The following is a 63,328-nucleotide window of genomic DNA, read 5'->3' as shown; positions in this document are numbered from 1 at the left end:
CTGAAATAAATCATTCTCTCCACTATTATTCTTACATTTCACATTCTTAAAAGAAAGTGGTGATCCTAACTGACCTAAGACAGGGAATTTTTACCAGGATTAAATGTCAGGAATTGTGAAAAACTGAGATTAAATGTATTTGGCTAAGGTGTACAGTGGGGCAAAAAAAGTATTTAGTCAGCCACCAATTGTGCAAGTTCTCCCACTTAAAAATATGAGAGAGGCCTGTAATTTTCATCACTTCAACTATGACAAACAAAATGAGAAAAAATATCCAGAAAATCACATTGTAGGATTTTTAATGAATTTATTTGCAAATTATGGTGGAAAATAAGTATTTGGTCACCTACAAACAAGCAAGATTTCTGGCTCGCACAGACCTGTACTTCTTCTCTAAGAGGCTCCTCTGTCCTCCACTCGTTACCTGTATTAATGGCACCTGTTTGAACTTGTTATCAGTATAAAAGACACCTGTCCACAACCTCCAACAGTCACACTCCAAACTCCACTATGGCCAAGACCAAAGAGCTGTCAAAGGACACCAGAAACAAAATTGTAGACCTGCACCAGGCTGGGAAGACTGAATGTGTCTGTTACTTGAACTCTATGAGTTGCAATCTGAGGTGAAGTTAATTGCCGATTTCTGAGGCTGGTAACTAATTAACTTACCTCTGCAGCAGAGGTAACTCTGGGACTTCTTGTCCTGTGGTGAGAGCCAGTTTCATCATAGCACTTGATGTTTTTTGCGATTGGACTTGAAGAAACTTTCTTGAAAGTTCTTGACATTTTCTGGATTGACTGACCTTCATGTCTTAAAGTAATGATGAACTGTCTTTTCTCTTTGCTTATTTGAGCTGTTCTTGCCATAATAAGAACTTTGAATTTGACCAAATAGGGCTATATTCTGTATACCACCCTACCTTGTCACAACACAACTGATTGGCTCAAATGCATTAAGAAGGAAATAAATTCTACAAATTAATTTAAATATATTCCAGGTGACTACCTCATGAAGCTGGTTGAGAGAATGCCAAGAGTGTGCAAAGCTGTCATCAAGGCAAAGGGTGGCTACTTTGAATAATCTCAAATATAAAATGCATTTTGATTTGTTTAACACTTTTTTTGGTTACGACATGATTCCATATATGTTATTTCATAGTTTTGATGTCTTCACTATTATTTTACAATGTAGAAAATAGTTAAAATAAAGAAAAACTCTTGAATGGGTAGTTGTGTCCAAACTTTTAACTGGTACTATACATATAATGTTCACCTAACTAACGGAAAACTGGACACTCAAACAGGAGAACATTACAGGTAGAATTGTTAGCTGGGAAGATCTCAATGGCATACTCTCTACAGAGAGAGGACACATGGAGTATGCAATTGAGATCTTCCCCACGTGCCTCTCCCACACCTTTAACCACCTGCACATGAAAACACTCACTACATGATTAAATTGACTTTTTGGGTTGAAACACACATGCACAGCAATACAAACGTGCCTTTGGTGTTGGTAGTAGTCTATGAGTGTAATAGGCAGGAGAGTTCTGGACCAGAGCAGAATGAATAGAACCAGGTAACGTATTTTTACAGACTTAATGACAACTACTATCTGTCCACTGAGTCTAAGTCTTTTTGTTCAAGTATTTGCGACCAACAGATGCATATCTGTATTCCCAGTCATGTGAAATCCATAGATTAGGACCTAATTTATTTATTTAATTTGACTGATTTCCTTATATGAACTCTAACTCAGAAAAATCTTTGAAATTGTTGCTTTTATATTTTTGTTAAATGTACATCATAAGCGTGAAACGAACCGACAGAGTAGTCCTATATATGGACTTTGAAGGTAGCAGCCCTAACTGCTAGACTACCCCAGGCCATGATTGAATTCAATTTTGACTGTTCATTCATAACCTTAGGACACACTCCACACTTGTATGTCGTAGCCTAGGGGAGACCAATATCTATCTTGTGTTATTAAACTATATAAAACAAGGTTGTTGATGTGTATGGCATTTCAGATCCATTTTTGTACATTTGAATCTTGCAGGAATAGAACCTAGGCCTAGCGTTTTGAGCGAGTGAGAGAATATTATTTTGATAGCAGGCCTGATCCCAATGACTCAACTGCCTCCGCATGGAGAAAGCGAACTGCTCATTGTCAGGAAATCAAATCAAATCTAACTTTATTTGTCACATGTGCCGAATACAACAAGCCCTTAACCAACAGTGCAGTTCAATAAGAGTGAAGAAAATATTTACCAAATAAACTAAAGTAAAAAATAATAAAAAGTAACACAATAACATGACAATAATGAGGCTATATACAGGGAGTACCGGTACTGAGTCAGTGTGCGGGTGTACCGGTTAGAGGTCATTTGTACATGTAGGTAGGGGTGAAGTGACTATGCATAGATAATAAACAGCGAGTAGCAGCAGTGTACAAAACAAATGGAGGGGGGGTCAATGTAATAGTCCGGTAGCCATTTGATTAGTTGTTCAGCAGTCTTATGGCTTGGGGATAGAAGCTGTTAAGGAGCCTTTGGTCCTAGACTTGGTGCTCCGGTATTGCTTGCCGTGCAGTAGCAGAGAAAAGTGTATGACTTAGGTGACTGGAGTCTCTGACAATTTTATGGGCTTTCCTCTGACACCGCCTATTATATAGGTCTTGGATTGCAGGGAGCTTGGCCACAGTGATGTACTGGGCCGTACGCACTACCCTCTGTAGCGCCTTATTGTACGGTCAGATGCCGAGCAGTTGCCATACCAGGCAGTGGTGCAACTGGTCAGGATGCTCTCGATGGTGTAGCTGTTGAACTTTTTGAGGATCTGGGGACATATGCCAAATCTTTTCAGTCTCCTGGGGGGGAAAAGGTTTTGTCGTGCCCTCTTCACAACTGTCTTGGTGTGTTTGGACCATGATAGATTGTTGGTGATGTGGACACCAAGGAACTTGAAACTCTCGACCCGCTCCACTACAGCCCCGTTGATGTTAATGGGGGCCTGTTCGGCCTGCCTTTTTCTGTAGTCCATGATCAGCTCCTTTGTCTTGCTCACATTGAGGGAGAGTTTGTTGTCCTGGCACCACACTGCCAGTTCTCTGACCTGCTTCCTATAGGCTGTCTCATCGTTGTCGGTGATCAGGCCTACCACTGTTGTGTCATCAGCAAACTTAATGATGGTGTTGGAGTCGTGTTTGGCCACGCAGTCGTGGGTGAACAGGGAGTACAGGAGGGGACTAAGTACACACCCCTGAAGGGCCCCAGTGTTGAGGATCAGCATGGCAGATGTGTTATTGCCAACCTTTACCACCTGGGGGTGGCCTGTTAGGAAGTCCAGGATCCAGTTGCAGAGGGAGTTGTTTTGTCCCAGGATCTTTAGCTTAGTGATGAGCTTCGTGGGCACTATGGTGTTGAACGCTGAGCTATAGTCAACTAATCATGAGGCTCATTTGAATTTCCTGACGCAACAGGAAAATTCTCAGTGGCAAAAGAGTAATCAAGTTAAGATCCAACATCTGTAGGGGTTAAAAAATAAAAGTACGTCAACTTATCAATTCATTTTTTCCAAGTTGGTTACTATACTGTGAAAAAGTTGTATTTCACTAGTCCAAAAAAAAGTTATAAGGACAGATGCTCCTTTTCTGTGTCCTGCCCTAGCCCTATCCCCATTGGCCAATGCCACTGCTTTGTTCTCATTCGCCAATTCTTGGTAGCGTTGCTGTCTCTGGTTGGTTGGTGAGGGCAATTATCGGTAACTTCGTGGTAGCAAAGGGTGATATGATTGGATCTCGCAACCAGACATTTCCAAGGGAGAATCTCATTTGAGTTTCCTTAATTCCTTAAACCCTATCGTTTTGCCTCTTTAACAAAACCCATTGGATGAGAAGGTCAGAGGTCCCGCCCCTCTGACCTTTTCGTCCAATGGGTTTTGTTAAAGAGGCGAGAAGAGAGTATGCGAGGAATCAAGAACATTCTCCCTTAAACTCACGGTTGTCAGGGGGGGTCCTCAAGGCTGGTTGTTGCCGTCTTGCTCAGCAACCGCACCCGACTTGAGCTCGAGACAGGAGTGTGCTGAAGCAAGCGCAATTGCTAGAGCATCCTTGAGAAGCCACTGAATCACAACAATAATTTCGGACTGAGGAAAATACGACCGTCAAACATCGTCGCCTCATCGCCCGGCTGATATAGCCTACTGACCTAAAGAAAAAGCGTAGGGACAATATCATTAATGGAAATAAATTAGAAGCCTGCGAGTTTAATTTGTTGTTATTTTAATTTTGGGGGGGGACAACAGCCTTTTGAACCCCAAAATGGCTGAGATAACCAATTTAAGACCAGCATATGGTAAGACATCTTATTAAATGTTTTTCCTCATGATAAATAGTCGCTCTGGATAAGAGCGTCTGCTAAATGACTTAAATGTAATGTAAATGTAAATAACATGCCAGACAACTGTTTTAGGCTAACCGAAAAAAAAGAGTGTTTCTCAGGTTCTCAGATTCTAAATGGTGTCTTGTTGGCCTAACAAGGCTGAAATACTCCAGGGGCTACATTCGTTGTTTAGTCTCGTTTTTTGTACTATATTCAATTCATTTAATGTTTGAAATTAAATGGCACACGTCGATTTCACATTTAAAACGATACGAGTGACGTGTAGCCTACATTGTTGATTCCTTTTTGTGAGTCTTATCTCCTACAGTGATGTTATTCTGATAATTAAATACAGTCGCTTTGAACCAATAGCAGGAAGACATAAAAAAGACCCCTAGAATATGGGAAGCCTCTTTAAACTATGTGGATTTAGGGAGTATGTATTTTTTTTAATCAACAATGTTCAGAGGGGAGAACACAGACCTATCAAGGCCTCGACAGTGTCAACGATTCTAATCATTTAAAAATTGAGCATAGGCCTGTTGTCTATGTTTAATTTGTTGGGATTACAAATAGGCCTATACATGAAAATGTATGGTCATGCGTGCGTTAGTTTCCGGCGGTAGCCACTATTGCTTCGTCATATTTTGTCTTGCAGGAGGAATGTTGGCAGGGGATATGGACTGAATGAAAATGTGCCTTTTGACATTTTATATATAAACCAATATATATTGACTTCTGGTTAATCTCGTGCGCGGTACAGGTTTATTGTTAAAGGTGAGACCCGTTTGAAAGGCACTTCTCCATCCTTCTCGAATGGCTTTTGACTGTGTGTGTGGGTTAGAGAGGATGATGACGTTCAATCTATTCTTGAGGCTTGGCATCAACTGTGCACGACTGCCCGGTCTTCTCTTATTTGAAAGAATATCGATCCGAATTGCTGAACTGGACCCTTTGTCCATAGCGTAACAGAACATTTGGGCAGGGTGGATGGTGCCCAAAAACCTCACTCGCTGGGCAATTAATTTGCGTGGTCATTGTAATCTAGTTAAGTCACCGTGGGATGGTGGGAAGCATTGATGGATGTTTTGCCAATAGCCTAGTGCACAATGCTCCCATGTCAGAGTTAAAGCATTAACTATGGGGCTTAACTCTGTGCAGAATATGTTATTATTAAGAGAATGAGTGGACAAAGATTTCAAAAACTAACTACACCCAGTCACATGCATATATTTAGCCTACTGTATAAATATATGGTTTACACCTGCAATTACTCAACAATCGATTACACAACAACCAGTGCAGACAACTAACAGGACAGGATGAGACACATCACATTGACAAAATTAGTAAGACACATTCAAACTCTCCTCCTCTTTTCCAAACCGAATTGTCTATGAAAATAAAATACCTCCTGTAGAGATTGTTTTGTGTGTTCAGTGAAGGGTAGAGGTGCTAATGTTGTTTGTTTGTGTCTGGAGTGTTGGAGCAGCTCCTCAGTGAGGGCGTGGGGTCTAATTACACCAACAAAAGGACTCTCTGTTATATCTTCTCTTGATTATCAATTTATCTGCATTGTTAAATTCATATTAGCATAATTCCTCTCCTTAACAGATAACTATCTCCCAGAGCAACTTTCATTGCTTTTGTTTTGATTCATGGGTGGATTTTCCCTCCGAGTTGAGCCCAGTGCCAAAGCTGGAGGGAACAGCTGCAGTTTACCCCACCTTAAGGATTTTCACACTACTGAGCTGAGCCAAAACAAGTTGTACTGAGCTGGTCTGGTTATGCATCCCCTATACTTGCAGTAACTGTTCTGGAAAATATAATATGAAAGTGATGACCCCTTCTGCTTTACTTCCGTATCCAGTCCCATACCGTTTTGAACGGGCTTCAAGATTATATATTCAAATCCACGAGAAAATAAATAAATATATATACACACACACACACACACACACACACAGTACCAGTCAGTCAAAAGTTTGGACGCACCTACTCATTCAAGGTTTTCCTTTTTTTTTTAACTACTTTCTACATTGTAGAATAATAGTGAAGAAATCAAAACTATGAAATAACACATGGAATCATGTAGTAACCAAAAAAGTGTTAAAAAATCGAAATATATTTTATATTTGAGATTCTTCAAAGGAGCCAGCCTTTGTGTGGATGACAGCTTTGTACACTCTTGGTACTCTCTCAACCAGCTTCACCTGGAATGCTTTTCCAACAGCAGTCTTGAAGGAGTTCCCACATATGCTGAGCACTTGTTGGATGCTTTTCCTTCACTCTGCGGGCCAACTCATTCCAAACCATATCAATTGGGTTAAGGTCGGGTAATTGTGGAGGCCAGGTCATCTGATATAGCACTCCATCACTCTCCTTCTTGGTCAAATAGCCCTTACACAGCCTGGAGGTGTGTTGGGTCATTGCCGTGTGGAAAAACAAATGATAGTCCCACTAAGCGAAAACCAGATGGGATGGCGTATCGCTGCAGAATGCTGCGGTAGCCATGCTGGTTAAGTGTGCCTTGAATTCTAAGTAAATCACTGGCAGTGTTACCAGCAAAGCACCCACACACCATCCCACCATCTCCTCCATGCTTCACGGTGGAACCCACACATGCGGAAATCATCCGTTCACCTACTCTGCGTCTCACAAAGACACAGCGGTTGGAACCAAAAATCTAAATTTGGACTCATCAGTCCAAAGGATAGATTTCCACCTGGATAATGTCCATTGCTTGTATTTATTAGCCCAAGCAAGTCTCGTCTTCTTATTGGTGTCCTTTAGTAGTGGTTTCTTTGACCATGAAGTCCTGATTCACGCAGTCTCCTCTGAACATTTGATGTTGAGATGTGTCTGTTACTTGAACTCTTTGAAGTCAATCTGAGGTGCAGTTAATTGCCGATTTCTGAGGCTGTTAACACTAATTAACTTATTTTCTGCAGCAGAGGTAACTCTGGGTCTTCCTTTCCTGTGGCGTTCCTCGTGTGAGCCAGTTTCATCATAGTGCTTGATGGTTTTTGCAACTGCACTTTTCCGGATTGACTGACCTTCATGTCTTAAAGCAATGATGGACTGTCATTTCTCTTTGCTTATTTGAGCTGTTCTTGCTCAAACTTGGTATTTTACCAAATAATATATCTTCTGTGTACCACCCCTACCTTGTCACAACACAACCGATTGGCCCAAATGTATTAAGAAGGAAAGGAATTCCACAACTGATCTTTTAATAAGGCACACATACTAATTAAAATGCATTCCAGGTGACTACCTTATGAAGCTGGTTGAGAGAATGCCAAGAGTGTGTAAAGCTGTCATCAAAGCAAAGGGTGGCTACTTTGAAGAATCTTATTCTTATTGGTGTACTTATTTGGCATTTAATTGTTTTATTTAACCTTCATTTAACTAGGCAAGTCAGTTAAGAACAAATTCTTATTTACAATGATGGCCTACTCCGGCCAAACCCTCCCCTATCCTGGACGATGCTGGGCCAATTGTGCCCTATAGGACTCCCAATCACGGTTGGTTGTGATACAGCCCGGGATCGAACCAGGGTTTCTAGTGACGCCTCTGGCACTGAGATGCAGTGCCTTACATGCTGACCAAACTGGATGCGTGCATGCGCGATCGTGCGCATGTTGATTTTGTACCCCCACACCAAACACGATCATGACATGCAGGTTGAAATATCAAAACAAACTCTGAACCGATTCTATTAATTTGGGGACTGGTCGAAAAGCATTAAACATTTATGGCAATTTAGCTAGCTAGCTTGCTGTTGTCCTGGGATATAAACATTGGGTTGTTATTTTACCTGAAATGCACAAGGTCCTCTACTCCGACAATTAATCCACAGATAAAACGGTAAACCGAATTCCTTTCTCGACATCTCTCCTCCTTCCTCAGGCTTCTTTTTAACTTCTTTGGACTTTATATGGCGGTTGGCAACCAACTTTACAGTGCATTACTACATCCGACTGGCGTGTAGACGTCAGTTCATCTTTCAATCACCCATGTGGGTATATGCTCCTAAACACCAATGAGGAGATGGCACGTGGGTATATGCTCTTTAAAACCAATGAGGAGATGGGAGAGGGCAGACTTGCAGCGCATTGAGCCTCACAAATAGAACCTATTTCTATTTTGGCACCTGGCCACGCAGACGCTCACTGAGGCGAGCGGGTGCGATGATTGACTAGCACGTATGTGTAAAGTTGCGAGCGGTGTGGTCAGCATGTTAGACTGCTGCGCCACTCGGGAGCACAGTACCCTTATGTTATTGCCTTTCTTTGTCTCTTTGGGGATACATGTCTCACTGAGGCAGACTAGCCTGGATGAAGGGGTGAGCTGACAGTGACACACAGTCCTACCCTCCTCACCTCTCTTCCCCTCCCTCCCTCCCCTCCATCTCTCTCTGTACCTTCTCTCTGCAGTGTGTCCGGCCTAGCCGGAACAGCGCTTGTGATTTAATGCCACAGTGACTGCTGTCAGAGTGACAAGCCCCTTTCTCACCCAGTGGTGAAATACAGCACAATCCACCTCGGGACAAGATGTCTGTCTGTATTACTCATGTTCACTGAGATTTCAGGATGAAGAAACACACACAGAGGAAGCTAACGTTTTGTGAAAGGTGGTTTAGATAGTCTTTTAGCTTAATCCTGTGAAGCTGAGCAGCAGTGATTTACCTCGGCGTGTTGATGGCAGTAGGGGAGATGGATGTTTGCAGATGTTTCGTCTTTGTTAATGTCTTACTGTGTGATATATGTTGTACGTGTAAGAGGGAAAAGAGATTGCTTACAAGAACGTTTGAATGAGTGTTTGGGTTATTTGAAAAATTCTCGAGACACATGACTCTGTGTAGTGGAGGTACTTCAGAATGTAATGTTTCCATGCACCTTGACGTCACCTTTCAGGAAGTTAGCGGTCACTCCTGAGCGGGACGGTTTGCCACTTAAAGGGTAGGAAACATGAGTTTTTACTCAACAATGTAACAACACAGTGTGGTCAAAGACTTAGTAACTTAGTTTTAGTCACTACCTGGTTACCTATAAGTACAAACATAGTAATTTTGGGGGGGGTTATTACTAGGGTTGCCAAATTCGGGGAACTTTCAATAAATTCCCTGGTTTTCCCGAAATCCCGGTTGGAGATTTCTGGAATCAGGAGAGAATAAGCAGAAAATCCTGGAATCCTCCAACCACAATTTCTGGAAAACAAGGGAATTTGTTGAAAGTTCCAGGAATTTAGCATCCCTAGTTGTTTCATATTTATTGACTTATTTCCGGATAACTTTGTGCTACAGAGTTTAAGCTAGCTAGCTCAAGCTGGCTAACGTTAGCCACACCTCATGCTAGTCACAGTCTTTGTGGCTGTGTTATCTAGTGGAAACACTAGCACGGCAGGCTCTGGTGCTTTATTGCTGTGGGCTCAATGAAAGCGAAAATCATACCTGCTTGCACTAATGGTGTAGTACCTCGTCTGTTCTCCTTTTTGTTTTGTCAACTTTTGGCATGTTCTCTGTTAAGTAGGCTACGGGAGTTTTGTAACTTTTCCCACCTCAGAATCCAGATAGCTTAGTGCTTGCGTGCTATCTATTTTGCAGGTAGCCTAGCGGTTAAGAGCGTTGGTTCAAATCCCTGAGCCAACTAGGCGAACAATTGGACCATCTGCCCTTGAGCAAAGCACTTAACCCTAATTGCTTCTGTAAGTCGCTCTGGATAAGAGCGTCCGCTAAATGACTACAATTTTAAAATGGCTGACTGATTCAGTGCTAAGGTAATGTTAGCAGGCTGGTAAAGCTAATATTAGCAGGCTAGTTGGCTAGAAACTGCACGTTGATTTGTGACAATGCATTCATAAAGTAAACTCAGCAAAAAAATAAACGTCCTCTCACTTTCAACAGCGTTTATTTTCAGCAAACTAAACATGTGTAAATATTTGTATGAACATAACAAGATTCAACAACTGAGATATGAACTGAATAAATTCCACAGACATGTAACTAACAGAAATTGAATAATGTGTCCCTGAACAAAGGGGGGGGTCAAAATCAAAAGTAACAGTCAGTATCTGGTGTGGCCACCAGCTGCATTAAGTACTGCAGTGCATCTCCTCCTCATGGACCTCACCAGATTTGCAGTTATTGCTGTGAGATGTTATCCCACTCTTCCACCAAGGCACCTGCAAGTTCCCAGACATTTCTGGGGGGAATGGCCCTAGCCCTCACCTCTGATCCAACAGGTCCCTGACGTGCTCAATGGGATTGAGATCCGGGCTCTTCGCTGGCCATGGCAGAACACGGACATTCCCGTCTTACAGGAAATCACACACAGAACGAGCAGTATAGCTGGTGGCATTGTCATGCTGGAGGGTCATGTCAGGATGAGCCTGCAGGAAGGATACCACTGTAATGCACAGTGTTGAGATTGCCTGCAATGACAACAAGCTCAGTCCGATGATGCTGTGACACACCACCTCAGACTATGACGGACCCTCCACCTTCAAATCAATCCCGCTCCATAGTACAGGCCTCGGTGTAACGCTCATTCCTTCGACGGAAAACGCAAATCTGAGCATCACCCTTGGTGAGACAAAACTGTGACTTGTCAGTGAAGAGCACTTTTTGCCAGTCCTGTCTGGTCCAGCGACGGTGGGTTTGTGCCCATAGGCGACGTTGTTGCCGGTGATGTCTGGTGAGGACCTGCCTTACAACAGGCCTACAAGCCCTCAGTCCAGCCTCTCTCAGCCTCTTGCGGACAGTCTCAGCACTGATGGAGGGATTTTGCATACCTTGTGTAACTCGGGCAGTTGTTGTTGCCATCCTGTACCTGTTCCGTAGGTGTGATGTTCGGATGTACCGATCCTGTGCAGGTGTTGTTACACGTGGTCTGCCATTGCGAGGACAATCAGCTGTCCATCCTGTCTCGCCTGTCTTAGGCGTCTCACAGTACGTACATTGCAATTTATTACCCTGGCCACATCTGCAGTCCTTACGACTCTTTGCAGCATGCCTAAGGCACATTCACACAGATGAGCAGGGACCCTGGGCATCTTTCTTTTTGTGTTTTTCAGAGTCAGTAGAAAGGCCTCTTTAGTGTCCTAAGTTTTCATAACTGTGACCTTAATTGCCTACTGTCTGTAAGCTGTTAGTGTCTTAATGACCGTTCCACAGGTGCATGTTCAATAATTGTTTATGGTTCATTGAACAAGCATGGGAAACAGTGTTTAAACCCTTTGCTATCAATATATGTGTATCTGTGACACACCGCCCCAGACTCTGGAAGCGCTGGACAGGAGGGAGACTCTGGAAGCGCTGGACAGGAGGGAGACTCTGGAAGCGCTGGACAGGAGGGAGACTCTGGAAGCGCTGGACAGGAGGGAGACTCTGGAAGCGCTGGACAGGAGGGAGACTCTGGAAGCGCTGGACAGGAGGGAGACTGGAAGCGCTGGACAGGAGAGAGACAGCCTGGTGCGTGGAGGAGGCACCGGATGGACCGGACCGTGGAGGCACATTGGAGGCCTTGAGCACAGAGCCTGCACAACCTGTCCTGGCTGGATACTCCCCGAAGCCCGGCATGTGCGGCGGGGTGGAACAGACCGCACTGGGCTGTGCTGGTGAACCGGGGACACCGTGCGTAGGGCTGGTGGCATATACCCCGGGCCGAGGAGACGCACTGGAGACCAGATGCGCTGAGCCGGCTTCATAGCTCCTGGCTCGATGCCCACTCTAGCCCGGCCGATACGAGGAGCTGCGATGTAGCGCACCGGGCTATGCCTGCGCACTGGGGACACCGTGCGCCTTACGGCATAACACGGTGCCTGTCCGGTCAACCTCTCGCCACGGTAAGCACGGGGATTTGGCTCAGGTCTCCTACCTGACTTAGCCACACTCCCCGTGTCCCCCCCCAATATTTTTTTTTTGGGCTGCCTCTCCGGCTTCCTTGCCAGCCGTGTTCCCTCAAAGCGCTGGCTCCCTTTACCTGCTACCTCCGCTCTCCTGGCTGCCTCCACCTGTTCCCATGCGAGGCGATCCCTTCCAGCCAGGATCTCATCCCATGTTGATGAACCCTTCCCGTCCAGAATGTCCTCCCATGTCCATGAGTCCATTCCACGCTGCTCCTGGTGACCACGCTGCTTGGTCCTTTTTTGGTGGGTAGTTCTGTAATGGCTGTTGGAAGGAGAGGACCAAGATGCAGCATGGTAAGTGTCCATGTTAGATTTATTCGATAACTGAACACTGAAACACAAAGTAAACAAAAGCATAACCGAAACAGTCCTGTCTGGTAGAGACACAGAGACAGATAACAACTACCCACAACTCAAGTGGGAAAAACAGGCTGCCTAAGTTTGGGAACCATACCAGGCCAAACACATAGAAATGGAAAACATAGAACACAAAACATAGAATGCCCACCCCAACTCACGCCCTGACCAAACTTAAATAGAGATATAAAAAAGGAACTAAGGTCAGGACGTGACACATTCCTACACAGTCCCACACTTCCCCGCTCGCCTCCTCGCGTATGAATCAGACAATAGAATCATTGCTCGTGATTAACAATTTACTGCAGTCTATTAATAATGGACGCCTCCTGCGTATGCACAGACACGTGTACACACACTTGTTCTTTCACGCATTTTGTTCCTTTTGAAATCCTGGATTTCGCCTTCAGTATTGCTATCGAGATGTGAACTCACTCAAGGTTTTATTTCATTTAGACCTTGACCATTTTGGTCTGTGTCTCTCTCTGTGTCTGTCTCTCTGTGTCTGTCTCTCAGGGGATGTGTCTAGGCAACGAGAGCTTCACAGCTGTGCTTTAAAGATGATCAATGGTGTAGGGGGGGTGGTCGAGTCTTTGTCTAGAGGGGGAGTGAGTGGGTGTGGGCAGCTACTGTAGACACTATGGAGATACAGTGAGTGGACGAGAGGAAGAGAGAGATTAAGAAATAGACGGTGGGAAAAGGTAAAACATTGCCTCTGGGAGGAAAAGGAGGAAGAGAAAAGGGAAAGCAGGACAAGATGCCAGTAACTGATTTTATTGACGATAAAATGACTAAATGGTTTAGCCGTGAGGTATGCCCTGCGGTACACAGACAAGTGTCTGCTGTTCTGAATTCCCAAGGCTGGCATGGAAGTGACTGTCACTCTTCAGAAATGTCCCAAAAGTCTGTTTGTCTGGCACGCTTGCTCTCGACTCTCCGTCTGGGCTCTAGCTATGGATCCTTTGTCTCACTGGTTGTCTCTCCGTTAGCAGCCAAAGTCACCACTCATTCATACCGCATTTCCTGACTCTCTCTCTTTCATTCACCATTTCTTCTCCCCTTTCTCTCCTGCCCATTTCCCTCTCTCTTCCTGTTACCTTTGAATTCTACCCTGATTCTTATCCTCAAGTATTTGCCACCTTCATTTCATGGCCATGTTAGTTTTTCTGTCTGGCTTGTCAAGCTGTTAAAATCCTCCTGTCTGTGACACAACTGGACAAGTGCCTGCTAACCCTGACCCAATTTTTGCCTCCAGCACTGTTGCTAAGCCCCTCCAGCTGACTTCACTGCTGGATATGAATATTGGCCGAAAGCTAAATCCCTGCACATGCAGCTTACTGGTGGCCCGGGGTGTGGCCGCCTGCAGCTTCAAGCATCTGGGGTCATCCAGTCCAGTTCTAGCCTGGTCAAACCAGACTGAATGCTGCACTCAAGAGAGCTGTAAGAGCTGTGTTCAGTCTGGTTTTACCAGGCTACTAATTTCAGCCAAGGTGCATGACGGTTAATGAAGGCTGTTATGCTGAAACCTGTTGATTTTTGATAGTAAAGGAAGAGAACTTAAAATTGTACTATCATTTTCTTCCAAGAGAAAATCTCTCGCAGAATTATTGTAGTCGATAGCTGGGGCCTCTGTCATCTTTGCTTTATAACAGAGTTAGGTAACCTTAAGCAAATGTGACTATGTGTAGTTGTTCCTGACCACTGAGGTTGATTTTGGGCCACAGTCACAGATTGTAACCAAAGAAGGTGGCTTGGCAGACTGTAGTTGTGAATCTGAATCAAATCAAATCAAATTTTATTTGTCACATACAAATGGTTAGCAGATGTTAATGCTTGTTCTTCTAGTTCTGACAATGCAGTAATAACCAACGAGTAATCTAACCTAACAATTCCACAACTACTACCTTATACACACAAGTGTAAAGGGATAAGAATATGTACATAAAGATATATGAATGAGTGATGGTACAGAACGGCATAGGCAAGATGCAGTAGATGGCATCGAGTACAGTATATACATATGGGATGAGTAATGTAGGGTATGTAAACATAAAAGTGGCATAGTTTAAAGTGGCTAGTGATACATGTATTACATAAAGATGGTAAGATGGTATAGAGTACAGTATATACATATGAGATGAGTAATGTAGGGTATGTAAACATTATATTAAGTGGCAATGTTTAAAGTGGCTAGTGATACAATCAATTCCCATTATTAAAGTGGCTGGAGTTGAGTCAGTATGTTGGCAGCAGCCACTCAATGTTAGTGGTGGTTGTTTAACAGTCTGATGGCCTTGAGATAGAAACTGTTTTTCAGTCTCTCGGTCCCTGCTTTGATGCACCTGTACTGACCTCGCCTGCCTTCTGGATGATAGCGGGGTGAACAGGCAGTGGTTTGAGTGGTTGTTGTCCTTGATGGTCTTTATGGTCTTCCTGTGACATCGGGTGGTGTAGGTGTCCTGAAGGGCAGGTAATTGGCCCCCGGTGATGCGTTGTGCAGACCTCACTACCCTCTGGAGAGCCTTACGGTTGTGGGCGGAGCAGTTGCCGTACCAGGCGGCGATACAGCCCGACAGGATGCTCTCCAATGTGCATCTGTATAAGTTTGTTTGCTGCTGCGCCTTCTTCACAACGCTGTCTGTGTGGGTGGACCAATTCAGTTTGTCTGTGATGTGTACGCCGGGGACCTTAACTTTCTACCCTCTCCACTACTGTCCCATCGATGTGGATAGGGGGGTGCTCCCTCTGCTGTTTCCTGAAGTCCACAATCATCTCCTTTTGTTTTGTTGACGTTGAGTGTGAGGTTATTTTCCTGACACCACACTCTGAGGGCCCTCACCTCCTCCCTGTAGGCCGTCTCGTTGTTGTTGGTAATCAAGCCTACCACTGTAGTGTTGTCCGCAAACTTGATGATTGAGTTGGAGGCGTGCATGGCCATCCAGTCGTGGGTGAACAGGGAGTACAGGAGAGGGCTCAGAACGCACCCTTGTGGAGCCCCAGTGTTGAGGATCAGCGGGGTGGAGATGTTGTTACCTACCCTCACCACCTAGGGGCGGCCCGTCAGGAAGTCCAGTACCCAGTTGCACAGGGCGGGGTCGAGACCCAGGGTCTCGAGCTTGATGACGAGTTTGGAGGGTACTATGTTGTTAAATCCTGAGCTGTAGTCAATGTACAGCATTCTCACATAGGTATTCCTCTTGTCCAGATGGGTTAGGGCAGTGTGGTTGCGATTGCGTCGTCTGTGGACCTATTGGGGCGGTAAGCAAATTGGAGTGGGTCTAGGGTGTCAGGTAGGGTGGAGGTGATATGGTCCTTGACTAGTCTCTCAAAGCACTTCATGATGACTGAAGTGAGTTCTACGGGGCGGTAGTCGTTTAGCTCAGTTACCTTAGCTTTCTTGGGAACAGGAACAATGGTGGCCCTCTTGAAGCATGTGGGAACAGCAGACTGGGATAAGGATTGATTGAATATGTCCGTAAACACACCAGGCAGCTGGTCTGCGCATGCTCTGAGGACGCGGCTGGGGATGCCGTCTGGGCCTGCAGCCTTGTGAGGGTTAACACGTTTAAATGTTTTACTCACGTCGGTTGCAGTGAAGGAGAGACCGCAGGTTTTGGTAGCGGGCCGTGTCAGTGGCACTGTATTGTCCTCAAAGCGGGCAAAGAAGTTATTTAGTGTGTCTGGGAGCAAGACATCCTGGTCCGCAATGGGGCTGGTTCTCTTTTTGTAATCCGTGATTGATTTGATAGCCTTGCGGAGGGAAAAGCTACACTGTTTGTATTCGGTCATGTTTCCGGTCACCTTGCCCTGGTTATAAGCAGTGGTTCACGCTTTCAGTTTTGCGCGAATGCTGCCAACAATCCACGGTTTCTGGTTTGGGAATGTTTTAATAGTTGCTATGGGTACGACATTGCCAATGCACTTTCTAATGAACTCGCTCACCGAATCAGCGTATTTGTCAATGTTGTTGTTGGACGCAATGCGGAACATATCCCAATCCACGTGATCGAAGCAGTCTTGAAGAGTGGAATCAGATTGGTCAGACCAGCATTGAACAGACCTGAGCGCGGGAGCTTCTTGTTTTAGTTTCTGTCTTATAGGCTGGAAGCAACAAAATGGAGTCGTGGTCAGCTATTCTGAAAGGAGGACGGGGGAGGGCCTTATATGCATCACGGAAGTTAGAATAACAATGATCCAGGTTAGCCTTGTTAAAATCCCCAGCTACAATGAATGCAGCCTCAGGATATGTGGTTTCCAGTTTACATAGAGTCAAATAAAGTTTGTTCAGGGCCATCGATGTGTCTGCTTGGGGGGGAATATATACGGCTGTGATTATAATCGAAGAGAATTCCTTTGGTAGATAATGCGGTCGATATTTGATTGTGAGGAGTTCTAATTCAGGTGAACAGAAGGACTTGAGTTCCTGTATGTTGTTATGATCACACCACGTCTCGTTAATCATAAGGCATATGCCCCCGCCCCTCTTCTTACCAGAAAGATGCTTGTTTCTGTCGGCGCGATGCATGAAGAAACCAGCTGGCTGCATCGACTCCGAGTGAGCCATGTTTCCGTGAAGCAAAGAACGTTACAGTCTCTGATGTCTCTCTGGAATGCTACCCTTTCTCGGATTTCATCAACCTTGTTGTCAAGAGACTGGACATTGGCGAGTAGTATGCTAGGGAGTGGTGCGCGATGTGCCCGTCTCCGGAGCCTGACCAGAAGACCGCTTCATATGCCCCTTTTACAGCGACGTTGTTTTGGTTCGTCAGCTGGGATCCGATCCATTGTCCTGGGTGGAAGGCAAAACACAAGATCCGCTTCGGTATAGTCATATTCCTGGTCGTAATGATGGTGCGTTGATGTTGCTCTTATATTCAGTAGGTCCTCCCGACTGTATGTAATGAAACCTAAGATTACCTGGGGTACAAATGTAAGAAATAACACGGAAAAAAACAAAAAACTGCATAGTTTCCTAGGAACGCGAAGCGAGGCGGCCATCTCTGTCGGCGCCGGAAGTGAAATCATTAGGATGTCCATTGGTGGGTGTGGCTTCTTGTTTCAGTTTCAGGCCAATCCCGCCGCCTTTTACATGACACATGGGTCGTGTTCAGTAGGGAGAAAACGTCATGAAACATTTTGAAACTGAGAGATGCTGCCAGAACTTGCCCAACATGAACACAGACTTTCGTTTTCCGTGTGTCCTTTTGAACACAACTCTGGTGGGAGGAATCTCTTCAGTTGGCAGACATCCCCATGTGACACGCATAAATATGAGCTGCACTTCACTTGAATTTCCAAGTGTGTTGACACCATTGTTAGGAAGACACATCATGTTGAATGAGACATTGACATTCATCTGTATTCATCAGTATCTGTATTCATTCATAGACCCAAGGAGAGGTCAGTGAGATCTAGAGAATGACTCATTCTAGAGGCTGACTTGACTCCATACAGAAGTCAGAATGGCTCTTGCCATATAACATGACTGCCTTTACAGTAAACAAGTGAACAGTCACAAACAACTATGTATTCCGTAGCCTACACTGTAATATAGTCCCTTTAAACCTATTAGTGAGCAAATTGGTCCGTTTACACACAAAAAAACGAATTGAACTTCTATGACAATTCCCATGACAACGGCATGCATAATTAAGGGCTTTTATTTATTTAGTTGTTTATGCATTTGCATCGGTGGCTTTTTGTGAATGCAGTATGTGAGTGTTTTTACTGTAAGCGCATGAACATTCTTTATGCTAAGTGTGTATAGTGTAGTTCACCTCCCAGTTTTCCTTGCTGCTGAGTTGTTTTACATAGAACTCGCAGGAGAAAAGGAGAAATAATGAGGCTCTTGAGGCCTCATTATAGCTGTGATCAGTGCAGCCGTACAGCAGTGTCTGTCAACCGCACACAAGCACGCAACGCACACGCAATCAACACATTCATGATCTCTACAGTCTGGACAATGATTGGCTAAATCAGGTGTGTTATTGCAGGACTGGAGTGATAGCCTGCAGACTCAGTAGTGCTGGAGATCCCTGCTCTATAGTGTGCACTGATGATTTGTATGCAGAACCTTACATACGCCCCGGGTCCCTGTCCCGCCCCTGATGGAGCAATACCGCATGACGCGTGCTGAATACTACACTCTTCACACCCCTGACCACACACACACACACAGACACGCTTTTCCAGAGGCTTCCATCCCTCACCACATTACCGTACATGACAATAACGGGTGTCCATTAACTGGAAAACACTCTCACACTGTATACCAGGCTCCGTGTTTCTTAGTGTGTGTGTGTGTGCCAGTGTGTGAGTAACCCCCCCCGCGCCCAACTCTCTCGATGGCTTCTGGAGTCTGATTATGTGTGGAGACGGTGGAACGCACATCCTCTTCTCATCCGCTCCGGGGTGAACTCGGAATTCCAAACAGCTCCGACCGACCAGCTCGACGGGAGAGGGGCCCCTGCTGTTGCCAGGGCCACCCAAATGAGAGAGATAGAGAGGGAGAGGATAGTGAAGGAAAGACAGAATATTATTGGGGAAAATGGCTTCATTTGAATAAAATGGTTTAAATTGAAGGAGAGGGCGAAGGAAACCACATTTTCATGGTAGTCAACATGCATAGTAACGTAGTAAACAAAAGTAACATTACAGACATAGTTTAAACATTAGCAACAAGACCGAGAACCCACTGCTTTACTCAAAGATAGACATTGTGCCTCTGTCAATCAGTTCCTGAGAAAATGTGACCAGCATCACCAAACCTTAATCTACCTACACCATCAGTAGATGACTGATAGCACTTACCTGGGCATAAGGGTACCCATATGTGCAGGCTAAATTGCTGTTAAAAGTTTAGGCCAATGATAGTTCTAAGGCAAGCCTGTCAAAAACTATTATAGGCTTGTTTTAAAAAAAAACTTTTGACATTGCAGCCTTTACTGAAGTTCAGTTATAACAAGGTAGAGCTGTCACAGGTTAGTATTTGGACTCATTACAACACTAATTACGGTGTGTATGTGTGTGTGTGAGACTACAGGGCTGGTGAAGGGGCCTCAGAGAACGAGTCAGTATTAAAGCGACTATAAGCCTTGTCCAAGCCAGAACGACACAAATTATTGTCGCATTCTAATAGGTAACTTACAAAGTGGGGTTTAGAAAGAAATCAAATCCAATTTTATGAGTCACATGCGCCGATTAAAACAGGTGTAGGTAGACCTTACAGTGAAATGCTCACTTACGAGCCCCTAACCAACAATGCAGTTTAAAAAAAAATACAAATAAGAAATAAAAGTAATTAAAGAGCAGCAGTAAAATAACAATAGCAAGATTATATACAGGGGTTGAGGACTATATACAGTTAGTTGGGGTAATATGTACACGTAGGTAGAGTTATTAAAGTGACTATTCATAGATAATAACAACAGAGAGTAGCAGTGGTTTAATAGAGGGGGCATTGCAAATAGTCTGGGTGGCAATTTGATTAGATGTTCAGGAGTCTTATGGCTTGGGGGTAGAAACTGTTTAGAAGCCTCTTGGACCTAGACTTGGCGCTCCGGTACCGCTCGCAGTCCAAATTGAGGTCAGTGGTGTTGTGTGTTTTCCAAAATGCGCCGTGTAAACATGGTGTAAAACATATTATAAGTCGTTGCAGTAGGATTACAGCAACTTCAACTTCCTCATCTGACAAGGCCCCAAGAAACATGAACAGGGACAAACTGAAATCCTTTGATCCTACCACATTTATCAATTTCATCCATTTAAGGTTTATTTGTGTTTTGAACCTATTTTTCCTGCTTTTTAGCACATCTTTTTGACAGCCTTTCATGTTCTCACTTTAGGCAGAGAGTGATGCTTTTAGATGGTATCCTACCTTGTGTGTCATATCTCACGTGTTCTTCATTTGTTTGTTTTAGGCAGTTTTAAAAAAGTTCAGATCTTCCTGTTTAATAAGGCTTTCAACCCATCAGTGTTGAAGAAATGGGGTTTATAACGATGGAAAGGAAATGATAAGATCAAATGAATAACCTTTCTCTGTTCTGTCCCTCTTTCTCTTCCGCCACCCTTCTCAGACGTGTCCCCGGTGCTGGCGGGCTTCCTGGGCGCCGGGGTCCTGGTGGTCTCAGTCACGGTGGCCGTCTTCCTCTGGACCTGCTGCCAGCGTCGCTACCGTCAGATGACGGGCAGCTACAAGCTCCAATCAGGACCCTGCGACCAGGCCGTGGATCCGCCCTACAAGTTCATCCACATGCTCAAGGGAATCAGCATCTACCCGGAGACACTTAGTAACAAGAAGATAGTCCGTGTGGGTCGACGCCCGGACTCCTCGCGAAATGGCAGCGGATCCGGCGTCGAGTGGGGTCGTAATGGTGAGCGAGGAAGAGGGGGAGGAGGAAGGGTGATGCTAGTGGACGCCGACCCAGAAACGGGCCTGCTCAACAGCTCCACCAACCTGCAGATGAGCCACCTACTGCCCCCTGCTGGACAGCCTAGGTTAGAGAAGGCGCTGCCCATCCGCTCCGACTACTGCTGCCTGGAGAGCAGCTCCAGGGGTAACAGCAGCAACAGTAGCTGTGACGCCAGCAAGACAGCCTCGCCCTTTACCCCGTGTCAGGGGGAGGGCAACACCATGCCGCCCGCTGCCCTAGGCACCCTCAGCCTGGTCGTGGACTACAACTTCCCCAAGAAGGCGCTGGTGGTGACCATTGTTGGCGCCCATGGTCTTCCCGCCGTGGACGAGCAGGCAGGTAGCTCGGACCCCTACGTGAAGATGACCATATTGCCAGAAAAGAAGCACCGGGTCAAGGTGAGTCTGGTTCCTCTGGAGGTTTCTTCCTACCTACAAGGTTGTTCCTTTCCACTGTTTTCTTTGATTTGCTTTGTTGAGGGTTTAGGTATTCGGGGTTGCAGTCCCAATTAGGCTAATACTGTTATTTTTGAATTATGTGAATTATCATTATTACAGATTTAGATCCAAATAAGATGACGCCATATGCTTTTATTATTGCAAACATGAGGCAAGAAAAGTTTGAAGAGCCCTGCATTATCCCTGTTATTTGTTATTGTAAAAGATAGTGTTAGTGTCACTGTAACTGTTTAAGTGCTCCTGTCACAATAGCAACCAGACTGAAATAAAAGCGATTGCTCTGCAGACCCGCGTTCTGAGGAAGACCCTGGAGCCAGTATTTGACGAGACGTTTACGTTCTACGGCGTGGCCTACAGCACACTGCCTGACCTCACGCTGCACTTCCTGGTGCTTAGCTTTGACCGCTTTGCCCGTGATGATGTCATCGGGGAGGCGGCGGTACCCCTGGCAGGGGTGGACCCCAGCACGGGACGAGTCCACATCACCCAACAGATCAGCAAGAGACACATCCAGGTGAGGGATGGGGAGGAGGGGGTGGATGGAGGGAGGGAAGAGAGAAGGCATTACCTTGATTTATTACCTTTATTTAGGTAGGTTATTAACAACACATTCCTTCTCTTTTACAGTAATGGCCTGACAATAGACCCATCCTAGTTAGAGAAGGGAATGAGGAATTGAGAAAAGGAGGGAGAGAGAGGGGAAACTGGGTGATGGAGGAGGATTTTTATTTTTGATTAAAAATACATTTCAGAGGAATAAAGGTGAGGGATGGAGGATAGATGATGAAATATACTCTAGAATGAAGGACCGATGAAGAGAGGGGAAAGAGGATGAAAGGGAGGGAGGAAAGGGGTGTGGTAAAAGATAGAAATTCATAGAGAGATGAGTAGACAGAATTTGAGGATAGAGGGAGGAGTTGGAAAGGTGAGGATGGAGAAAGGGGGAATGGGAGGAAGGAGAGAGAGGAGGTTAGGATGGATAGGATGAGCAGTTACTGGGCTTTTATGGCCAGCAACACTAGAGATGAAGGGGGAGGGATAAGGAGAGTGAGGGGAGAGAGAGAAAGAAAGATGGAGAGAGAGAAGAGACTGACTAATCATAGCTGGCTTCTAGCACAGGGTTAGCAGAAGGGTGATACATTTGCTAAATAAATGTCTACAGATTGAAATATGAAATGGTGTAAATAATATAATAACCAAACCTGGCTTGTTTGCTTTTTGGCTATTGCATATGTATTATTGCAAACAACCAATCTTTCTCTCATTTAATCATTATCACACACGCATGCACTCCCAAACACTCCACACACACACACGTGCAGCTGAAACATATCTGGGAGGCTGGTCTCTTTGTGTGTGTGTATTGATTGGAGGCCCATTAGGCCCATAAAAGTGGAGAGAGACTGGTGTTATTTCTGACTGTAGGAAGACATCCATCATGGTCAGCACCGGAAACAAAAGCCTTCCCCACATCATTAAACATGATCCATATAAGGCAGAGGGAGGGAGAGTGGGGGGTGGGGTAGAGGGAGAGCAGAAAGACAGCGGGGGGAGACAGACAGAGGAAGGGGACAGACAGAGGAAGGGAGGGGTGTGAGAGAGCAGAGGGGTGGTATAGAAAGAGAGAGAGAGAGAGGGGGGGATGGAGAGAGAGAGGGCGATGGAAAGAGAAATAGAGGGGGGTGGGCTACTCCAATTGACAAGAAAGGGCCCCATCCATAACACACACTTAGAGAGAAGGAGGGAGAGACAGAGAGAAAGAGGCCTGCACTATATGAGAAAGACCTCTGCCCAACACAATCTGCACTGATAAAATGATAAATATAAAGAAACCTGCACTGAATGCATACTGCACACAGCCAGACTCACACACAGAGAGAGACCCGGTACAAAGTCTGCACTGATTAGACCATATGGCTGTTAGGACAGACCGTAAATAAGCTACACACCATTACGTTCCCACAGAGACGTTAAAACATATTCATATCATCTCTAGAACTCATGCAGTACACACAGCTACTCTTCGAAGACAGCAGACACGCACATGCACTCACACAGTCATGCACACACGCGTGTAAACACATTGCAGGCATAAGTATCATTCCCAGTGCCACTGTAAGCCTGTCAAGTGAGACAGTGCAGATGTATACACACATGCATAATATCTTCCTCCATTATTTGTACTATTTTCTACATTGTACAACAATAGTGAAGCAATCAAAACTATGAAATAACACAGGAAATCATGTAGTAACCAAAAAAAGTATTAAACAAATTATATATTTTAGATTTGAGATTCTTCAAAGTAGCCACCCATTGCCTTGATGACAGCTTTGCACACTCTTGGCATTCTTTCAACCATCAACCAGCTTAATGAGGTTTTCACCTGGAATGCATTTCAATTAACAGGTGTGCCTTGTTAAGAGTTTATTTGTGGAATTTCCTTCCTTAATGCATTTGAGTCAGTTAGATGTATTGTGACAAGGTTGAGGTGGTATACAGCAGATAGCCCTATTTAGTAAAATACCAAGTCCATATTATGGCAAGAACAGCTCAAATAAGCATTACTTTAAGACATGAAGGTCAGTCAATCCAGAAAATGGCACAAACTTGGAACTTTTCTTCAAGTGCAGCCGCAAAAACCATCAAGCAATTATGATGAAACTGGCTCTCATGAGGACCGCCACAGGAAAGGAAGACCCAGAGTTACCTCTGCTGCAGAGGATAAGTTCATTAGAGTTACCAGCCTCAGATATTCGGCCCAAATAAATGGTTCAGAGTTCAAGTAACAGACACATCTCAACATCAATTGTTTAGAGGAGACTGCGTGAATCAGGCCTTCATGGTCGAATTGCTGCAAAGAAACCACTACTAAAGGACACAAATAAGAAGAAGAGACTTGCTTGGGCCAAGAAACACTAGCAATGGACATTAGAATGGTGGAAATCTGTCCTTTGGTCTGATGAGTCCAAATTTGATATTTTTGGCTCCAACCGCCGTGTTTTTGTGAGACGCAGAGTATGTGATTTGATTTGATTTTATTAGGATCTCTTTTAGTCCCCATTTGGACCAATCTTCCAAGAGTCCTTAACAGTAAAATACTATTTATAATACAAACACACTTTCACATATAACACACTATTACAAACATACATAATACACTAGCATAATGACCCAATAAATACTCAATCTAAAAAAATATATTGATTCTTCATCTACTATAGTCCCACAACATTTCTATATACCATATTTAAATTGTTTTAAAATAATGTTTAAACTTATATATTGAAAGGTTTCTAGTTTGCTCAGTTAATTTATTCAATTTCTTTATTGCTCTAAATCGAAATGTTCTTTTGTCCATTTATTGTTTCTGTCTGGATAACGCATAGATGATGGACAATCTATTCCTAGTATTTAGGGAATTTCTGTCTCTTACCAACTGAATACCATTGTGAATAGAACTTGGCCGTTTTAAATGATGCATATTATAAAATAAAATAAGCATGTTTTTTTCAATTATCTTGTCGATTGATGACCAACCAAGAACACTGCGCATGACTGCAACAGAAGAACCATATCTCTGCCTTAAAACAATCCTTGCTGCTTTATTCTGTGCATTCTGCAGCCTCCTAACTTCACTAGATGATGCATTTCCCCAGACCACCGAACGGATGATCTTCGCATGTGTGGTTCCCACTGTGAAGCATGGAGGAGGAGCTGTGATGGTGCTTTGCTGGTGACACAGTCTGTAATTGATTTAAAATTCAAGGCACACTTAACCAGCATGGCTACCACAGCATTCTGCACCGATACGCCATCCCATCTGGTTTGCACTTAGTCCCACTATCATTTGTTTTTTAACATGGCAATGAGACCCAACACACCTCCAGGCTGTGTAAGGGCTATTTGACTGAGAAGGAGAGTGATGGAGTGCTGCATCAGGTGACATGGCCTCGACAATCACCCAACCTCAACCCAATTGAGATGGTTTGTGATGAGTTGGACCGCAGAGTGAAGGAAAAGCAGCCTAGCTCAGCATATGTGGGAACTCCTTCAAGAAAAGCATTCCAGGTGAAGCTGGTTGAGAGAATGCCAAGAGTGTGCAAAGCTGCCATCAAGGCAAAGGGTGTCTATTTTAAATCATTTCAAATATAAAACACTTTTTTTGGTTACTGCATGATTCCATGTTTTATTTCATAGTTTTGATGTCTTCAATATTATTCTACAATGTAGAAAATAGTACAAATAAATAAACCCTTGAATGAGTAAGTGTGTCCAAGATTTTGACTGGTACTGTACACATTTCATCTCCATGCAGTCACACTATTTCACACCCCTCTCCCTCATATGGAGGTTTATAAGTGCATACTTCCACCATCTCCTCTCCCTTTCTCCCTCTATTTCCATTTTCCCCGTCTCATCTTCCTTTCTCTTCCTCTTTGTTCTCTACCCCCCCATCTCTCGCTCTCCTCCTTATCTCTTATCTAAATTGAATTCCCTCCTATTTTAGTGCAACCTTAAGGGGTTTAGAGACAGGATGGAATCGATCTTCCAGAGAGAGGGAGAGAAAGAACAAGACATAAATAGGAGAGGGAGAGAGATTAGTTTGAGTAAATGAAAAAGAGGAGACATAGGTATCTGCTGATGGAGTGAAAGAGGAGAAAGAGAGCAATAGCACTGACTAGATGAAGAAGACTAAAGTGAGTACAGGAGATTGATGGATGATCCGGTAGTAGGGGATGAGGGGGGGAAGGGGGGGGAGCAAGATGGCACTGTGGGGGGAAAAAGGGTTGTGGCCAGACCATAAGTCCAGAGGAGACGTCCATTAAACTTTTATCTGCGGAGGAACTTAAGTGGAGGGGGAAAGCTTAAATGACTGAATTGGGGGGGGCAGTAAAGACACACTCATTACGACAGAAGTAGCTCACACACTTAGCGGTGGTTCATAAAAGCTATTATCCGTTTAGAACATATAATGTATATTTTGAGCATGGCCATTGTGATTCTCCATCATTCTACAGTAGCGCTTAAACGCTTCAAAACCCCCATTCAGCACAAGCCGTCCAAAATGACACATTGGTTTATATGGCGGCATTAGCTCCTAGCGCTGTTATGACTGTGCTTTGCAGCAAGAACCATCCACGAAAGAAAAAAAACTGCACCATTTACTTGTACTTTAGATTAAAATGTCAGGGAACTAAGCGACGCCAAACGTGATGGGTAATTTCTGCATCTCACACTACAGTGAATCTTTGGCATGTTAATTTATGTACTCAAAAAGGTCATTTTAAGTATGAAATGCATCATTTACTTTAGAATATAGTCAAAAAAGAAAAAAGATTAAAATGTTAGGGAACTGAGCTATTGTACACTACAAATGGTTGTGTACAGACCAGTAGTTTCAGACTATTTTAATGTATTTTTTTGTAGAGCAGAGCTCCCCTGCCACTAGTGGCGATTCTAAATGAAGTGTGGCATTTAGTCTTGCTCACTAATGAAAAAGCTACCGATACACGGTATTGGAGACAATTAGGAGGCTATCTATTTCCGTCATACTTTGTATGCAGATGGTAGCAGATTTACACGCACACACATTACACACAGACACACGTCTCGGTAATTCTCTATTTCTCCGTTCTAAATTCAAGCTCAGCCTTGGGCTAACCTCCCGCAGCGCGTTGCCATGGTGACACCTAGACGTAGTATAGGAATTGACGCTCTTTGAAAGAGAGCGAGACATATGCAAGCAGTTAAAAAGAGTGAGACGGAGAGAAACTAAGAGACGAACAGAACGATGGGGAGAGCCACAGGTCTATCTATATACAGTACCAGTCAAAAGTTTGGACACACCTACTCATTCAAGGGTTTTTCTTTATTTCTACTGTTTTCTACATTGTAGAATAATAGTGAAGACATCGAAACTATGAAATAACACAAATGGAATCATGTAGTAACGAAAAAGTGTCGATTGGGTTGAGGTCCGGTGATTGTGGAGGCCAGGTCATCTGATGCAGCACTCCATCACTCTCCTTCATGGACAAAAAACCCTTACACACCCTGGATGTGTGTTGTGTCATTGTCCTTTTGAAAAACAAATGATTGTCCCACTAAGAGCAAACCAGATGTGGTGTATCGCTGCAGAATGCTGTGGTAGCCATGCTGGTTAAGTGTGCCTTGAATTCTAAATAAATTATGACAGTGTCACCATCAAAGCACCGTCACATCTCCTCCTCCGTGCTTCACGGTGTGAACCACACATGTGGAGATCATCCGTTCAACTACTCTGCGTCTCACAAAGACACGGCGGTTGGAACCATAAATCTCAAATTTTACTCATGTCCATTGCTCGTGTTTCTTGGCCCAAGCAAGTCTCTTCTTCTTATTGGTGTCCTTTAGTAGTGTTTTTTGTTGTTGCAGCAATTTGACCATGAAGGCCTGATTCACACAGTCTCCTCTGAACAGTTGATGTTGAGATGTGTCTGTTACTTGAGCTCTGAACCATTTATTTGGGCTGCATTCTGAGGTGCAGTTATTCTAATGAAATGATCCTCTGCAGCAGAGGTAACTCTGGGTCTTCCTTTCCTGTGGCGGTCCTCATGAGAGCCAGTTTCATCATAGTGCTTGATGCTTTTTACTACTGCACTTTAAACTTTCAAAGTTCTTGAAATTTCCCGCATTGACTGACCTTCATGTCTTCAAGCAATGATGGACTATCGTTTGTCTTTGCTTATTTGAGCTGTTCTTGCCGTATTATGAACTTGGTCTTTTACCAAATAGGGCTATCTTCTGTATACCACCCCTACCTTTTCACAACACAACTGATTGGCTCAAACACACATCAACCACAAACTAGAATGGTCCAAACACACCAAAACAGTCGTGAAGAGGGCACGACAAAGCCTTTTCCCCCTCAGGAAACTAAAAAGATTTGGCATGGGTCCTGAGATCCTCAAAAGCTTCTACAGCTGCAACATCGAGAGCATCCTGATTGGTTGCATCACTGCCTGGTACAGCAATTGCTCGGCCTCTGACCGCAAGGCACTACAGAGGGTAGTGCGTATGGGCCAGTACATCACTGGGGCTAAGCTGCCTGCCATCCAGGACCTCTACACCAGGCTGTGTCAGAGGAAGGCCCTAAAAATTGTCAAAGACCCCAGCCACCCCAGTCATAGACTGTTCTCTCTACTACCGCATGGCAAGCGGTACCGGAGTGCCAAGTCTAGAACAAACAGGCTTCTCAACAGTTTTTTTCTCCCAAGCCATAAGACTCCTGAACAGGTAATCAAATGGCTACCCGGACTATTTGCATTGTGTGCCCCCCCCAACCCCTATTTTTTTACGCTGCTGCTACTCTCTGTTTATCATATATGCATAGTCACTTTAACTATACATACTATCTCAATTGGGCCGACCAACCAGTGCTCCCGTACATTGGCTAACCGGGCTATCTGCATTGTGTCCCACCCACCACCCGCCAACCCCTCTTTGCTACTCTCTGTTCATCATATAGGCATAGTCACTTTAACCATATCTACATGTACATGCTACCTCACTCAGCCTGACTAACCGGTGTCTGTATGTAGCCTCGCTAATTTTATAGCCTCGCTACTGTATATAGCCTGTCTATTTATTGTTGTTTTATTTCTTAACTTACCTATTGTTCACCGAATACTTTTTTGCACTATTGGTTAGAGCCTGTAAGTAAGCATTTCACTGTAAGGTCTACCTACACCTGTTGTATTCGGCGCACGTGACAGATATACACTTTGATTTGATTTGAAGGAAAGAAATTCCACAAATTAATTTAAGGCAAACCTGTTCAATGAAATCATTCCAGGTGACTACCTCATGAAGCTGGTTGAGAGAATGCCAAAAGTGTGCAGAATCTCAAATATAATATATATTTTGATTTGTTAAACACTTTTTTTGTTACTACATGATTCCATGTGTTATTTCAATTTTTTTTATGTCTTCACATTTATGCTAGAATGTAGAAAATATTAAAAATAAAGAAAAACCCTTGAATGAGTAGGTGTGTCCAAACTTTTGGCTGGTACTGTATATTAGTTTGACTGTCATTATGTATGAATTGTGTGCATACCGGAAGTGTAGGTGGATGGGTGGGTTATGGAGGTTTGTCTGCCATATTCTTGTGCAAGGCAGGTTTTGTGTGTATGTGTGTACTTTATGGGTACTTTGCGTGTGTATATATGTGTGTAATGTACAGTGCCTTCAGAAAGTATTCACACCCCTTGTCTTTTTCCACATTTTGTGCTCCAGCCTGAATTTAAAATGGATTAAATTGAGATTTTGTGTCACTGATCTAAACACATACCACATCAAAGGGAAGTTGTGTCTTTAGAAATGTTTATGAATTAATACAAAATTAAATGTCCTGATTCAATAAGTATTTAACCCTTTTGTTATGGCAAATCTATATAGGTTCAGGAGTAAAAATGTGCTTAACAAGTCACATAATTAGTTGCATGGACTCACTCTGTGTGCAATAATGGTGTTCATACTTTTTAAATGACTAACCCATCTCTGTACCCCACACATACAATTATCTGTAAGGTCAGTTAGAGTTTAATGGCTGTGATAGGAGATAACTGAAGATTGATCAACAACATTTAAGTTACTCCACAATACTAACATACAGTTGAAGTTGGAAGTTTACATACACCATAGCCAAATACATTTAAACTCAGTTTTTACAATTCCTGACATTTTAATCAAAGTAAAAATTCTTAGGTCAGTTAGGATCACCACTTTATTTTAAGAATGTGAAAAGTTAGAATAATAGTACAGTGATTTATTTCAGCTTTTATTTCTTTCATCACATTCCCAGTGGGTCAGAAGTTTACATACACTCAATTAGTATTTGGTAGCATTGCCTTTAAATTGTTTAACTTGGGTCAAACGTTTTGGGTAGCCTTCCACAAGCTTCCCACAATAAATTGGGTGAATTTTGGCCCATTCCTCCTGACAGAGCTGGTGTAACCGAGTCAGGTTTGTAGGCCTCCTTGCTCGCACACGCCTTTTCAGTTCTGCCCACAAGTTTTCTATGGGATTGAGGTCAGGGCTTTGTGAAGGCCACTCGAATACCTTGACTTTGTTGTCCTTGAGCGATTTTACCACAACTTTGGAAGTATGCTTGGGGTTATTGTCCATTTGGAAGACCCATTTGCGACCAAGCCTTAACTTCCTGACTGTCTTGGGATGTTGCTTCAATGTATCCACATAATTTTCCTACCTCATAATGCCATCTATTTTGTGAAGTGCACTACTCCCTCCTGAAGCAAAGCACCCACAACATGATGCTGCCACCCCCGTGCTTCACGGTTGGGATGGTGTCCTTCAGCTTGCAAGCATCCCCCTTTTTCCTCCAAACATAACTATGGTCATTATGGCCAAACAGTTCTGTTTTTGTTTCATCAAACCAGAGGACATTTCTCCAAAAAGTGGATCTTTGTCCCCATGTGCAGTTGCAAACTGTAGTCTGGCTTTTTTTAATGGCGGTTTTGGAGCAGTGGCTTCTTCCTGGCTGAGCGGCCTTTCAGGTTATGTCGATATAGGACTCATTTTACAGTGGATGTAGATACTTTTGTACCTGTTTCCTTCAGCATCTTCACATGGTCCTTTGCTGTTGTTCTGGATTGATTGCACTTTTCGCACCAAAGTATGTTCACCTCTAGGAGACAGAACGCGTCTCCTTCCTGAGCAGTATGATGGCTCCGTGGTCCCATGGTGTTTTATACTTGCGTACTATTGTTTGTACAGATAAACGTGGTACCTTCAGGGGTTTGGAAATTGCTCCCAAGGGTGAGCCAGACTTGTGGAGGTCTCCAATTCTTCCAATTTTTCGGAGGTCTTGGCTGATTTCTTTTGATTTTCCCATGATGTCAAGCAAAGAGGCACTGAGTTTGAAGGTAGGCCTTGAAATGCATCCAGAAGTACACCGCCAATTGACTCAAATTATGTCAATTAGCCTATCATAAGCTTCTAAATCCATGACATAATTTTCTGGAATTTTCCAAGCTGTTTAAAGACACAGTCAATTTAGTGTATGTAAACTTCTGACCCACTGGAATTGTGATTAAGTGAAATAATCTGTCTGTAAACAATTGTTGGAAAAATGACTTGTGTCATGCACAAAGAATATGTCCTAACCAACTTGCCAAAACTATAGTTTGTTAACAAGAAATTTGTGGAGTGGTTGAAAAACGAGTTTTAATGACTCCAACCTAAGTGTATGTAAACTTCTGACTTCCACTCTAAATGACTGTGAAAAGAAGGAAGCCTCTACAGAATAAAAATATTCCAAAATGTGCATCCTGTTTGCAATAAGGCACTAAAGTAATATTTTCAAGCATGTTGGTGGCTGCATCATGTTATGTGTATGCTTGTCATCGGCAAGGACTAGGGAGTTTTTTATGGTAAAAATAAAAAGAATAGAGCTAAGCACAGGCAAAATCATAGAGGAAAACTTGGTTCAGTCTGCTTTCCAACAGATACTGGGAGAAAAAAATCACCTTTCAGCAGTACAATTACCTAAAACACAGTGGATTTGCTTACCAAGATGTCATTGAATGTTCCTGAGTGTTCTTAAGTTTGGACTTAAAGTGGCTTAAATCTATGGCAAGACTTGAAAATGGCTGTCTAGCAATAATCAAGAACCAACTTGACAGAGCTTCAAGATTTTTTTTAAGAATGGGCAAATTTTGTACAATCCAAGTGTGCAAAGCTCTTAGAGATTTACCAAGAAAGACTCACAGCTGATTCAATGGTGATTCTAACATGTATTGACTCAGGGGTTAAATACTTATCTAATCGATATGTTAGTGTTTTATTTTCCATTATTTGTCCCCCAAAAAATCACATTTTTCTTCCACTTTTACATTAAGAGTATTTTGTGTAAATAGTTAATATGAAAATCCATTCTAATCCCACTTTGTAACACAGCAAAATATGGAAAAGGTCAAGGGGTGTGAATACTTTCTGATGGCACTGTATGTGTCTATGTGTGTGTTCTAACTGTGTTCTCCCCGCTGTGTTTGTGTGCATCTACATTCTAACCCTGTGCTCTCTCTGCAGTGTGTGAGCCGTGGGGAGCTACTGGTGTCTCTGTCCTACCAGCCTGTCACTCACAGGCTCAATGTGGTGGTGCTGAAGGCCAAACACCTGCCCAAGATGGACATCACTGGCCTATCAGGCAGTAAGTACTACGCACACACACACAAACACACAAACAAACACACACACACACACACACATCTCACCCACTTTCCCCTCTATCCATCCCTCACAGACCCCTATGTGAAGGTGAACGTGTTCTACGGCTGCAAGCGCATTGCCAAGAAGAAGACGCACGTGAAGAAGTGCACCCTCAACCCCGTTTTTAACGAGTCATTCATCTACGACGTACCCGCCGAGCTGCTGGCCGACATCTCCGTGGAGTTCCTGGTGGTCGACTTCGACCGTACCACCAAGAATGAAGTGGTGGGCCGCCTGGTGCTAGGCGGCCAGAGCCTCATGCACACTGGGGTCACCCACTGGAGAGAGGTCTGCGACAACCCCCGCCGGCAGATTGCCAAGTGGCACAACCTGGGCGAGTATTAGGATGGCTCAGAAAAATACCTGAAAATTTTCAAAAATCGTGCAATTTCTCGGAGTGGATATTCTGTCGAAAAACCACCACCCCCACTACTATTTCAAACCTATTCTCTTAGAAAATTAAAGAATGAAATAAAACCCTTCCTGCCTGAAGTAAAGACACCCAACCAGACCACCGGAACCCCACCCAGCATGGACATGTATGGTTGGACCAGTCACTTCTATGAAAAATTCCTGCAACCATTGAGACAACCACGGGGGCTGAGAGAAATCTGACCAGACTTTCAGGAATCACTGACCACAAAAGACTTGATTGAAGATTTCAAAACCAAAATCTGAATTTTGTATATATATATTATATATACGTATATACATTTGTGTGTATATATATATATATATATATATATATATATATATACACACATTTGTATATATATATACACACACATTTGTGTATATATATATATATATATATATACACACACATTTGTGTATATATATATATATACACACACATTTGTGTATATATATATATATACACACACACATTTGTGTGTATATATATATATACACACACACACATTTGAATGTATACACAAATATATAGCCTTCACATTCAATACTGTTAGTGAGATCCATGTGGTCCTACCGGTTGGGTGGTAGCTGTGGTTCCTCCAATCAGAGTTCACAACAGAGAGTGCATCACAACCCTACCCTGACCCCCCCCTCCTCCAGCCCCCGCCACACATAGGTATAAACATTCCTTTACTTGCATGCTTGAACAAGTTCAAAATAAAACACACCTGGGAGGGAAGAATACAGTAGGTAATACTCTCTCTTAATCTTAACCAGGGCTGCATTTCAAACTCATAAAAGACACCCTCCTCCACTTACCTTCACCTTTGCCCTTGTGGGAACCCCCGTGGCCATCTTTGTCGTTAGTTCAAATGATTAGCCAATGAAGGGAAGTTGGCAACGTAAGCCCCTCAGCCCTCGTTTCTGATTTGAGTTTGCGAGTGTACAACTATGTTCACTCTGGGCCTGAAACGCCCCATAATTCAATTCACGACGATTGTACATCCGCTAAGAACAGTCAGACAAAACTTAAAACCAACATTAATATGGAGAAGTCAACATACAAGTGTAAGTACAAAGAATGTACATAAGTTAGAAATTGTGCTACTAATGCACATGACGGCTCAAACACGTATCATAAAAGTAATGATGTTTTTGTTTGGTTAGCTTTTTGGAAACGTTAATTTGCGCACTTAACGTTCTCTGACATCACACTTTTACATTGTCATTTTCCATTTAGCTGATATAAATAACTTAGTAGAGGATGGCTAACATTCCATGTCTGCTGATGCATTGTCTTAATTGACTGTAGCGCATATAAGGCACACACAACAGTTCCATGATGACTGAAAACACACAACCGTGGGGTGAACGAGTGACACATTTCCTGGAAAAGAACGGTCCATTTCAAATGAATGACTTCTTCCCTTGTCCTGCAAGTGTCAACTCGTCAGACGTCATGATACGTCATCGGAAGCGTCCACTTAATTTGGGGGGGGAGAGGGTGTGTCTTTTGTGTGTGTTTGAGTGTGTTTGAAGTGTTTGAAATGCAGCCCTGGTGTACCAATTCCCTTTAAATCAGGAAGTATCCACTGGTACTGCACAGGATTGGGGGGGGTTTATGTTAATTAGAGGGTGTGCTTAATTTATATTGCGATGGGGCAGTTTTTTAAGGTAGGGAAATGTTTTTTTAACAGGAGTGGTAATATTAGAGGCATGGTTAAATTATGGGGCAGTATGGGGTACTATATTTAAGTAATAAGGCACGAGGGGCTGTGGTATATGGCCAATATACCACGGCTAAGGGCTGTGGTATATTGGCCGCGATGCGTAGTGCCTAAGAACAGCCCTTAGCCGTGGTATATTGGCCATATACCACAAACCCCTGAGGTGCCTAATTGCTATTATAAACTGGTTACCAACGTAATTAGAGTAGTAAAAATAAAGGTTTTGTCATACCCGTGCAATACAGTCTGACATACCACGGCTGTCAGCCAATCAGCATTCAGGGCTCGACTCACCCAGTTTATAATACAGTATTTACCAGGGATAATACAGTTGTTGCTAAGTGTTTAAGTTATATTCAGGTAAGGCTATGGGGCTGTCTTGATGATATTTATCACTACTTATGTTTATTTTTTCCTATGTGGATCATATGTTTCATCAGTAAGCTCACATGCAGCAACAATATCCATGAAAGTCAATAGTCAAAGTGCATGTGTCAGAGCTTTTGCATGCACAGTGTAACATGGGCTTGAGTTCAAGCCAGCTCTCTTAGAGACGGGTACAAAATGGAGACATTCATTTTGTGGGGCAGATTCATACCAACACTGGCATAACAATCAGACATGATTAACTTTCAGTTCATGTACATGTTGGAAAACCTGTGTTCAGTATATTACAATGTGTCTATGATAAGTGCATTGTGGAGCTAATCAAAACAGTTTCATCTAAATTGAGGGGATGGAATAGAACTCTGCCACGTCTCAGTGATATCCCTTCACTGAACCCTCCCTCAGTAGCAGACAAGGTTAGTGGATTGGGTCTGTCCCATTACAGTAAATGGATGATTTCTGGTTTTACTTTGTGATTGCTGTTGCTCTCACTATCATTCGATTGGTGCATTTATTTTTTTAGACCCGATGCGATTGGTTGAGGCGAGGCTGTAGCCATGTAGCATGGGTATCTATAATTCACTGGACCTTAATGTACCGAAACCCGTTGTTTATAGTACATATGTTGTCATAGTGACCAAAGGACCATTAGTGTATCTGTAACTTTGTGTCTGTATCACCAATTTTACCAGTATAACCAATTTTATCAGTGAGCTTCGTAGTTTATATGCTGTTCCACAGTGGCCACTTGACCCTGTATACACTTGCCTGGCAGTGCATTACTCCTGTTAATTTATGTGAATAAATAATTAATTCAAATTATTAGAATTTATAGCCATGCTACTGGTAACAGCTCAGTATATCCTCGTTTGAACTCTGCATCTTAAGAATTGTACATTCATTTTTTTCAATATATTTTGTGTGTGGTGAATATGTGTGAGAATTTCAAATGTTAGTCTCCTGCAATGTCACAACCACTGAACTCATCAAAGATGTCCGTGCCGTCAGCTCTCGTTCTGGTTGCCTCTCTTCTCCCCGAGATCTCTCTCTCTGTTTATCACCGCTGTTGCTCTGCGGCACTGTCCCCATTGTCAGTATTATTTATTTATTTTACTCTGATAGTCAATAGCAATCAAAGGAAGTCAAGCTGTCACCGCACGCTATGTCTCTTTGCTGTGTGTGTGTACACATCTAACCTCTTAACTTGAATGCTGCATGTCCCTACACTCCCACACAGGTAAACATTGTACACAATCCGCTTCACTGGCCACTGAGGTGCTCAAACTGCATCCCTACAAACTGGCTTCAATGAGAGTTTGATCTAACTTGAGCTAGCAAACACATAACATTATTTGCGTGGCGTAGTCACTCAGTAAGCTTTTCCTAATGCTTGGCGTATCACAGCAACGGCCATAGCACTGGAAGTGGTTAAGTGGGCAGTTGTGTCCTTTCCTATAAAAGTAATCACATCCCATAAGGAACTGAGTAGGCAGTACTCACATCTAGGCTGCACACTGAACATTTTGGATGTTTGATCACACTTTGAAAAGCCCAAAGCAACCTTTGTTTTTATCACTGGTTGATTTGACCAAACTTTCTTTGCTACGGAACTAGATTTGTTTTTTTGCTCTCTTTTGCTACTTTTTGAAGAAGAAAAAAAATAGATTTGTACATATTGTAACATAGGAGGCTAATATCTTGTTGTTTTTGCTATTGTAACGGCTATCTTCTGTGGACGAAGGAGAGGACCAAAGCGCAGCGTGGTTAGTGTTCATCATGTTTAATAAAGACGATAAATGTGTACACTACAAAATAACAAATGTGAAGGAACAGTTCTGTCTGGTGCAGACACACGAAGACAGAAGACAACCACCCACAAAACCCAACACAAAACAGGCTACCTAAATATGGTTCCCAATCAGAGACAATGACTAACCCCTGCCTCTGATTGAGAACCATATCAGGCCAAACATAGAAACGGGAAAACTAGACACACAACATAGAATGCCCACTCAGCTCACGTCCTGACCAACACTAAAACAAAGAAAACACAAAAGAACTATGGTCAGAACGTGACAGCTATCAAATTGCCATATGAATTGGTCTTAGTTAGCCCCCTCACACACATTTATTTTAGTAAAAAGGTACACTTTCCCAGTTCAGTTCAGTGGACATCCTGCACGTTTCATGTCCTTAGTCCAATAGTTTCCCCTCTCACAGCCGTGAGAAATTCATATACTGAACAAAAATAGAAACGCAACATGTATCAAAGATTTTACTGAGTTACAGTTCATATGAGGAAATCAGTTAATTGAAATAAATGAATTTAGCCCTAATCTATGGATTTCAAACGACTTGGAATACAGATGCATCTGTTGGTCACAGACACCTTAAAAATAATAGACCTCACTTGGGCCTCGGGATCTCATCACTGTATTTTGGTGGGATTCAAATTGCCATCAATAAAATGCAATTGTGTTCGTTGTCCGTAGTTTATGCCTGCCCATACCATAACCCCACCGCCACCATGGGGCACTCTGTTCACAACTTTGACATCAGCAAACCGCTTGCCCACACGTGCCATACATGTGGTCTGGGGTTGTGAGGCCAGTTGGACATACTGCCAAGTTCTCTAAAACAATGCTTATGGTAGAGAAATAAACATTCCATTCTCTGGCAACAGCCCTGGTGGACATTAATGCAGTCAGCATGCCAATTGCACACTCCCTCTAAACTGTGGCATTGTGTTGTGTGACAGAACTGCACATTTTAGAGTGGCCTTTTATTGTTCCCATCATAAGGTGCACCTGTGTAATGATCAGTCTGTTTAATCAGCTTCTTGATATGCCACACATGTCAGGTGTATGGATTATCTTGGCAAAGGAGAAATGCTCACTAACAGGGATGTAAACAAATGTGTGCACAAAATTGGAGAAGAATAAGCGTTTTGTGCGTATGGAACATTTCTGGGATCTTTTATTTCAGCTCATTAAACATGGGACCAACACTTTACATGTGTTTTTATATTTTTTGTTCAGTGTAGATACATGCACAGTATCTTCAGTTTCCATCAAAACTAATATATCAAGGCAACTTGTTGAAACAAAATGCAATTTTCATTAAGAATCACTGTGTCCCAGGAGCCATTTCAGTCTTTTGGTTTCATAATGTTTGGTTGATAATAATCACAACAGCCGCACAGGTTTTGATGAAGAGAGATGATTAGTAGTTTTTTCCAATTCAGAGTAATGTCCTGTGACTATGATTTTGTATTTGTAGGACGCTTGCAGTCTGGGGCATAATTTAATAATGTGGATATGAGAGCCGTTGGAGTGAGGCAAAAATTTCATTAGCTCTAACACCGTAACCCCAACCTGGTCTTAGCTTGGGCACAGAGGTGCTGGGCAGTAGCCTGGATGTGTGTGTGTTTGCATTAACCATATGGACCCCTGAAGACAGGCGTCTATGTTCCCATTTCTAGTGTGAGCACAGACATAAAGCACATCAGTCTCACCACTGAAAGGCCAATGGGTTGTAGTCCACTGTTTGGTCCACTTTGCCCAGGAGGTGCTAACATGGTTGCTGAGGAATGATGTGATGTTATCTTTATTCATTGCTCTGGCAGTGCTGGAGAGTTAAACAATGTATCTAGTGTGGAGTGTTCAGGCTCCTAACTATAACTTCACTAATAGGGGTTGCGTTCAATATTCTAAAAGTGTTAAAAAGTGGAGCATATTTGAAAGGCGAAAGGAGAATGACAGTATCTTAGCCTTGCGGGCCTAATTCTGTAGAAAAAGATGGCTGTCAATGTGTCGGTTGGGTGGTTGGTAAGGACACCAGTGTTTTTTAGCCTCATGTCTGTGCATGACAGATAATTACTGTGAGAGGTGAGAAGTTTGGCTACAACATTGTGAGTTCTGTTCATAACAGGAAGGTTTAGTCAAGATCAAATCAAGATGTATCATAATTGCAAGTGAACTTATTTTAGAAAACAAATCATGTATGTTCTCCCATTTCTTTATGCTTTGATAGATTTTCCAGTTTCCTATTTCTATGTTCTCACTGTTTCTTTTCTGACTTTACTTTGAGACACGGGTTGTGCATATTACAGGAGCCTGTGATCAATATTCAACAGTTTCCTCCTCTTGTGAGCGTTTTCCTTTGTAAATAGCACAGAAAGCACCCTGCAAAGATCAGCAACGATGTCCCATATCACTGAATAATCCAAAAACAAAATGATATGCTCCGTCTTTGTTACCCTCTGTTTTGCTGGCCTCACCCTGAACCCACAGCATAAATAAGCCTATTTTATAGATATCTAAATACCGTATATCCTTGTGTAAATTACTGTTTGTTCCCAAGCACTATCAGGCAGATGCACTGCCGCCTGTCCTTAAAGTATGTGATTGTTCCCCCTGGAATGGCAAAGGGTTCCCCCCTCGTTGTAAATGTGTTCCATTGTTGGGGTGCCCTCCCTCTTCCTATCCCTTGGCCCGCACTGAATCCACACTCCTTTTTTCCCCTTTCAGCCCCTTCTTTTCCTCCATTGACAACCCATCCCTCTCTTTCGTGTGTTGTACAGACAAATCTGAGGTGTGAATAAATCTGACGGGGGGGGGGGGGGGGGGGGCAGGTAGCCTCACCGGTTCAGAACGTTGGGCCAGTAACCGAAAGGTTGCTGGTTCGAATGCCCGAGACGACTGGGTGAAAATATGTTTATGTGGCGTTGAGCAAGGCACTTAACCTTAATTACTCCTGTAAGTCGCTCTGGATAAGAGCATCTGCTAAATGACTGAAATGTCAAATGTAAATAAAAAGAGAACAAGGAATTGATTCATTGGTTATGAGTATCCCATTGGCTATCATTGATTCACCGCCTCAGTCAGAACTGTATGTTGTGTGGGTGAAATGCAAAATAAGACAAGTAGTCTGAACTGGGTTTGAACTGCATAATGCTATGAAGTCTATGCTAAATATATTACACTAATGCTGACTTGTTGAATTTGTTAACACAACGAATGTGCAAATAAAAAAAATAACTGATACACTATTTCTGAGTCCTTTTGCTAAGTCACCTGGGCAGACACACGACAAGCTCACTGATGTCTCGCTGGATAAGAGCGGCTGCTAAATTACCAAATTGTAAATGCATCATTTTCTCAGACACAAACTCTGTATTCTCGGACACAAATGTCTGTGAACACATATATACACACACACACACACACACACACACACACACACATATTTTCCCATTACTCTACAGATGACAAGATTTACAGCATGAGAATATCCAGTAGCCTATAATTGTCTGGCCTAGCTAATTAAGATCAAACAATGCACAGGAAGCACACAGCAAATAGAGACATACAGTTAACTGCCAAAATAAAGGAAATGGTAACATAGTGTCTTAAAAGGGCGTTGGGCCACCACTAGCCAGAACAGCTTCAACGCACCTTGGCATAGATTCTACATGTCTGGAACTCTATTGGAGGGATTCAACACCATTCTTCCATGCCAAATTCCATCATTTGGTGTTTTGTTGATGGTGCTGGAAAACGTTGTCTCAGGCGCCAGTCCAGAATTTCTTATAAGTTTTCAATTGGGATGAGATCTGATAACTGAAACGGCCATGGCATATGGTTTACATCATTTTCAAGCTCATCAAACCATTCGGTGACCACTTGTGCCCTGTGGTTAAGGGCATTGTCATCCTATTGGGGTATAGCCATGGTATCAAAAATAATGCCCTGCCCAGCATTTTTATATATGACCCTAAGCATGATGGGATGTCCATTTTTTTATGAACTCAGGAACAACACCTGTGTGGAAGCACCTGCTTTCAATATACTGTGTATACATTTACTCAAGCATCTCCATTATTTTGGCAGTTACATGTACATGCCTAGTATACAGTGCATTCGGGAAGTATTCAGACCCCTAGACTATTTCCACATTTTGTTACGTTACAGCCTTATTCTAAAATGTATTAAATCATTTTCCCCCCTCATCAATCTACATACAATACCCCATAATGACAAAGCAAAGTTATATAAGCATTCAGACCCATTACTCAGTACTTTGTTAAAGCAAGCACCTTTGGCAGCGATTGCAGCCTCAAGTCTTCTTGGGTATGATGCTACAAGCTTGGCACACCTGTGCTTGGGGAGTTACTCCCATTCTTCTCTGTAGATCCTCGCTCTGTCAGGTTGGAAGGGGAGCGTCGCTGCACAGCTATTTTCAGGTCTCTCCAGAGACGTTCGATCGGGTTCAAGATCCTGAGAGCTCTGGAGCAGGTTTTCATCAAGGATCTCTTTGTGCTTTGCTCCATTCATCTTTGCCTCGATACTGACTGGTTTCCCAGTCCCTGCCACTGAAAAATATCCCCACAGCATGATGCTGCCACCACCATGCTTCACCGTAGGGATGGTGCCAGGTTTCCTCCAGAAGTGATGCTTGGCATTCAGGCCAAAGAGTACAATCTTGGATTTATCAGACCAGAGAATCTTGTTTCTCATGGTCTGAGTCCTTTAGGTGCCTTTTGGCAAACGCAAAGCATGCTGTCATGTGCCTTCTACTGAGGAGTGGCTTCAGTCTGTTCACTCTATCACAAAGGCCTGATTGGTGGAGTGCTGCAGAGATGGTTTTCCCATCTCCACAGAGGAACTCTGGAGTTCTGTCAGAGTGACCATCGGGTTCTTGGTCCCCTCCCTGACCAAGGCCCTTCACCCCGATTGCTCTGTTTGGAAGAGTCTTGGTGGTTCCAAACTTCTTCCATTGAAAAATGATGGAGGCCACTGTGTTCTTGGGGACCTTCAATGCTGCAGATATTTTTTGGTACCATTCACCAAATATTTGCCTGGACACAATCCTGTCTTGGAGCTCTACGGACAATTCTTTCAAACTCATGGCTTGGTTTTTGCTCTGACATGCACTGTCAACTGTGGAATCTTATATAGACAGGTGTGCGCCTTTCCAAATCATGTCCAATCAATTTAATTTACCACAGGATGATCAATGGAAACAGGATTCACCTGAGCTCAATTTCGAGTCTCATAGCAAAGGGTCTGAAAACTTATGTAAATAAGTTATGTTTTATTTGTAGTACATTTGCAAAAATTCTAAAAACCTGTTTTTGCTTTGTCATTATGGGGTATTATGTGTAGATTTAATACATTTTAGAATAAGGCTGTAATGTAACAAAATGTGGAAAAAGTTAAGGGGTCTGAATAATTTCCGAATGCACTGTACACCACCACCTACGCATGGCACGTAGCCTAGATGTTAAGAGAGACAGTTGCTGGTTCAAGACATAGGCCAGGAGATTACAGAAATGGGAAGTGAACTGGCACCTGGAGGGCTGCTGGTATCTGATCCCAGGTCCTAACCACTGCCTTTGTGCCCTAGAACAAGACTGTTAACCCAAAAGTGCCTCCCATCCAGGGCTGCTGCACCATCACTGACCATGTGCCTCTCAACAACAATATGGTAGTGTCTTTATTATATTCTATTACGAGAAACATTAAAATATATGAAATTGCGTTTTAGTGGGCCTATTCATTCGTTACCCGTGTGTAACAGTGCCTAACTGAACTTCAAAGGTACATTTCAAGGCTGTCCAACTCTACTGAAAAGTCACAGCCGCTGAGCCGACGGGCGGTGGGACCCTGTCACGTAGCGTTTACAGACCGCTCGCGCTGTTTACAGTTTGATCATTTTGTGGCATGAATTACCAAACATCAAGCACTAAATAGCCATAGACGTAATTTCGGCAATTATGAGGAAAGAACTTCTGTGACACAGGTGAGTCGCTAATTTCTATTCATGCATGCATAAAGTCAGTTGGCTATTTATGTTTGCAGATGTTCAATCATTTGCTTTTTTCGGAGTCAACATTATTCATGTTAACTTGTTCGTTTGTAATTACACGAAACAATGTTTTCAATGTCTGTTTTGAACACTGATCTGCAAACAGTTAGGCTAACAAATCCATGCAGCTTGTTTTACATTTCATCGGTTCGTAGGCTACACTTGATTTTAGAAGGATCTTACATGTAAAGTTTACACAAGTTAGCCTACTTTTTCCCCCCAAATCCCATGTCACATACAGCCACACAATTCATTTCGCTACTTGAGCAGTCTTTTGAAGGTTCACTATTGCCCTCTAAAATGTTGTTGTTTATCCTGTTAAGTCTCGTTATCCTGTTTCAAAGTAGTCAATAAAGTATATCAAATGGTTGTTCTATTTCAGCGACTGCAACGGATGCAGTTTTCACTGAGCCTTTTGTCAGAGATCCAATGATTTGAAACAGTGTTAATCTCATTCGTTGTTTAGCAAATATTTTTATATTTTTGGCAGCTGAAACATTGTAGCCGACTCACTGTTTGTAACATTGTAGTCTATAACAAAGTGACAATAGTGCAACAAACTTTTAACTAAACTAAGCGCAATAAAAGTACAATAAAAATGAAATTCCCTAACTTTGGGCGTTGAATAAGGCTAGTACAGCGAGTATGTATTTAATCTGCATTTCAATAACAAACTTCGAGGCCTGAGCCATCTGAAGCCTGGAGACTCCCTTGAATCACGGAGCCCGTGTAGTGATGTTGTCAGGGCGAGGGAGGAAACAACAACTCGGCAATATACTACAATACCATCCACTCCTTTGTGTTTTTGGATCAAACGTTGGGCAATGGTGCACGGACATGAGCTCAGTCAGGCGTTATTGAAGTTCAGACCTCATATTTGACATAAAACCGAGTCAAAAAACGTAGCTGCTCTCAAGCGGATATGAACATCTATTTTTAACCTCCCAAATGCTGTCTGTTCAATCTGCCTCTGTCCTGACAACAATGAACCGGTTTTGTAAAATATTTTGTCTCCGCATTCCATCATTGAGATAATGTGATCCATTCATAGGTCTACCGTTATTAGCCTAGGCCCTAATGATAAGTAAACATGTGCTTATGTAGGCCTATTTATCACTTATAAATATATCATTAATTTATTCTGACAATTGAAATTAAAGTTTAATATAGTAAAAATATAGTATTTTTGGTAAGGGAAAGCTAGGCGACATCGCTATGGAAAATGGCAATAATAGGTTTGATGACATTGCCTGGGGTTGTGGTGGTCAATGTCACACATTCGCCTTCCACCGAGAAATCACATGATTGCCCCATCAAGTCGATACGAGTCGGTTCCTCTTTCCGCGTGAGTGCTGCTGGCTGCTGCGTAGACCAATTTAATAAACTGAAGTCATCTGACTCTCATAAGTCAATCTACACACACACCAAATGGATCTGAGGCGATGACAATAGTGGCCTATTCAGATGAGTTTAATAGTTTTTATTTCTAAGGGTGGCAAAGTAGACTAGACTTGGCTGTATAGCTCCACTTCTGTCCCTGAACTCGTTCACCTGTTTCATCGCCATTCAGTAGATCTACTGTATGGTTCAGTGGTCCATTTCAACAGTGAATGGATATTGAGGTTCAAGTTTCTCAGTGTGTGTCTCTCTCTCTCTCTTTCCATCTCCCTCATCTCTTGTCAGCAGCTTCAGCGCTTTACACATGATGGCACGATTGCACATTGGCACGTGTGGTACTGTGTGTTAGTCACTTTCAACTCTGTACACTCTCTTTTACAGTTCTATTCAGTAGTCCCAGGCTTAATAAACTGGGACCAAAAATGGATATGTATATTTATGTGAATTATTTGGGTGTCGATATGTGCCGGTTCCTGTGTGTGTAAAGGGTATATGTGTATTAATCACTGCCTCTATCTCTTCAAAGTGTAAATGGAGTCATCGCGAGGCTCTGGGGGCCTCTCCCGCGAGTACAAGCTGGTGATGCTGGGAGAGGGGGGAGTGGGGAAGAGCGGTGAGTACACACACACACACTCATAATTACACTTAACTATACTCTTCAGTCTTACTCAGTGCATGTCTTTGTTTCTGTCTTGCTCCTATTTTTTTACGTATTATCTCTGACTTCGACTATTCTTCTTCAACTCGGTCTTGATTTACATTACTTTTGCTAATGTCCTCGTTTTTAATGAGTGAGATGTGTGGGTGTTTGTGTGTGTGAGAGAGAAAGACACACACACACACACACACACACACCCTCCAAGTGCAGTCAGGCAGTCAGAGTTCTCGTAAGCATAGGCGTTGGCTGCCTTTTACGGCAGTCTGGGGTGCCTTTTGGGTGCCTGTTGTCAGGAAGACGCATCGGTGCCTAGCAACCGCCTTCCTCTTCTTGGCTACTGTTGCTGTGGAGACTGGCAGAGTTCACCTGGTATAGGTGCACAGCAAAGTAATAAAAACATCGGAGAGAGGGAGGATACAGAGGGATGGAGGGAGAGATGGGTCATAAAAACAAGCGTCATTCTGATTTCATCTGTGCAAGTTATTGTCATGGAAACTAGAGTGGGTGTACACTGATGCTGCGGAGGTGTGTGTGTGTGTTATCTATGTGCGTGAACCACTGCACGCCTGGAGGAAGAACAACAAAGAGACGAGAGAGATGGGGAGAGGGAGGGGAAGTGTGTGTGATACAACCTGGGAAATGTAATAGTCTCCCGTATTGACGTCATAATCCCTCTACATCACCCTTTCTCTCTTTCTTCCACTCTGTTTTCTGATCTACTTGTAGTTTGTTTCTGATTTCTCCTTTTTGGATTTTTGATGCAGTGCCTATGAAGCTTGTTAAAACTTAACTCTCTCTCTCTCTCTCCTCAGCTATTATAATGCAGTTTATCAGCCACAGGTTCCCTGAAGACCATGACCCCACCATAGGTGAGAGTGCTTGGTTTCTGATCAAAATACGGCGACTCCTATTTGCTCAAATTTGGCCTTCTAAACCACACCAAAAATTAGCCACCCTTTGCCTAGAGGACAGCTTTGCACACTCTTGGCATTCTCTCAACCAGCTTCACCTGGAATGCTTTTCCAACAGTCTTGAAGGAGTTCCCACAAATGCTGAGCACTTGTTGGCTGCTTTTCCTTAACTCTGTTGTCCAACTTATCCCAAACCATATTAATTTGGTTGAGGTCGCTCTGGATAAGAGCGTCTGCTAAATGACTTAAATGTAAATGTAAATGTGATTGTGGAGGCCAGGTCATCAGATGCAGCACTCCATCTCTCCTTCTTTGTCAAATAGCCCTTCCACAGTCTGAAGGTGTGTTGGGTCATTAACCTGCGTCTCACAGATGCGGTGGTTGGAAACAAAAACCTCAAATTTGGACTCATCAAACCAAAGGACATATATTTCCACCGGTCTAATGTCCATTGCTGGTGTTTCTTGGCCCAAGCAAGACTCTTCTTCTTATTGGTGTCCTTTATTGGTGGTTTCTTTGCAGAAATTCGACCATGAAGGCCTGATTCACACAGTTTCCTCTGGACAGTTGATGTTGAGATGTACCTGTTACTTGAACTCTGTGAAGCATTAATCTAGGGCTGCAATTTATGAGGCTGTTAACTCTAACAAACTTTTCCTCTGCAACAGAGGTAACTGCTTTGCTATATCTTGGCCAGGCCGCAGTTGTAAATGAGAACTTGTTCTCAACTGGCCTACCTGGTTAAAAAAAGGTGAAATAAAAAATAAAAACTCTGGGTCTTCCTTTCCTGTGGCGGTCCTCATGAGAGCCAGTTTCATCATTGCGCTTGATGGTTTTTGCGACTGCATTTGAAGAAACTTTCAAAGTTCTTGAAATTTTCCGTATTGACAGACCTTCATGTCTTAAAGTAATGATGGACTGTTGTTTCTCTTTGCTTATTTGAGCTGTTCTTGCCATAATATGGACTTGGTCTTTTACCAAATAGGGCTACCTTCTGTATATCACCCCTACCTTGTCATATGACACCTGATTGGCTCAAACGCATTAAGAAAGAAAGACATTCCACAAATAAACTTTTAACAAGGCACACCTGTTAATTGAAATGCATTCCAGGTGACTACCTCATTAAGTTGGTTGAGAGAATGCCAAGAGTTGTCAAAGGGTGGCTACTTTGAAGAATATAAAATATATTTTGATTTGTTTAAACATGTTTTGGTTACTACATGATTCCATATGTATTTCATAGTTCTTCACTATTAATCTACAATGTAGAAAATAGTAATAATGTAAGAAAAACCCTTGAATGAGTAGGTGTGTCCAAACTGTTGACTGGTACTGTATTTACATACACTGAGTGTACAAAACATCAGGAACACCTTCCTAATATTGAGTTTCACCCCCCTTTGCCTTCAGAAAAGCCTCAATTGGACTACAAGGTGTCGAAAGTGTTCCTTAGGGATGCTGGCCCATGTTGACTCCAATGCGTTCCACAGTTGTGAAGTTGGCTAGATGTCCTTTGGGTGGTAGACCTTCTTGATTCACACAGGAAATAGCATGAAAAACTCAGCAGCGTTGCAGTTCTAGATACACTCAAACCGGTGCGCCTGGCACCTACTACCATACCCCGTTCAAAGGCACTTAAATCTTTTGATTTGCCCATTCACCCTCTGAATGGCACACATACAATCCATGTCGCAATTGTCTCAAGGTTTACAAATCCTTCTTTAACCGGTGTCCTCCCCTTCGTCTACACTGATTTGAAGTGGATTTAACAGGTGACATCAGTAAGGTAAAATCTTGATTCACCTGTCATGGAAAGTGCAGGAGTCACATGGCCGTGGCTTGCTCTATAAAGCAAGCAGACCGGCATCGAGGCATTCAGTTACTGTTCAATTGAACATTAGAATGGGCAAAACTAGTGACCTAAGCGACTTTGAGCGTGGTATGATCATCGGGGCCAGGCACGCCGGATCCAGTTCCTCTAAAACCGGCCGCCTTCCTGGGCTTTTCATGCACGGCAGTGTGTATGGTTTCCCGAGAATGGTGCGACAAACAAAAAATCCAGTCAGTGGAAGTCCTGTGGGCTGTAAAAGATGTCACGTTGCTTGCTTAGCGAGTACCACTTCCTCCCGTTTCAGCCCATACCTGGCGCGAACTCGGGACCTCTGACTTGCTAGCACATGTGACCGCCCTCCTGAAGCGTCTTACCAGTCTGCGCTACGTAAAAAGCTAGCTATATGCGGGCACAATGGGCATACTTCAGGCTGAGGAGTAAGTTTCACACACCCCATGTGCTACACGAACAGACAAATAACGGCGCAGTACAACAGTGGTATGCAGAACGGCATCTTGGGACGCACAACTTGTCGATTGTTGTCACGGGTGGGCTACTGCAGCAGGCGACCACACCGGGTTCCACTCCTATCAGATAAAAACAAGAAGAAGCGACTTCAGCGGACACGCAATCACCAACACCGGACAGCTGAGTCTGACAAATCCCGGTTCCTGTTGCATCATTCAATGGCAGAGTCAGGATTTGACATAAGCAGCATGATTCTATTCTGCCTGGTGTTAGCGGTGGTGTACCGCCGTCTAGTTTGCAGCAACTGTGTGATTCCATCGCGTCAGCGTAGACCAACATCCCTGTGGAACGTGTCAGACTTGTCGAATCCATCACCTGAATAATTCAGGCTGTTCTGGAGGCAAAGGAAGGTCCGACCCAGTACTAGATGGGTGTACCTAATAAACTGGCTGGTGAGTAGATAGATGTGTATACATGTAACTGCCAGAATAATGGTAACAGTTGAGTAAATGTGGGATACAAAGTATATTGAAAGCAGGTTCTTCCACACAGGTGTGGTTTCTCAGTTAATTAAGAAATTAACATCCCATCATGCTTAGGGTCATATATAAAAAAAATACTGGGCAGACCATTATTTTGGCTACCATGGCTATGCCCCAATAGGATGACAATGCCTCCATCCACAGGGCTCGGTGGTTTGTCAGTGTGTGTGGTTTGATGAGCAAGAAAATGTTAACCATATGCTATGACCGCTCTCAGTCACCAGATCTCAACCCAATTGAACACTTAAGGAAGATTCTAGAGCAGCGCTTTGAGACAGCGGTTTCCACCACCATCAACAAAACTTACTGAAGGAGGGAATGAGGTATAACACTACGGGCAGTCAACAACCAATAATATTCACATGAAAAACTGAAATCACGCCTAACGGGCCAATGAATGCCGAGGCCCACCCTCGGATGCCCCGCCTTCCTGGCTATAATACCAGGGCTCACATCCATTTCCTCAATTCAGAACTGTTTTTCAGCGAGCACAAATCCCCCGACGTGGGTGGCCAAAATATGTTCTACCTCGTTTCAGTCTTCATTAGTAATATTAATAACTGTACGTTCCCTTTCAGTCGGTTACTCTGTATAACATACTATGGGTACATACAATCACTCCCCAAGCTGACTCAGAGGGTACCAAACAAGGAGGCCCACGGCACCCTAAGCACACACAGGTTCCACCGGCTCCGAAAAGGGGTTACAGAAGTCACCTTTCCCCTAATACTTACCTGAGAAGCCTGAACTGTCAGAGCCCCATATAGGGTATAGACCCCATGGTTCCAAGAACAATACTTACTTTGCGAGCCTGAAATGTCAGAACTCATACAAGGAACCGCAAGTCCAAAACAAGAGAACACCTGGCGTGACTTGATAAAGCGCACATGCACGCTGCATAGCATCGACCAGAGTCGATGAACCACGGCCTATGACGTAACTACACAATTATCTTGTATAGCCATTAAAATACCACTGAATGTCTCTCCTAGAGGATGCATACAAGACACAGATCCGCATCGATGATGAACCAGCCAACCTGGACATCCTGGATACAGCAGGACAGGTAACTTCCTCACAAAGGGCTTCCATTAAAAACGTCATGCCTCCACCTTCTTTGGTTGCATCTCATTCTCGATAGTCTAATATGGCTTCCTCGCCTCCTCTCCTTCCTCTACTGATCTGTAAACATAGGATAGGTGAAAGCAATATGGAAAAAACACCTTGGAAGGACTGGGAATTTGCTTTAATCTGTCTAGTCTTTTCACATTAGATCAAATAGAGGAGGGGAAACCCTCTCCGCCTATCCTGATGTTCGCTTTCCTATAAAATCAATCATTTCTGACTGTCTGTCCTTGTCTCTCAATTACATTCAATTCAACCATTCTGATTAGCATGATACCTTATCATTGGCAATGTAAGATCATTATTTATCAAAGTACACCCAGAAGAACATATCTCCCCTTCATCGTCATGACATCCAAGTCTTTACTCTTCTCAGCATCTGTTTTAAGCAGTGCTCACTCCATCTTCTCCCTTCTTTTACTTACATAATCTGCCTTTCTCACCCGCTCCCCGCACCACATCTGTGCCTGTCTGACTCATCCATAGACTCATGCATAGCTCACTTATGAGGTTAGTCATGTTCTATATATGGTCATGTACATGTTCTATAATACATGCCCATGACTGGGTTTGTTCATACCGGACCAAATTCAGGGAAGTGTCCACACACAGGGCATTGTGTTTAGAGAGCTAATATTTTTCAGTGGGTCTCCATGTTCTTCCTCTAGTAGCTTGTAGGACAGACCGATGTATTGGTGATTGATTCTCTGGATGCTCTCAGGTGTTCACACTCATACCAGTACATGAATGTGTGGGTGTATGTGTAGCATCTGCATAGGTAATGTTATCTAAGTATTTTGCTGTTATTCTTTCTGTTCCAGTCCTTAATTACTCACTCCACTTTTGCCTCTTTCTTTCTTTCTCTCTCTCTCACACACACACGCGTCCCTCTCCAGGCGGAGTTTACAGCCATGCGGGACCAGTACATGCGGGCGGGCGAAGGCTTCATCATCTCCTACTCCATCACAGATAGGCGGAGCTTACAGGAGGCGCGCCAGTTCAAGCAGCTCATTGATCGTGTGCGCCGCACCGCCAACACACCAGTGGTACTGGTGGGCAACAAGTCTGACCTGACCCATCTCCGACAGGTGAGAATTGTGGGAAGGGGGGGGGGCGCACATTGGTAGTCTTGGCACTAAAGTAGGTTTTGCCCACTATCTGGCGGCATTAAAATCTTACTACTATTCAAAAGGCCTATCTTTACACATTTACTGGGAGATTTACAGATAGCCTGTCTGACTGGTATGATAAATCTATAGATTCCCCGGGTAAATCTGTATATTTACCAAGGAGACGGGGAATCTGTATATTTACCAAGGAGACGGGGAATCTGTATATTTACCAAGGAGACGGGGAATCTGTAGATTTACCAAGGAGACGGGGAATCTGTAGATTTACCAAGGAGACGGGGAATCTGTAGATTTACCAAGGAGACGGGGAATCTGTAGATTTACCAAGGAGACGGGGAATCTGTAGATTTACCAAGGAGACTGGGAATCTGTAGATTTACCAAGGAGACTGGGAATCTGTAGATTTACCAAGGAGACGGGGAATCTGTAGATTTACCAAGGAGACGGGGAATCTAGATTTACCAAGGAGACGGGGAATCTGTAGATTTACCAAGGAGACGGGGAATCTGTAGATTTACCAAGGAGACGGGGAATCTGTAGATTTACCAAGGAGACGGGGAATCTAGATTTACCAAGGAGACGGGAAATCTGTAGATTTACCAAGGAGACGGGGAATCTGTAGATTTACCAAGGAGACGGGGAATCTGTAGATCCACACACTTACTGTAACATATACATCATGACTCTGTTTGGTACATATACTGTATATGAAAATGGTATTTCCCTCCACTCCACTAGGTGTCAGTAGAGGAGGGGAAGGAGCTGGCCAGGGAGTTCCAGTGCCCCTTCTTCGAGACCTCTGCGGCATTTCGCTACTACATCGACGAGGTTTTCGCCGCCCTGGTCCGCCAGATTCGCCAACGCGAGGCCGAGTCGGTCCGTGGCAGTGAGAGGAAGACCAGGAGGAACCACTCGTTCTGGAGCCGCATGCGCTCCACCTTCCACAAGAAACAGCACTCCGAGCACTGAGAGAGGGGCACTGTGGGATACGACAGTCCTCCAGTGGTACCCTTACAACCCCAATTCCTAGTTCCAACTCCCACGAGGAGACTAATGACTCTTGTCCGAGTTAGATTATAAGTGTTTGCAACCGCAACGAAACTAACAATTGTTACTGAAGAGATTAGCCTCTTGTGCGCATTAGAGAAGGCAGGAACCATGCTGATGTACCGTATGCTCATTGTGCTGAAATTGAGGTCTGGCTTTTAACAACAGCCGACGTTAGCATTTTAGTATCCAATGAAACCAATTGACTGTAGTGTTTAATATTTTTAAAATGCTGAGACAGCGTGGGGTTTGCCTGAAGTTACAACATTTCTCTTTGATGGAGAGCCAGAGATGAGATGTTTAGGTGAAACTGTGTAGGGAGGGAGGGAGGAAAGGGGTTGCGGTCCTGGAGGGATGGGCGCTTGAAGAGAGGTAGATATGGGGAATTGCGGAGGGGAAGGGAGCAAATACTAGGCTGAGAAGGTCATACAGTAGGTAAAGTGGCAGGTATTGAGGAGTGAGCTTGAAGTTTTGATTTAAAGGCGGTTGGGAAATTGCGAAGGGGTATGAGACGTGAGTTTGAAGATTAGAGGGAGAGTCCCAAAGGATGTGGAGTATCTTGCCAGCCAAGGAAATGGAAAGAATGAAAAGATTGTAATATAGAAGATGATGAAAACAAGATGTTCTGATAGCATTGAGGTTCCTCTCCATTTCAATTGAAAAGCCTTCATGGGTTATTGCTTTGTGTTTGTAAGCTGACCAGCCTGTACTCAGGACTGGTGCCGTGTTGCAGTGGGAATACTTTGACAGTTGTGAACTGAGTTGCTGAGGATATTTAATACACAGGTGGTGTTGATGTTGACAAGCCATTAATGTGCAGCATTGCCTAATATGGTCCACTAGAAAGGAATTTGATGGGCGTAGCTGGCATTTTAATTTTGCTCCGCCTACAACAGGTTTGTCATGATACAATGTTTTATAGTGTTTCAGTAAATAGAGATAATGCCAAGTACAGTACCTCTCCAGAGTGATTCACACTCCTTTATTACCCCCTGACCTGTAGTACAACGGTTGTGCACTTATTATTTCAGCACTCCGTGGATCTGGTAGTGCCACATATGGGAGTATATTATGTTTTGTGTTTGTTTTATTCCTCTTGATCATGATTGTTTTCCTTAATTTATTTTCTATTAACACACTAAAATAAAATGTACTGCCATTTTTTTCCAAATTGGTTGTGTTTTGTCTGGCCTCTGTGTGTGTGAGTCACCCCCATGTGGCGGTATGAGGTTTCGCAGCAAATATAATCCACGGTAATGAGTTGCCTTGGCTTGACTGTTGTGTTCGAATAACTACAATCGTTCGTTTTCATTTATGCTATCGCTTGTACAATAGCGTGCTGCACAAAAAAAAATCACGAATCGACTAATGCCATGAACATACAATCAATGTGCGGTGCACGAACTTCCTATCAGTTAAGTTACGGAGCTAATGATTACCCTGGGAAAGGTCTTTCGCTATTGTGTCCCTCCACAGTTTCCGTCCATGGGTAAAGATGATGTGAAGCTAACTCTTTAGTAAACAAATAAATCTACATTTTACAAAGTGTTGGCAGACGTGTGGGGCACATTGTGGACATATTGAACTGTGTATATAGCATTGGGCTGCTCTTGCCAGAAGACGGTATAGAACGTTGCTAGCTAACAAAGCACAGGCCTAATCCACGGTTGCAAGTGAGCGGAAGTGGTAGTCTACCTGTCGTGAGAATGGACTCTTGGGTTCGATTCAGCTCGCAGAGCCAAGCCAAGGAGCGCGTTTTCAGGTACAGTAGCTAGGAAAAATGTCATATGAGAGTTGAGATTTCTCAGACAGTAGTATGTCATGTCAACAAGTCAGAATCAGCTGGTAGGTTTCAAGTTAAATTCATTACGCGTATACAGTAGCTAGGGAGTTTAGTCCGCTAATATCAGCTAGTTAGCACGTACATTCGCAGTCAATGTAAACTGATATCCATGAGCATACAAAATACGAATGTATAAGAGGACGAAAAAATACATTTATAAAAAGTCATTTTTGGGCTGCGGTTGTCACTGCCTGTTTTCCGTTTTATTGGGTAAATTACTGCGCCACAGCTGATTTTTGGATTCGAATTGAGGGGGTCTCATGCACAATGCTAATGTCCAGCCTTTCCTTATCAAGTGGGCATAGTCCCAATTACATTTGGTATTATACTGATGGCTAGCTACATGAAAGTACCAGTTGCCATTGACATGAAAACACACATTGTGCCCAAGTTATTCATCACAATATGTAAACAATGACTAAACTATAGTAAAATAGATATAATCAGATTTTGACACATTCATTTTCTGTGTTCACACAGGGCTGCACAGTATGCCTGTACGTTGCTAGGCTACACTCTCCAGAAGGGTGGGTCAGGCGTTCAGCTCCTGAAGATGGTGAAACAACTGGAAACGCATATGAGCCTAACAAGGAAGTGTAAGTCAATGTTCGTAAGTCATTGCTGCATCTCTGTGTCTCAGGATTATGGCTCAGGCTTACTCTCCATTGGTATTTCACTGTGCCTCAATTCAATTTCCTGGGTCTCACCTCTCTCTCGTTCTCTCCAGTGATGCGTCTGGGGAACTCTGCAGAGGCTGTGGAGGCAGCGAAGCGTGCGGTGCACCTCTCAGACAGCGTGCTACGTCTCTGCCTGACCGTGGCTCACCTCAACAAGGCCATGTACTTCGCCTGTGACAACGTGCTGTGGGCTGGCAAGGTGGGCCTCCTGCCCAAACTGGACCAGGACAAGTGGAGCCAGAGATCCTTCAGGTGACTGTTATAATTGGGAACCTTAAGTCCTAAACTGTATTGGGAGTCAGTGTATTTGAGTTGTCCAATAGCATCATAAGTTCTGTAGTGAACTTTACTATTATTGGCAGTTGTTGCCTATATTCTCTCCCTAGAGCTACACTACATGACCAAAAGTACGTGGACAGCTGTTCGTCGAAAATCTCATTCCAAAGTCATTTGCATTGATATGGAGTTGGTCCCACCTTTGCTGCTATAACACCCTCCACTCTTCTGGGAAGGTTTTCCACTAGATGTTGGAACATTGCTGCGGGGACTTGCTTCCATTCAGCCACAAGAGCATTAGTGAGGTCGGGCACTGATGTTGGGCAATTAGACCTGGCTCGCAGTCTGCGGGCCAAAGGTGTTAGATGGAATTGAGCTCAGGGCTCTGTGCAGGCCAGTCAAGTTCTTCCACACTATTTCTGTATGGACCTTGCTTTTTGCACAGGGGTATTGTCATGCTGAAATAGGAAAGAGTTTAAATACTAAATAATCTAGAATGTCATTGTATGCTGTATCGTTAAGATTATTCTTCACTGAAACTAGGGGGGGCTAGCCCAAATCATGAAAAACAGCCCCAGACCATTATTCCTCCTCCACCAAACTTTACAGTTGGCACTATGCATTGGGGTAGGTAGCGTTCTCCTGGCATCCACCAAATTCGTCCGTCCGACTGCCAGATGGGGAAGCGTGATTAATCAATTCAGAGAATGTGTTTCCACTGCTCCAGAGTCCAATGGCAGCGAGCTTTACACCACTCCAACCGACACTTGGCATTGCGCATGGTGATCTTAGGTTTGTGTGGCTGCTTTGCCATTGACACCAATTTCACGAAGCTCCCGACTAACAGTTGTTGTGCTGACTTTGCTTCCAGAGGCAGTTTGGTACTCGGTAGTGAGCATTGCAACCGAGGACAGACGATTTTTAGCTTGCGAGGCCTACCACTTCGCGGCTGAGCCGTTGTTGCTCCGAGACGTTTTCCACTTCACAATAATAGCACTTACAGTTGACCGGGTCAGCTCTAGCAGGACAGAAATTTGACGAACTGACTTGTTGGATAGGTGGTATCCTATGACAGCTCTTCAGTAAGGCAATTCTTCTGCTTATGCTTGTCTATGGAGATTGCATGGCTGTGTGCTCGATTTTATACACCTGTCAGCAACCGGTGTGGCTGAAATAACCGAATCCACTAAATTGAAGGGGTGTCGACTTATTTTTGTTTATATAGTGTATTTTCTATCACTTTCGTTCTCTAATTCTACCTCTAACTCACCCTCTTCTTTTCCCTCTGCCACTTTTTCTTTTATTTAATGTCTTCTACATCCTCTCTTCCGGCCTTGTGGTCTTTACTGTCTCATGTTTTACATGAATCTCTCTCTCTCACGTTCTTACACATTTCTCTCTCTACAGGTACTACCTCTTTGCTCTCATGCTCAATCTAACCCGGGATGCCTACGAGATCCGCCTGCTTATGGAGCGTGAGGCCCGCACCTCCCACGGGGGTCAAATGCTACCTGGACCTCCTCTCCATCCCCTGAGAACGGAGACCTCTCCCACCCCCACCCCTCTTCCTCCTCCTTCCCTGTGGCCATATTACCCCTTCTGTCTGAACGCTTCGGCAGACAGTTCCACCTGCTGGGGACGGTGCTGCGCAGCAACCCACCACTGCTGCTGGACCTGCTGAAGAATGCATGCGATGTGTTTATCCCACTGGACCGGCTGGGCATCTACCCTACCGGTCAGGGCTTCGTGGGGGCCTGCGGCCTGGCCTCCTCTGTTCTCTCCATCCTCACCATCGTCCACCCCTGGCTCAAGCTCAAACCGTGAAGACGCCCGAATTTTTGGTTTAACGTTCTAGCTCAAGTCGAACATTCCTCAAGCTCAAGCCTGGAAGGAGGCATTTTGGCAGAACGTTTTAGGTCCGCTGGTAGAAGTCTAGAAGTGCTGTTGTGTCTAAGGATGCAGCATGATGGGTCCTGTACACTGTTTGCTTGGAAAGTTTAGAGTTTTGAGCAGATCATGCTCAGATATAGGTTGGTGGACTGAAATAGTAGTATTTCGAATCAAAGAGAGAATTTGCAATTGAGCGTTGTATTGGAATTACGCCTTTTGTATCCTGTTCATGCTCTAAAATGTTAAAACACTAAATTCCCCAAAAGCCGTTTGGTTTGGTAGTTGAGAAGGACCTTCCCCATGCAAGTGTATTGAACCGGCACATTGAACATTGTTGACGCCGAATGGTACACACACACACAGAGGTAGATGCATAAACACAAAGTCAAATTCATGAAGTTTGTCAGTTGTGTTTTACCCAGGCTTTAAAGAAAAACTACCAAAAACGATATTTCAGTATTTGTTTCATTCGTCCATTGTTGATGTAGCCCCAAATGTTTTCAAGATGTATAACTTTCTAAATACAGCCTGTATAATGCATTTATCATGATGCAAAATTCATCATACCGGGTGTATTTCTGTATTTTGAAAGTTATACATCTTGTGCTACACAGCACAAAGAAAGCCAGAATGTCATTCAGTGGGTGGATACTTTGGGATTTTGACAATGATGACCCTTTATCTACTTCCCCAGAGTCATGAACTCATGGATTCCATTTTAATGAACTCACAAGCTGTGGGGAGCACATGACAAACCCAAGTATGTTGATGATCCATAATATCTTCTCAGATGATTGTGAGGAGCAGCTGTCTTGCATGTCTCAAGTCCAAACTTCTCTGTCAAAGGGGAGAGACCACGTCCACAAATACTACTAACTGTCCTCTTTCATAACTTGCACTTAGTTTATAACCTTAATTAGCATTTGAAATGGGATCCTGGTCTCTATTAGGAAAGTGCTTCCACATCCCTATACATACTGTTTCTGTCCTGTGCGTATTCAAAATGATACCATTGGATAGGATTATCTGTACCTGGGCCTATTGTCCAATGTTATCAGTGAGGAATGCCGTACAGCTAGATGTGTGGAACATCTTCCTGAGTTAATTAAAGCCATAACATAAAGCTTTATTTCTATGAAGAGGTGCAATAAATTATTTTCTCATACCGTGTGTGAATGTTTAATAATAATGGCTGAGGTGAAGGGTCCTTTTTATAAGCGGGTAAAGGGGACATTTATTGGCTTGTATAGGGAAGCAAACCAGTCGGCTGTGTTCTTGTGCTGATATGGGTAATGTGTCCACATTAGAGTATTTTACTAACATTTATGCATGTGTGAAATAATTATTATGTTTACAGAGCCAGTGATTATGACAATTAAGCAAATGATTCAGCCAACTCGGGCATCTACTGATTCAGTCCATTTAACTTCATCATTTGTTGAATTCACCCAAAAGCAAATGATTTAGTCTACTTGTAAGTACTTTTGTTAAGCTACTTATGTCAATTTGTATAACTCAATTACATCAATATTGTGTATTAAAGCCACTGAACCGGATGCGAATGAAGCTATATTAGATATATAAGTGTATTCAGCTGCAATGACACAGCAGTGGGGTAAAGCCATGCTATATTATTAAAACATTTTTGTAACCTTTAACTAGGCAAGTCAGTTAAGAACAAATTCTTATTTACAGTGATGGCCTACACCGACCAAACCAGGACGACGCTGGGCCAATTGTGTGCCGCCCTATGGGACTCCCAATCACGGCCGGATGTGATACAGCCTGGATTCCAACCTCTTGCGCTGAGATCTTTTATTTAAACTTTATTTAACTAGGCAAGTCAGTTAAGAACAAATTCTTATTTACAATGATGGCCTACCAGGGAACAGTGGATTAACTGCCTTGTTCAGGGGCAGAACGACAGCTTGGGGATTTGATCTAGCAACCTTTCGGTTACTGGCCCAATGCTCTAACCACTAGGCTACCTGCTGCCCCAAATGCAGTGCCTTAGACTGCTGCGCCACTCAGGAGCCCAAAATCTTTCATACTGCTCATTTAAAACATTTTACTTTCTCCTCTATATATATATTCAACTGTTACAGTGCAACGAGATCACTGTGCTGGAAGTCAAAATATGCCATTTGGTCTCTGGCTAGCTAGCAAAACAATTTCTTAATCGCTGTCCTGGACAGGCTAATTGTGGACATGATTTCTGGTATAATCTCCACTACTTTTGAATCGAGTCACACTGTAGAGGTGTAACTGTTGATGATTCATAATCAAATATAATACTAATAATGGCTTTGTAAATAATCCAGTAAATCATATTTTAACTGTTTTGATATGAATCGGAGCGGATTGTTACAACCATTTTCCTCAGTGAGTGAGAACATTTTATAGCCATGTTTAACATCTTTGAAATCTTGTCTTGATGCTAATGTACCACCAGTGCTGATGCTTGGCGGCTGTGTGGAGAAAAGGTTTTCAAAAAATAAATGCCTTTGATTGAAGATCTGTTGGCTGAAACTGTATTGTAAGTGTTGACGGTTAATCCAGTGTTGTTGACTGCTATAACTCAAGCATTTGTACATTTCAGACTTTAGTAATTTAACAGACTCCGTTATCCAGAGCTATTTGCACTGAACAAAAATATAAACGCAACATGTAAAGTGTTGGTCCCATGTTTCATGGGTTGAAATAAAAGATCCCAGAAATGTACAAAAAGCTTATTTCTCTCAAATTGTGTGGACAAATGTGTTTTCATCCCTGTTAGTGAGCATTTCTCCTTTGCTAAAATAATCCATCCACCTGACAGGTGTGGCATATCAAGAAGCGGATTAAATAGCATGATTACACAGGTGCACCTTGTGCTGGGACAATAAAAGGCCACTCTAAAATGTGCAGTTTTATCACAAAACACAATGCCACAGATGTCTCAAGTTTTGAGGGAGTATGCAATTCACGTGCTGACTGCAACAATGTCCACCAAAGCTGTTGCCAGATAATTAAATGTTGATTTATCTACCATAAGCCGCCTTAAACGTCGTTTTAGAGAATTTGGTAGTACGTCCAACCGGCCTGATAACCGCAGTCCACATGTATGGCCCCATGTTGCAAAGATCTGTACAAAATTCCTGGAAGCTGAAAATGTCCCAGTTCTACCTGCATACACATCAGACAGGTCACCCATTGAGCATGTTTGGGATGCTCTGGATTGACGTATAAAACGGCGTGTTCCGGTTCCCACAAATATCTGGAAACTTCGCACAGCCTTTGATGAGTGGGACAACATTCCACAGGCCACAATCAACAGCCTGATCAACTTTATGCGAAGTAGATGTGTCTAGCTGCATGAGACAAATGTTGGTCACACCAGATACTGACTGGTTTTCTTATCCACACCCCTACTTTTTTTTAAAGGTGTCTGTGACCAACAGATGCATATCTGTAATCCCAATCATGTGAAATCCATAGATTAGGGCCTAATTATTTTATTTCAATTGATTGATATTAACTGTAACTTTGTAAAATCTTTGAAATTGTTGCATGTTGCGTTGATATTTTTGTTCAGTATATAATCAGTGAGGACTTTGTATTGAGCCCTGGGGGACACCAGTAGCGAGACCATCCTTCAGCTTACTGATCTTCAGTAAAATGGAACGTAAACAACATGGTGGATTAACCAATGATTTAAATATCACCTGTCTTGTTAATGTTCACATCAGTTCAGATAAAGGAAAATAGATGAGGAAAGGATGCCATTTTAATATTATTGGCCTGCCCCTAATGGCAGACTAAGTGTGGAGGAGGTGTGTGTAGGTTAGGCCATTCTTTAGCCCTATTTGGACAGGATACGTTTTACTACAGGTAATGTAATTATGTGCATGAGCACAAATCAACACATCTGTAATATTACTGCTGTCCTAATCTGCCATGTCATAAATTGTTACCTGGCAGGAATGTCATTAGCCCAGTCCTAAAGACCTACTGTTTTTCGGCAAACTCCAAGGTCCTCTGATAATACTTAGTCCGTGTGAATCGTCATCCCTGTGTTTTGAGGGATATTACAGCGTTTAACAGGCGCTACACACAGTTTGGGTAAGAACATGGGGGAAAATGGATGCTTAAAACAAAGTGATATGCACGTAGCCTACTGATTAATTATCTGTTTTGTCATACATCAACTTTCCTAGTGCCATACTTCTCTTTTGAAAGACGAAGTGGACGATATTGTGCCAATGAATTGATAAATTGCCAAATACGTCAGGTACATGTCGGTTACAGTTCCTGGTTCTTACTGATATGCATGATTTTGACTTTCTCCAAACGGAAGGCCATTAGGCCTATATATAATATATATATATAATATCTACACTTCTAGAAGAGGCTCCAGGCCTCCATCATAACGGTCCATTGTGAATGAGGAAAAAAATAATTACAGAGGCAGTTTAGTAAAACTAATACCATCCAAATCGTCCACTGGAAAAAACAGACATGCTTGGGTTATAATTACATAACCGACGTTCTATAGTAATACATAACGTTCTATAGTAATACATAACGTTCTATAGTAATACATAACGTTCTATAGTAATACATAACGTTATATAGTAATACAAATCTGGTGCTAGTAGGGCTTAAATGAGAGGCCTTGATCTGAAACAGCAGTCTGAAAATGTTATCCCTGTAACCTTGAATGGAACATGTGACTGGCCCCTCAGCACCACAGCGAAATAACCGTTAGGGTCCAAAATGTATTGTATTCAGGAGATTATTGAGGAGGGTTCTATGTAGAGTAACGAATCATGCTAGCTCTATACATGACATTCCTATGACTCGGTCCTGCCCCCCCTTCACCCTTTGAATGATACACACACAATCCATGTCTCAAGGTTGAAAAATCTTTCTGTAAACAGATCTGTAAACAATCGTTTAAGTGCATGCCGCCACCTACTGTGATGGAATGTACGATCAATCATGACCTGTACAATTCTGTACTTCCAATGAAAATAAAATACAAATACATCCCTACTAACTTCTTCCCCTCACCAACCTTTATCATACTGAAACATTCCACCCATAGGATTGTTCAGCATGTCAACAACCATTTCAACAGTAACATTGTTACCCCCAATATCTCTTTTGCAGTCTCCACAATAACCTTCAAACTAGCATTTCTGCTTTCCACAACCCGAGTCGTATTGATAACCTTACCAATAAAAGCTATGAAGTGAACTTTATTCATTATCAAAGTGTAATTTGACACCGCATATAAATAACAAGATTTCCGAACAGGCCTCGAAACCACGCCAGGACCATCAGAAGCACCTACCCCGACAGTAGGTCCACCTAGTACAGGAACAGTCATGGAAGCTTCATCAGTCTGACAGTAGGTCCACCTAGTACAGGAGCAGTCATGGAAGCTTCATCAGTCTGACAGTAGGTCCACCTAGTACAGGAGCAGTCATGGAAGCTTCATCAGTCTGACAGTAGGTCCACCTAGTACAGGAGCAGTCATGGAAGCTTCATCAGTCTGACAGTAGGTCCACCTAGTACAGGAGCAGTCATGGAAGCTTCATCAGTCTGACTGTAGGTCCACCTAGTACAGGAGCAGTCATGGAAGCTCCATCAGTCTGACAGTAGGTCCACCTAGTACAGGAGCAGTCATGGAAGCTCCATCAGTCTGACAGTAGGTCCACCTAGTACAGGAGCAGCCATGGAAGCTTCATCAGTCTGACTGTAGGTCCACCTAGTACAGGAGCAGTCATGGAAGCTTCATCAGTCTGACAGTAGGTCCACCTAGTACAGGAGCAGTCATGGAAGCGTCATCAGTCTGACAGTAGGTCCACCTAGTACAGTAGCAGTCATGGAAGCTCCATCAGTCTGACAGTAGGTCCACCTAGTACAGTAGCAGTCATGGAAGCTCCATCAGTCTGACAGTAGGTCCACCTAGTACAGAAGCAGTCATGGAAGCTCCATCAGTCTGACAGTAGGTCCACCTAGTACAGGAGCAGTCATGGAAGCTTCATCATTCCACACTGTAGTTCTACCAATCTGTTTTATAGCCTCTGCATATGATACATCATGACTGATCCTATATCTCTGAAGCCTCTCTAGCCTCTCTCTGAAGCCTCTCTAGCCTTTCCCCCACAATTACAGCACATAACATTCACATTGCTTCCACATTCATCGTAATCAAATTCCCCTCCGCACTTGGCACATATTTTCTTTCTTTACACTGAGCAGCTACATCTCCCATTCCTTGCCATTTAAAATACCGCAGTGCATATGGGACAAATTGTTTAACATTGAAACTAAGGAATCTTATCTGTACTT

The 63,328-nt window shown here is 43.3% G+C and overlaps 2 protein-coding genes and 1 pseudogene across 2 annotated transcripts; all 3 read left to right on the top strand.

Annotated features, from left to right (window-relative positions):
• The first annotated feature begins 3,994 nt into the window (after window positions 1-3,994).
• Window positions 3,995-33,472, top strand: LOC115132733 (synaptotagmin-11-like). The gene is made up of 5 exons (XM_029665463.2): window positions 3,995-4,355; window positions 20,726-21,459; window positions 21,806-22,033; window positions 32,614-32,734; window positions 32,828-33,472. The coding sequence occupies exons 1-5, from the start codon at window positions 4,322-4,324 to the stop codon at window positions 33,136-33,138; spliced, it is 1,428 nt and encodes a 475-aa protein (XP_029521323.1). The 5' UTR covers window positions 3,995-4,321; the 3' UTR covers window positions 33,139-33,472.
• A 9,519-nt stretch (window positions 33,473-42,991) lies between these two features.
• On the top strand, window positions 42,992-53,474 carry LOC115131544 (GTP-binding protein Rit1-like). The gene is made up of 6 exons (XM_029663338.2): window positions 42,992-43,124; window positions 45,115-45,201; window positions 46,059-46,115; window positions 49,994-50,067; window positions 51,023-51,214; window positions 51,995-53,474. Exons 2-6 carry the CDS (start codon window positions 45,120-45,122, stop codon window positions 52,223-52,225), a joined length of 636 nt encoding a protein of 211 aa, XP_029519198.1. The 5' UTR covers window positions 42,992-43,124; window positions 45,115-45,119; the 3' UTR covers window positions 52,226-53,474.
• A 77-nt stretch (window positions 53,475-53,551) lies between these two features.
• Window positions 53,552-58,154, top strand: LOC115131542 (peroxisomal membrane protein 11B-like; annotated as a pseudogene).
• The last annotated feature ends 5,174 nt before the right edge of the window (window positions 58,155-63,328 follow it).

Source organism: Oncorhynchus nerka, linkage group LG7 (genome assembly GCF_034236695.1).
Source record: "Oncorhynchus nerka isolate Pitt River linkage group LG7, Oner_Uvic_2.0, whole genome shotgun sequence".
Lineage (NCBI taxonomy): Eukaryota > Metazoa > Chordata > Actinopteri > Salmoniformes > Salmonidae > Oncorhynchus > Oncorhynchus nerka.
The sequence above is the reverse complement of the archived record's forward strand: the minus strand, read 5'-3'. Positions and strand labels throughout refer to the sequence as shown.

Bases quoted from the DNA above. Each gene is read 5' to 3' on its own strand.
- LOC115132733 (XM_029665463.2), top strand. From the start codon at position 4,322: ATGGCTGAGATAACCAATTTAAGACCAGCATATG. The intron at 4,356-20,725 runs GTAAGACATCTT...CACCCTTCTCAG, and splicing joins CAATTTAAGACCAGCATATG to ACGTGTCCCCGGTGCTGGCG. The intron at 22,034-32,613 runs GTGAGGGATGGG...CTCTCTCTGCAG, and splicing joins TCAGCAAGAGACACATCCAG to TGTGTGAGCCGTGGGGAGCT.
- LOC115131544 (XM_029663338.2), top strand. From the start codon at position 45,120: ATGGAGTCATCGCGAGGCTCTGGGGGCCTCTCCCGCGAGTACAAGCTG. The intron at 45,202-46,058 runs GTGAGTACACAC...CTCTCTCCTCAG, and splicing joins GGGGGGAGTGGGGAAGAGCG to CTATTATAATGCAGTTTATC. The intron at 50,068-51,022 runs GTAACTTCCTCA...GTCCCTCTCCAG, and splicing joins TCCTGGATACAGCAGGACAG to GCGGAGTTTACAGCCATGCG.